This window comes from Diadema setosum, chromosome 3, assembly GCF_964275005.1.
Source record: "Diadema setosum chromosome 3, eeDiaSeto1, whole genome shotgun sequence".
NCBI classification, from domain to species: Eukaryota; Metazoa; Echinodermata; class Echinoidea; order Diadematoida; family Diadematidae; genus Diadema; species Diadema setosum.
In genome coordinates, this window is record NC_092687.1 from 15,291,676 (window position 1) to 15,352,623 (window position 60,948).

A 60,948-nucleotide genomic window follows, 5' to 3' on the forward strand; every position below is an offset into this window, starting at 1 on the left:
TTCTCTTTATTTTTCTTGACCTTTAATCGCAAATATCTCCATTTGGCAAATATGGACTTGCGAACAAACTCTTCATATATATACTCATAATATCATGTATACAAATGTGTGTGTGTGTTTACATCTATATAAAATACGAGAATTATCGCAACCTTTCATTCATTTATTTCCTTTTCAAAACATAACATATTATACAACAATCAAGGTACAATTGACTTAGTACAATTTATACATTTTGAAAGGAGAAATCATAAAAACTACACAAGAGGCTCGATGGAAATGATCCCCTACAAACAACCACTGCATGATAATAATCAGACAAATTCAAATAATAAAACAAAGGTGGAAGATACAATGAAAAGAGAAAAAAGAGGCAGAGGTGTAATCAATGCATAATTTATACATAGGTTTAGGTACATTTCATAAAAAATGCATTTTATAAAGCTTTTTAAATTGACTTAAACTCTTTCTTCTCGTATTTGATGGAAGAAGGGTATTCCAAAGAATAGGGTCATTGTAAAATATGAAAGATTGGGTTTTTGAAATCTGGGTTAACGGTGTGTGGATATTTTGAGCATTTCTAGTGTTGTAATTATGAATGGAACAATTCAGAGTGAATTGATTCTGAAATACTTTAGGAAGAATATTGTTATAAACTTTACACATACAGATCACACTTTCGAGAGATTTAAATTCTTGATAAATTTTCATCTTAATAATGGCTTTGGGAGCTAAATATGAAGAGTTGCTTATCAAATGAATACTACGTTTCTGTACGGCATGAATACGATGAAATATTTACATCTGTAAGTGAATTTTTAAAGCTACGTCATATGGATTCAATCATAAATGTTACACTGAGTGTTGGTGAAGCAGTGATTTAATACTTTATATTGGTAATCAAAATAAAAATAAAGTAAAAAAGCAATGCTAACACCTTTATCAAGGGAAAATATTTGTTCTGAATTTTCTTCTTTGAAAGCCATTTGATTTGATAACAATGTACAAGTGAAATAAATATCCCCTAGAATCTCATTCATCATCTTATGATTCCGAATTGGTTTATTTCTTGTTCTTTATTTCTTACTATAATAATGTTTATTTCAATCCATCTATTCAACTCTATTTAGTTTAATATGCATTTCCAGCATTTTTGCAACCTTATTTTTTGTTGATCTCTATAACACAAAACAATCTTTCATGTCCATGTCTGGGTGGACATTAATAGCGGATTCCCCCCCCCCCCCCCCCACACACACACACACAAAATCCATTCACATTCCGACCCCGATTATGCAGTATTTACTCTTTATCCGGACTTTTTAATGTCCGGACTACTCTAAGCAGTGATGACAAGGAAAGGCTTGATTTCAAACATAACGAGAACTCCTACAAAATTCAAGCAGTAAATACCTATGATATTTGAAACATAACAGAAACATGTTATGAAATTTAGTGTAAGTACAGTGAAAGCGAGGTTTCTTTTATAGATAGGTGCCGCCTCCCCGTACGAGTCGCGAGGAGAGTACGCAGTGAGCACCATCTAAAGATACCGAGCGTCCACTGCACTTAAAATAACGAGTTTTCGCAAGCACGACGCGGCGGGGAGTTGAGCGTGCCGTGTGCAAAATTTGTTTCTGCGCATGATCAAATCCGAGAAACGTCCCGTCCTAGGGAAAACGAATACGGTACTTGGCCAAATGGCGTTCGGTCCCGATGCTGGGCGGGAGTGAGCCAGCAAGTCAGCCAGCCAATCAGCGATCTTGTTGAATGCCAAGAGACGCGTTTTTACTAATTACCATGCTTGAAATCATATAGCTATTTTATAAACATAAATATTCATGTTTTGTTCCTCCCATATCTGGCCAAATTGCTTATTCGGAAGGACGCCGGTCGGACTGTCTGACTGTACTTGCTGTGACGTCATGACTCTCTGGACAGCCAATGGTAGAAATGTGTGTAAATGAATAGTATAAATGCGACCTTTTTAACTTCAAACAGAGAGATTGACTTTGAGATTGACTACTAAACGGCAAAGGTATATATTGAAATATGATATGTGATAATTTGATAGTATCTTCAAAAAATTCTAATGTAACGAGTGCAGTAGGCCTATCACTGAGACAATTATTTTTACTATATGCCGATGAACTTACTGAAAAAAACCCCAAAAAGAAACTAAAAACGGTTAATTTGCATATCACCTCTTAATCTGCACATGATAATAATAATTATCATCATTGACATATCCCGCATCTTACTTGAGAATAATCATGTCCTTTCCGTTTTTAAAATCCTTATAGTACATCAGTAATATTTTTCCAGCTAGTCAATTGGACCATGAAACAGCATGTTGGCACGTACTTGCCTGAAGCGGTCTTCTTGTGTAGTTACTTCGTTAATATCTAATATTCCTTTCAAATAGGCATGCATGTCATGGACTATTATTGTGTGCCAGTTTACAGACGAAAGCTACCAATACACGGTACATTCACACACACACACACACACAAACACACACACACACACACACACACACACACACACCATGGCCGCCGGAACCGTGGGGGCCCCCACACTTTTTTGTGCACCATACAAAGGAATACATAAGGTGTCATCACTTTGGGACCCCACACTTTTTATTTAACCCGGAAGTACGTAAGTGGCACTAAATATTTCCACTGAAGACTCCCCCCCCCCCCCCCCCCGGAAATGGAAGGGGAGAGGTGAGCTGAGGACTCTTTTTTTTTTTTTTTTTCTTGTTAGCTCATGAAGACTAACGCTCCGCCGGCCCTGCACACACACATCATTTTACGTAGAGGCACATGTAAGCTTGGTCTGTTGTCGCGACGTATTTGTTTGGGTATCTGATTTAACAAATCCAACACACTGGTAGAAATGGGATTAAAACGATTATTTGGCCTAAAGATTCTAAACAAGACATGCATTGTGTATATATGTGACAGCACGATCTTTATTAGTAATATTTGCAATTCTGTAAGTATTTCTGAAGTATACTTCTCTTATGATTAATACGTACCACTGACTTACATAATATTTATTTATAATATATTGATAATACTGCTACGTAAACTGTAGGTACCATTTACAGTGTTGCATATTCCATTAACAACGATCCTTAAATCCATGAATACGAAATGTCTCTACTAAAAGAGTTTTTTTTTTATTTTTTTTTATCTTTTTTCTTTATCATTTATATCTTTATCATTCAATATATCGGTTGAAACATTGTTAAAGATACGTTTAGGATACATCTAACACAATATAACTCGTTGGTGTATTGATAACAACGTCTGATTCCCTTTTTTATACTTCTTTGTTCTTACACGACAAAATATTTAAGAACTATTTTCTTGTCTTTCCTTATCTTTCAGCCACATTTCCATTCTGTCAATGACACAAAAAAATACTGTTAATATATAAGTACACAAATGTTTTATTGCAAATAGAACAATATTGCACAATGACGTAGTCACATCAGCAGCCGCATTGGGCAGGCAATGTGATTGCGAATCCAGCAGTAATATAGCGTTTCAATATCATATATGGCCATCGCTTTTTAATCACCAAAGTCGTCATTTAGCTAGCACAGGACGCGATGCTGGGTTAACGTCTTCTCGAAGGGCATGCCTTCATTACTAGGGAGCTTTAGATTTTTGCGACGGGGACTTTCAGTGGGGAAAAAAAAAAAAAACTGTTGTGAGCATGCTCAGAATCGCGTATCAAAGTCGATCTATTTATAGCTCACGTCGTCTGAGTTTTCACTACGCGTTCTGTGCGTATCCGGCTAAATACTGGTTAGTGGTAAGGTTAAAGTTAAGATTAGGGTTAGGGTTGGGTTTAGTGTTAGGAGTTTGGGTTATGGTTAGGATTAGTTTCAGGATTAGGATTAGGATTAGGGACAGGGGAAGGGTCCGGGGTAATTGCCCAGGGGGTAATTGCCCTAGACCCGTTCTGTGTTATTTTTACGTCCGCTCAATTCACGACGTACAGAGCTACTTCATGCACCGATCATATGGGGGCGCCATTTTATTTTTTACAGGCTGCGTCTCGGCGTACTAGTAATCTAAAGCTGCTTTTCAGCACGGCGCAGGGAAGAGGAGAACGTCCAGCTCAAGTGCCGTCTCTTGAAACGTCCGCGCCGCAAAATTATCTAAAGCTCTCTATTATAGGTTTTCCCATTCATTTTCAAACTTTTTTCATTCAATTTCACAAAAATTTAATTCTTACTTCAATTTCCTCGCAGGATGTCGGGAATAGGCCAATCTTACTTTCAAATTCGTCTTTCGTCGTTCATTTTCAAATAAAGTCCATTGAATTTAGTTATATGGCATACATTTTCGTCATTTACAGTTCAAATTCATCAGTCTCACTTGCAGCACTCAAAGCAGCAGGATCGATTTCGTCTTTTGTCAATCATTTTCGTTAAATGTTCATTCATATTCGTCTCATATCTCTATCCGGTGTGATTTTCCAGTCATTCATGTATTTTTTTCTGTAACCGTTCACATTTTACATTCAGGAGTTAACATACATACAAGTGCCCCCCCCCCCACACACACACACACAGAACCACAGATACAGACACACACACAAGCAATCCGAGTACACACTGATACAAACAGACGTACTGTCTCGCAAATAAAAACACTGACAAACGATTTCTAGGCAAACATGATTTAAAGACAAAATTTAAGTGTAGAATTGTCGTCTGTTTAATGTCAAAGAATGGATAACGTAATTATGTTTTCTGCTTTCCAGGGTACAAAATTTAAAGTTTGCTTCATGCATTATGATGCGAAAACCTGAACATTACGAGTTAAAGTTTAAAATGTGACACTGACATACTGTCCTGGGATATGACTTTCGACTGTCGTTTATCCATCAATCAATTTTGGTTGGCAGTCATGTTTTTCGTGTGTATTGTCTAGGAAAATGGTTAGGGAATAATGTGTAACGATACAATTTACGAGAGAAAGTAAAAATATGTCGGCTTAAAGTTTGTTCACCATCAAAGTATAGAATCGACAACATCTGGCTAATTTGAATGGAACATTAATGAAATTGTGTGAAGAAAGACGAATTTGATCTTCACATTCTGCGATCCGTCAGCGGGAGGGACGAATTTGAATGACAATCGACGATTCTGAATGCTATGTCTTCGAAAATGTTTGACGAAAAACGAATTACAATGACAATTGACGAAATTGAAGTTAGGATTTGCGTTCCACGTGCTTCTCGGGACGAAATTGAATAATAAATCTTTGAAATTAAATGACAAAAGTGCGAAAATGGATGGGAAAACCTATACTTCAGTCAAGACCCGAACTGTTTCCTCTCCTATGTCTTATCACATACAGTGTATGAATAGTATTCTCTATTAAGTTGGGGAAGGGGAACGCTTGTTTACCTCGCATATTCAACAAACTCTAGAAATAGAACACATCCGCAGACGTAAATTAGATCCTAAGCAAACTCTAAAAACTTTACATACTTTGGCAAATACTTCAGTATCACCACAGAGATATCCTTCGTACAACATTAGTAAAGATGGAAAACCTTCAAGAAAACAAAACTGTAACCCTTCTAAAACTATTTTCACTTCCAAGACGTGCATGCAGAAGATAGAAATTGGGGAAGCGCATCCCACAGAACACACATGCATGGGTTTAAACGGTATTACTTATAAGCATGTCCAAAACACACACACACACACACACACACAAAGAAAAGCTGCACTCAGTGAGACATCACGAGACGTGAACGTCATTATACCGCAGTCCTTGCATAGTGTACAATTCAAATATACCTTTCATCTGGTTTCTGCTCAAAGGACACTACAAACTTGGTGTTGTAGTTACCGCAATGTAATTTCGTATCTCATATTCAGACTCCTTAAGTGATCACTAGTGGTGAAGGATTGGTATTCAGTATCGGTCTGTATGAAGTTTTAGGAATGGTGCAACTTATTTGATTAACTTGAAAACCAATTAAACTCTTCTTAGCGCTAGATCTGCCCCCCCCCCCCCCCATGGTAACTTATTTCTCTACCGTCATTGGTACAATTTTTTTTTTTTTCAGTTTAAATCTCTCGCTATGTGACTCATGGGTGAAAGATTTTACATCAGGCTTTTTGCTTGTGGCGTCATGATATCACGTGACTTTAACACGACACACAACAATGTGCGGGTGGGCATATGATAATAATTATTAAAATGATGCAAATGTAAACCTGTTGGGATTAGGCACCGTTTTTTTTTTCTTTTTTCTTTTTTCTTCTTCTTTGTTTTTCTGTTATCTACTTCAAAAATGGGGCTTCAGTATGTTTAACAATAGTTAGTATATTATGCAATGCCCCACTCCCTATTAATGGCATAATAACCTGAAAGACTCTTTTCTACTAATTTTGCAAGCCACCCCGCCCGCCCCCGTCACAGTTAATGCATTATTATGAAGGCCTGGTCACACAGCCCAAAAGTCGCGTAAACGCATCAATCACGCACGAAATTCGAGTCTCACGCGATACATGCGCAAATTTGCGCATTTCGTCAGTTTGTCTGACGTGGAACCTTCGTAGTTGTCCGCCGATATCCGCCGGATCGGCGCTTTATGCGATTCCAGGTTTTAAGCAGCTCAAAACTAGGCTTCGCGTAAGAGTTTACGAAATATTGCGCTGTTTTCGGAAGCAATCAGCTGTGACAGTCCCAGCACCCGGACGGACTCCCGTCCCCATAATCTAAGCAGTTTCGCTTTTCTGTGTGGACGTAGACGTAGCGTTTTTGGATGCTGTGTGAAACATAAACCATCGCGTGTTGTATGACTGACACGCACAACAAGATCGCTGTTTGACTGGCTGCTCAATCGTAACTAACTCCGGTACCGAACGCTATTGTGGCCAAGAACACATCTCGATTTCCCCAGGACAGGAGGTATTTTAGATTTGACCATGGGCAGAAACAAATTTTGTACAGCGCCCGTTGGCCGCGTCGTGCTTGCGAAAGTTCCCTATTAGCTTCAGATTACGCGAGGATGCAACCTATAACAAAAAAAATAAATGAAATGGCGCCCTCATGATTATGATCTGTGCATCACGTAGCTCTCCAGTCTGCGTCTTGAAATGAGCGGACGCAAAAATTGGCCCAGAACGCATAGTGCAAAGTCAGCTGACACGAGATCGATTTTGATAAGCGATATTTGTGAATGCGCAGAACAGCTTGATTTTTTTTTTCCTCTGAAAGTCTGCGTCGTAAAAATATAAAGCTCCTAATTGACAGAACAAGACGATTATAACGAAGTGAATGTAATTACTACACTAACAAACTGCACTGCAGCAGTGTTTAGCACGGAAGTAGTTACAAGAACATGTGCAAAAATTAATATGCATTCATGTCAGGTAATCATTTATGTAATCATTATTTAAACATATGAAGAGTTTGTTTGCAAAAACCGATAAGTCCATATTTGCCAAATGGAGATATTTGCGATTAAAGGTCAAGAAAAATAAAGAGAATGATAAGAAAATTTTTGCTTCTTTTGACCATAACTTCAAAAATGTGCCTTTATATGTAGTGACAAATATATCATTTAAAAGGTATTATTTTGTACTTTATGATAGAAACCGTACTTAAAGATCTCAAAAAATGGACTTATCGGTTTTTGCAAACAAACTCTTCATATATATCACAGAGAAATTATATTCTTTGTAATCGTTTAAGACATATATTACATTAGTATTACCTTTTTATACAAAACATTGAAAGAGACCTGAAACAAACTTTAAGAGACGAGAAACAGAAACATGGATCTCTAAGAAACATTCAGTTTGGTTTAGAAGGCGTATGCTTTCCGAAAAACAAGAATATTCCTGGCATCGCAAGCAATCAGTTTACCGCTGTGTGTCAGAATGACGTCAGATATTGCAATGTGATCCCGTCTTTTCGTTTTGCTCAGCTCTTCCGACAAATGAAAGGAGGCGACCCCTCTCACTACTCCACCATCTACAGACATTTGGTCGATCACGCACAGCTCCCTGCCCTTGTCATAGCAAGAAACGTAGAGGGCGCTTGTCACGGGGTCTACTGCAACATTTCGGATGGTCTTGCTGTGTGTGATTTCACGATGTTCACCCCGTCCGTCCACCACTAACAGGGTGTTGTCCCACATATCCCGATGTGCAACTATATCCCCCGTGGGAAGCACTCCTCTTATTCGGATCTTGTCCTGACTTGTAATCGTGTCGAGGATTTCTCCATCCCTGTGATTCAGGACGTGTATGGTGGACTGACCAGACTCGGCAACGAGAATCACCTCACGAGGATCGCCTCGATGAATTGCGACATCCACTCCGGAAAAGCCCTGTGTCGTCTCACTCGGCAGGTCGTGTTCCTTCATCAACTGCCACTGCTTGTCGTAGATGCTTACGCGTCTGTTACTGCCGGCTGACGAGCCTTTTAGACACGACTTTCCGCAAGCAAACTTCTCGTCATCCAAAAGTACGCACGATACGATACAATCACCATTTTCACCCTCCACCACCTTCTCCGTCTTTTTGGTGCTCATGTCAGTGACGTATGTACCTGCATTAGCGAGATCGGAAACAACCACCTCGTCCTCACTGATATATCCCACAATTCCAGGAAACTTCACCTCTTGTGGTATCGCTATGGTATCGGTCAATTCCCAAAGGCCCCAATCGATTCTGCTATCATGAATATTGTCTCCATTACTTTTTAGAAAACGAACCGTTTCCACAGTGCGCGCTATACTGTCGACCGTGTCCTTCGATGCGCGTTTCTCATGAAAGTCAATCAGTGACGTCATGAGTTTCTGCCCATCGTCTAAAAGTTTCTCATTATCAAGCATCAAATCTTCTGATTGATGTAGCGCCTCCTCTGTAAAGAGCAGTGTATCTTGTGCCTCTTGTAGAAGGGCGTCTAACTTGACGACTGATTTGTCTTGCAGTTCTTTAAGAGAGTCCAATAATTCACTCGATTTTTGTTGGACTAATTCGTGCTTTCTCTTTGCAAGGTCATTCAGGTTTTTAAGTCGCAGCTCCAGCTTTTCTTTAATCTTTTGAATCTCATTATCCGCCTCCCGAATCAAATCCTCTTCCTCTTTCTGTACAGTTTCGCGATCTTTTTGTAAGAAGTCTTTGACGAAAAGTTTCACTTCGTCGCCTACGGACTCGAAATGTTTCTCAGCGTCGAAAATGCTCTCGTTGATAAGATCAGCATGCTTCCGCCATGAAACAATTCCGTCTGTCGTCTGATCAGATAGGCTGGTCAACTTTTCCTTTCTCTCCATTATGACGTCATCAAGGTCCATTACAGAGCACGGTGGCTGGTGGCTCACTGTTACACACGAGTTGCAAACGCCTACGCCATGTGAATGACAAAAGAATTCCACGTCTGTCTCGTGCTTCTCGCACCACAACTTTGCACGTGATTTCTTTGTCGGCAGTGTAGCGCCCTCTACGTCTTTGTTACACCTTTCTTGGCAAGAGTTCTGCTGTTTATTCACATCGAGAACATCATCCATTTTCCCGTCGCAACCAGCATTTTGGAGAGCTTCCTCTACCTCCCCGAAACCAGATGCCATCTTGAATCGGGAGTGTGAGGTTGTAGGATGTAATTCTTCTTGATGTCTCTAGGTATGACTGGAAATGGACATAAGACGATTTGAATATGAATTACGAATGCAAAACAATCAATTAAAAAAAAATCAAAATGGCTCAATGAGTTACGGATCTGAGTGTGTGTGTGGGGGGGGGGGGGGGGCGACGAAGGAGTAGGGAGGGGGATGGAGGCTGCGGACAGTTGGTCTAGGGTCAAGGGTACTTCTCCACGCCCAGTAAACGCCCTCCTCCTCCCCCCCCCCCCCTGTATAGTTTTCCCTGTCTGTAATACACGTGTCAACACAAGGTTAATCGTTATTAAAATGCTTAATAAACCCTAAGCAAGTTTCAAAGATATTGCTGTTTGTTGCTGTTGTGTTTATAAAAAATGGACTCTATGAAAAGCTAATTTGCGCTGGACAATCCGTACCATGGCAATTAACCCCGACTAAATACTGGTCAGTGATAAGGTTGGAGTAGAGATTAGGGTTAAGGGTTACCTGGGTTAGGATTAGGTTCAGGATTAGGAATAGGGTTTGGTCAGGGGAATGGTCTGGGATAATTATCAAGGGATTAATATTGCCCTAGAACCAATACTGAATTCAAAGCAGACGATAATTATGATAAACAGCTCAAACATACACAGTATTATGTTGATAGTCTACACGAGGTAGCTCGCAATGGATGTCTCCACGTGGGAGCTCATAATAATGTTATTTCGATGATAATCGATAATTTCGATAATAAGCGTGTCTCAACGAGGGAGCTCCAGAAAATAAAAATGTGTCCATGGGGGAGCTCATTGCAGTTTCGGGGGATTAGTTGGAAAACCCGAGGATATATTAACGAGTGCTTGGCTAATTACAAGATCATCCCCATCTTTGGACTCGTTGTATCATCATCGTATTATAGATTCCCTGTCTAAATTGTAATACATTGGAGCAACGGTTGCCCATTGTTATTTTGTTTGACATGATTCCAAATGATATCCAATTGTTATTTATAAAAACAACAACGGTCGTGCTGATTTCCCATATTCGTATTGTTCCATAATATTATGTTGTGAAATATCATGCTTAGCTACTCGATCCTATCGGTGTCGTTTGTATATTGTGTTACATGGAAGTAAAGGAAAATGCGGTTGGAAATCATTCAGTGCTTCAGAAAACGACATTCTGCGAATGACCCTATTCAGCATTATCAAATTCCAAAGGCTTTTCATGTGCAGCAGTGATGAACTAACACTTCGGAAATAGTTTACTAGCACACTGGTGTCAGGTCAGATATCTCAACAGCGACAGCATAATTTTCTCAACGTTATTGTACAGATAAGTCCGCAAAGTTCAAGTACACATACGTATATACATAAATTAAGTCACTACAGGCAAACCGCAAATAAGAATCGATTGTAGTAGGCTGTGGGGTGAAAACAGAGCAGAAAAATACTTTCTGAGGAAAACATCACATTTTATCGACAGTTGTTGATACTCACGTCGTGGCTATGAACTAATCATTAATTTGCTGTATAGGGTCTACATAGTAAACCATTGTGTGTTATCGGTCGCACACTGTAGCTATAAGCATTTTTTTAAAGACTCTCACCAATCGAACAGTCTGACAATTCCTCACCATTTTACGAGTAAAGATATTAAAAGAATTTACCTAATATTCAGGCATGCTCACAGTGATGTTCCTGAATTTATTCTAGCTTTTATCTAAGTTTTCAATATGGCAAAGAATTGGGAGAAAAAGGTGATCGACAAAGGAAGACTTACTGTAGTATGCTATGTGTGCTGCCGCAGTTGCCAACCATGTTGTGTTCAAACGACTGCCTGAAATAGATTCGCTTGTCAACTAGCTATTGTTCAGCTCTTGTGTCATGGGTTTTTGATAGGTGTACAGGCTTTTAATATAGGCAACGGGCCAATATCCTCTTGAGCGATTCAGGGCGCACTTCCGTAAACCGGAAGTGATTGGTTTAGGTAACCGGAAGGATTATTTGGGTGAGAAAAAAAAAATGCCGATAAAACTGAAACTGTCTTCAGCGTTTATAAACAGAATATATATTATATATATATATATGAAGAGTTTGTTCGCAAAAACCGATAAGTCCATATTTGCCAAATGGAGATATTTGCGATTAAAGGTCCAGAAAAACAAAGAGAATATAAGAAAACTTTTGCTTCTTTTGACCATAACTTCAAAAATGAACCTTTATATGTAGTGACCAATACATCATTTAAAAGGTATTATTTTGTACTTTATGACAGAGACCGTACTTCAAAATCTTCAAAAATGGACTTATCGGTTTTTGCGAACAAACTCTTCATATATATATATATATATATATATATATATATATATATATATATATATGTGTGTGTGTGTGTGTGTGTGTGTGTGTGTGTGTGTGTGTGTTTGTGTGTGTTTAATGATGAAGGCAATGACAGGCCAAAAGCTTAATTAAAGGGAAGGCGTGTGTGTGATCAGATGCTTGTAAAGCCCGCCGCACACTATGCGATCCGACCGGTCATACGTCCTGAAGACCGGAAGTGTAACGTCACCAGTCTTGCCAGTTTCCAGTCGTACGACGGGGTCATAACGCCAGTCGTAGAGATTTGACAATTCGAATTACCACGACCGGTCGTGGGCTTTCAGCCAATCAAGATACAGTAAAATGCACGCACACGCAGTACGCACTGCGTGCGCTTTAATGCTCATTGGTAAAATGCACTGAAGACAGAACAGTCGTAAGCCTGCTCGAAAGGTCAGGTCAAACAGTGTGCGTTGGCAGGTCGTACGACTGGGTCTTATGGTCTTGAGGTCGTATAGTCGTGAGTTGTATAGTGTGCGGCGGGCTTTAGTAAAGAGTTTAATCCCAGAACGGATGAAGTGCGAAGTAATGAAATCCATCATCAGATACCTTGGCCAGTGGTGCCTCGCTTGTTTAAAGGCATAATTTACAATTTGCAGATGAAACAAAAACCCAGCATTAGTGCTTTAAAATAGTTCTAAAATGTGAGTTAGGGATAGAAAGTATTGTTAAATACACAAAATGTGAACAATAGTTATAATAAGAATGCTTCTAGACTAAACCGTCTACAGTTATGGTTTATTGAGAAAAATACTGATATCTCCTTATATTTTAGGATTTATTGCGAAAATGATTACGGTAGGATGTTTTGTGATACAACAGACCTACACATATGCATCAAATGTTATATCTTGAACATTTTTTAAATCACTGTTCCCAAAGGTAAACTGGACCTTTAATTAGCAAGGAATGTCCTTCACGTTATGACGAAAAATATCCTATATCACCTAATATTCTTTCTTTACTTTTTAGGAGCTTTAATCACAAATATCTCAAATCAACATGCAAGGAGTTCACTCGCTATACTATCAAACTGTTCATATTTATCATGTATATAAGTTTATTCATATTAATTCGCATAGTGTATAGGTCTACATAATAAGGATTGAGCGAATGTAGCAATATTAGTGGAACATATCATTGAAAGTTTGAGGAAAATCGGACAATCCGTTCAAAAGTTATGAATTTTTGAAGTTTTTGTTCAGTCACGGCTGGATGAGAAGACTAATGCAGTGTATGATGTCACGTGCGTACAACAATATAAAGAAACTATAAAGAGAATTTCACAAAAATTCATCTTTTGAAAAAAGTACACATTCCCTTGACTCGTTACTGACATATGTTATGGGTAATACTATTCCCACTACCTTTAGAAAGAGGCAAGTCAAGTGCTCTTTTATAATGCGAAAAAAAGTAAAGATATGTTGAATTTTCTTTACATTTTCTTTATACTATATGTACTCATATGACATCACGACCCTTAGTAGTCTCCTCATCCAGCGGTTCCAACACAAAAATGTTAAAAATTCATAACGTTTGCATCGATCGTCCAATTTTCCTCTAACGTTTACTGATGTGTTCTACTAATACTGCTGCATTCTCTCAATCCTTATGTTTATGAAGGTGAACTTGTCCTTTAACATTCGCATGATAGCGATACATTTACGATGTATGTTTGATTACTGTATTATTATTATTATACATAAACATTCTCTATGAAGAGTTAATTTCCAGAATGTTCTATGGTCACTTTTACGGGAAGAAGAAAAGCATGGATGTTTATTTCACAAGCTTCTTTAAGTTTTTGTGTGTGTGTGTGTGTGTGTGTGTGTGTGTGTGTTTGTGTGTGTATGTGTGTGCAATGGCATATTATGTCCCATAGGAGTACCTCATCATAGGATAAAGTGTCAAACATCTTTTGGGACGAAGCTTTCAACACGGTGATGTACAACATGCACATGTTGTTTTAACGTCTACTTTCTGCGAATCTATATACTCTTCTGGGATGATTTAATACATCTTCACACTTTTCTTCATCTCATCAAAGAATCTATGTGCATAGACAGGAATATTTCACAGTTAAAAATTACATAATAATTATGTGGGTAATCTGGGGAGTTACACAGGTAAAAAAAAAAAAAAAAAAAAAAAAAAAAAAAAAAAACTATCCCGCTTGGCATTACTCAGGGGTCAAAGTGCATTCAAACATGCACACTTGTTTTTCAGTGGATCTCGCTGGATTTAGCACCCTTTGAAACAAAACAGAAATGGCATTAACACCCTTTGGAACGAAACTCATTCTCCATTACCACGCTTTCTCCATTTTCGCCACCTGATTTCTCTATTTTCTCACACGAATTTCAATACTACAAGAGTTTACTGTATTGGACTTCCAAAACTTAGTAGATTTCTGTCAAAAAGTTCAATTTGATGAAAAATGGACTTAACACCTTTTTGGAAAGCAACTCTTCATACGTACATAATAATATCATCATCCATATCTTATGTCAAATGTTCTCAATGATTACAGAGTATGCCAGACATTCAGACGTTTACAGAACCAAAATATCTGTGTTTGTCGCCACGCCCACGCTCTTCGCTTACATGAGGACGCATGCGCAAAAGTAATGCCAGAGTTTAGCAAACATTTGGTTATAATTGGTCATGGGGGAAAATATCTTAAGAGGCCGCCGCTGTATCGTCAAATAGCGTTTGTAACCTCGTCTTAGTACTCAGAAGTCAGGGGGGTTATTGACGTGTTTGTACCCGGTGTGATCGTCTACCACAAATGGCATACATTGGGGCTGGAAATCTGCGACAACCGCGTTTGGTAAACTAGTTTTTTTCGAGCGGGATCTTCAAGAAACAGTGTGTTCTCATACTGTAAGACTCTGAGGATTGGAAACTACTCATCAGATTCAGAAGGTTAGCATTCATAATTCTTTCATGTTTTGTTTTGTTGCTAATTCTCATTTGAAGTGACCGCTTATGAACAAGATAATATCTTATATTTATATAATATAATATATTATATTTGCTCCTGTGTGTGATTATGGGTGAGAGACAGAGATGGGGAAAAGAAAGAAGGAAAGAAAAAAGGTGAGTGAGAGCCGTACCGGAATAGTGCCAGAGGGATACGCTATAATCATTGTACTCTTCTACATTAGGTATCCGCGTTATCCATGTAAGGAGTGGTGTAGGAGAGCCTACATAAAATTAACATGACTAAAGGATACTGTGAAATGTAGTCAAAGTTCTCCGTATAGAGTGAAAATGTGTTTCTCGCCGGCCTATTGTTATTACGCCAAAAAAAAAAATAATAATGATAAAAAAAAAATCAGATTTTAATTTTTGGTTTTATTCTGTGTGTGTGTGTTTGAATTATCCCTTCCTTACTTTTTTAGTTTATAATAGTTAAACGCGTTTAGCATAAGAAACGCACATTTTAATAGGTAAGCAGATGGAGCAATTTCTTTCAAAAAATGAAATACAAACAAAAAACTCAATCCTTAGCTTGCAGATTTTCTTCTTTCGCCCCATAACCTGCTTGCTACCCCGTCCCATGTATTCTCAAGTAGCAGCTACTGATCATAAGACTACAAAATATAAAACGTGTAGAAAAAAAAAATGAGCCCATGTTGAATTCTGATGTTACACCGTTTTATATGGAACGAACTTTAGACCCTTTTTTTTAATAGACCTTTTTCTTAAATGAGCGGATGGTGCAGACAGCTGTACGTTGATGACTCGTCTCGTTAACTCTGTAAAGTCTGATTGCTATTGAAATGTGGATAAACTTTCATGGCATTAAAATCAAGGACAGTGAATAACGTATACTTTATGATTTAAAACTGAAACCTTATGCACCTGCCTATAGTCAAATTTCTCTAGCTGAAGGAAAAAAATCGCTTATCAATCACCGATTCACTACTTCTCTCTCATCCTTTTGAACTTTTAATGGTTGAATATATTCATATATCTGAATGAGAAGCTCCACATGACTTTGAACTAGCTGCGCTATTACCACCAATCGTTAAATGTTCCAATGGTGAGAAAATGTAAGCACTGCTATTCTATTTTCTTAAAGTCTGACTCATCCGAAAGCGTGTATACACACACGTAAACCACGCTCCTCTCTAATATGTAACTGCACACTCACATAATATACACATGTCTCACCCATCGAAAATTTCAGCTTGTGGAGCGGTATTTTGGTACATGGAGTGGTGTCAGAACTGACCTCCCAGCGTTCAATCATACTTATCGTTGTGTTGACTCAATGATCGAAAAAAAAAATACCCAGTTTATTTGAACTAGCTGTCTACTCTTACAGGGAAAAAAAAACAATGTATGTTACCTTAATTGTAAATAACCAGAGATTGGTTATTTCATTTTTTTTTTTTCATCATAGCTGTTTCTCGCGTAATCTAGTCATGTATGTTTCACTGTAAAGGCAGATTAAGGTATTTTAGAAAGATTCCAGTCCATCTGTTGAAATACTGTCGAAGTGGAGACCTATAGATATCCTCAAACTCAGACTCAGAGTGAGTCTGAGTGAAAATGATAAAAGTTTGTTTGATGAAGACAAAACGTCAACAATACCAGAAGTGTAATCATTAGCTATAAAATAGTACTGATGCTTATTACCAACTTTAGACTAAGAAGATTAACACTAACACTGAAGTAACACTTCAATAATTCCACCTCAAGTCGAATGAATTCTATCTATGTTTATTGATAAAGAAATATGTGTGTTTAGTTATATCATATTATGTAATGAGCCTTAATGACATTATCATAATACATCAAAGCATTCTATATCCACTTGTGTTATAACATAAACCACTGGCAGTTTAAATTTTGACGGTCATGTTATTAAAGAGGAGCTCATGATGAATTCATATCCATTTTGCATTGTATGTCATTTTCATAAACTCCCGTTATTACGAAGTCCTTGGGACCGGCAGTTTTCTTTCGTTATATCGAAATTTCGTTATAACCGAACAATTGAACAATAAAAAAAAAAAATGAGCAGATAATGTTGCGGCCTTTATATTTACTTCGTTGAAACCGGAGTTTTCTTACAACGGTTTTCGTCGTAACGAGGCTGCACTGTATATCTAGATTATAGAAATTGTCCAATATAAAGTTTCCTTTTTGAAAATGGTTTTACATACCAAACTAAAGATAATTATCATGTTACGATGAAGGGTACATGCATAAATACAAGCATTGACGTTCCCTGTTTATTTTTTCTTTATTGTTTGTATCTTCCATTTTCTTGGTTGGTCATGAAATGAGAGCTAAGAGTTTAATGGGAGAGACTGACCCGGAGTGATCACTCGTGTCACATGAGAGAGGTGTGTTCAATAGTGTTGAAAACGAGAGTATGGCGCGGTGGGATGTACGGATGTTCAAATGACGTGAGACCATAATCTCATAAACTCAGATGTTGCCATCGATGTAATGATTAACGACCCGAAGACCGACACGTCGGGCATTATTGCCCGCACAAAATGCTCGTGCTCGCCTTACGATGCAAGGTGCTCCAGAAAAAAGTTGCAATCAATCCAGTATTTCAAAAATAAAAAGATTAGAGAAAAGAATGTCAACTACTGGGCTTTCAGATACACGCCAATGCCTAAGAAGTGCGCATGAAATGAAAGTACAAATGTAGATTAAGACATTAATGCTCACCCATTGTTTGTATTTCTGTTATTCTTGTTTTCTGCGGAAAGTTGAAGTGATTGGTGATTCGTGTTATGGAATATTTTGTATTTCCTTGAAAGCAGTCGTTAAAGTACAGAAATACACGTGTATACAGAACACCATACATTAGCAGACAATTAATATACCGGAGTAATTAACTCGTGAATGCATAAAATAGAATTATAATCATATTTAAGAAATGTACGCCATGGATATTGAGCTACTTGACTCTCAATTCCGACGAAGCATCACATTCATGTCCAGTTTATTATTATCATCATTATTTTTATAATCATCATTGCTATTGTTATTATTATTATTATTATTATTACTATTATTATTATTATCATCATTATCATCATCATCATCATCATCACAATCATCATCATCATTATTTTAAGAACTGGTTTCAGGTTTCAAACGTTTGATATCTGACAGCTACAAAGTTATTTTTTCTGTTTGTTTGTTTGTTTGTTTTTTTTATACGAAAGAGTTCTCAAACCGAGTAAGCACTGTCCTGGCGTGGTGAAAATAGATACAATGCAGATGATTACCACAGCAACCGAAAGATAATGAACAGGTAGAATTAATACCTCCTATTCCAACTTCGGAGTAACAAATCGCTAAACGTCAAAGAATAATAGTGTGGTTGTGATATAATCTCAGGAGTCTGGGAAGGATCAGGAGGAAGGTTTCCTACTTTCTAGACACCCTGTAGACGCTCTCTAAAGTGTCATGATGGATCACGCACACGAGACCCTTAAGACGCGATGGACGTTTAGAGCTGAATAAAATCAATTAACATTTCCGCTATATCAACCATTTACCATTTTTGTCTGCTGTCTCCTTTCACCATTGTTGAATTACATCTTTCAAGCGGCTATTGTAATGCAAAAAGGGGACAAAATAACCCCCTCCCGTCGCCGCCAAAGGAGGGGGGGGGGGCATGGTGCAAAATATGACATGGATTATCATTGCTGTGGAATTTCAGTTTTTAGGAACCAAATGCCCCAGGGCTATCTAAAATTATTGCATTTTTTTTGTCTAAGAGACTTTCAGCACATGAGCATCGCCATGACCTCCAGACATGTATGTGAGTGTGTGTGTGTGTGTGTGTGTGTGTGTGTGTGTGTGTGTGTGTGTGTGTTTGTGTGTCGGGGGGTAGCCTTTATTCCCCTATATCGTATAGCGCTCTTTAAACATTGTCACAATCGCAAGTTATCATTCATGAGTTGATGACAATTGAATGTACATTTCTTCTAATTAAAACAAACAGATCTTGACACTTTTTAACGTTCATAGTTCATGTTCTCAGCAGTTTGTGATGACGTCATCATGACTCACCATTAGGACTGTGCAGGTGACAAATTCTACTTTGGGATATGTTCTTTAGCATGCCCTTAAAGTTAAGCAGGGTACTGTGTGAAGCTTAGGCATTTAGTTTTTCGGATATGCATACCTTTCCAGCTTTGCTGGAGAGGAAAAAACAATGAAGGAAGCCCATTTATCTCTTTTTAAGGTGTCTCTTCTCTTTGGAAATATTGGCATAGGGATATTCAGTCCCAGATATTCATTTTCACGTCGGCACTGTTTAGAAAGGAAAATGTTTCATGTGTTTCCAGGTGCTCTTTAATTCCTTACAGAATTATACTCAAACACATACTCTTCTTACCTAAACAACATTGCACACAATTCCCAAATTCCTTGTGTTAATTATTTAGTATTTCTTCTGATCTTACAAAATACATCCTAACCTTTAAAGGACAAGTTCACCTTCATATACATGTGGATTAAGTGAATGCAGCAATATCATTAGAACACATTAGTGAAAGTTTGGGGAAAATAGGACAATCCGTTCAAAAGTTATGAATGTTTAAATAATCTGTGCAGTCACCGCTGGATGAGAAGACTACTACTGTGTGTGATGTCACATGCGTACAACGATTATAATGAAAATATAAAGAGAATTTCAAAAATTTATTTTTTTTCAATAAAGTGTACATTTCCTCAACCTGTCGCTGATGTATGTTAAGGATAATATCATTCCCATTGCCTTCTGAAAGAGGCAAGTGAAGCGTTCTTTTATCAAGCGAGAAAAGTGAGAATATATGTTGAATTTTCTTTATGTGTTTCTTTATATCGTTGTACACATGTGACATCACAAGATATAATAGTCTTCTCATCCAGCAGTGACTGAGCATAAACTTCAAAAATTCATAACTTTGGAACGGGTTGTCCAATTTTCCTCAAACATTCACTGATGTGTTCTACTAATATTGCTGCATTCACTCAATCCACATGTCTATGAAGGTGGACTTGTCCTTTAAAGGACAAGTTCACCTTCATACACATAAGGATTGACAGAATTCAGCAATATTAGTAGAACACATCAGTGAAAGTTTGAGGAAAATTGGACAATCGATGCAAAAGTTATGAATTTTTAAAATTTTTGTGTTGGAACCGCTGGATGAGGAGACTACTAAGGCTCGTGATGTCATATGAGTACAACAGTATAAAGAAAATGTAAAGGAAATTCAAAATATTTTCACTTTTTTCGCATAATAAAAGAGCACTTGACTTGCCTCTTTCTAAAGGCAATGGGAATAACATTACCCATAACATATGTCAGTAATGAGTCGAAGGAATGTGTACTTTTTTCAAAAGATGAAATTTTGTGAAATTCTCTTTATATTTTCCTTATATTGTTGTACGCATGTGACATCGTACACTGCAGTAGTCTTCTCATCCAGCGGTGACTGCACAAAAAACTTCAAAAATTCATAACTTTTGAACGGATTGTCCGATTTTCCTCAAACTTTCAATGATGTGTTCTACTAATATTGCTACATTCTCTCAATCCTTATGTTAATGAAGGTGAACTTGTCCTTTAACATTACAGGAGGTCTCAATGCAATTCTAATAGCAACCTCGAAACCTTATTACATTATTTTCATTCAACTTCTTGCAGGCTCACTATTGGAATCAATTTCACAGTGCATGGAGCGATGGAAGTCACATAAAATGTTAGATGATTCCACTTGTAAGCTTGGCTTTACCGATTAAATTTTGTTTTAGCGAATTTTTAAGACATATTTCTTGATGCTCCTCAAACAACGAATATACCGTACAATACAGAAAGATTTTCCTCCATAGAATCACCCCGCAAACTATTTTATTTTCCTTCATCCATCGTAACACACTTTACCTAATACGGCGATTACAGACAGAATTTGTTGATATAATTCAGAATTACATTATTATACTGCTCTTCAGAATAGATCTTGATAATTATTGACGTTTTGTGAATGAAAATAAATGCATTCTTTGTATCTCATCTTGATTTACTTATAACAACATTTCTCTTTAATTCAGTCTTGCTGGAATGTGTAAGTGTATTTTCTATTCCACCACCCCTCCCCCCTCCGTCCATCTCTCTCTCTCTCTCTCTCTCTCCTCTTCTTTTCTGGCGTTTCTCTTAAAGCCGTGAACTACCTTGTCGAGATCTTCATATTAAGAGGTAGGGTGGCAATTATGGCTAATGATTGACCATTCTATGTGTTTGTTCTCCTTCCCCCTTCTAACAGTTTGCGTCGTTAAAAGTCTCGTTCTCCATCGCATGATCGGGTTCTTTCCCGCGAGAGGTGCGGATCTTTTTGAGGCGGACGGTGCCCATTAGGTCTCGGGGACGGCGCCGGGGGACGACAATGGCAGGGAAGCGTGCGCTGAGTGTGATTAAGCTTGCCGGAGACTGTGAGCTACCAGCCAAGAAACTCCAGAAGCTGGGCTCGAGACATAACAGCGGTGAGTTCCCAACTGTCGAATATACTGTGTTTCAACACTGAGGTGAACTGAATGTCTGACACGACTGACCCTGACTTTCCAAAACCTTCTAAAACCAAATGTAGGCTGACCTCTATTGATGCCTTTTGGTCTGTAGATAACAAAATCATTAAATACTTTTTATAGGTATGCATGATATACATTTGAAAAGTATTCATTATTGTCTCTGCAGCCTGTTAAGCGCTACCTCCTAAACAAGTCCTCTTCAACATCTTTATTCATACATCAGCTGGGACATTATCCTCCTGTACTGATCAATGCAGTTTTGCGACTTACCATTAATTGCTATACGTCAAAAATTTGTCAGAAACATTTGCATGATAAAAAGGAAAATGTGAAGCTCTTGTGAGACAGGCAGTAATATAGCAATGAATGGTGTAATAGCTTTGCGTCGTTTTTGTAGCCATTGGCATTTCCATTCTCTTTTGTGAAATTGTCATGTTTTCTGGACTGTCAAATGTCATCTAGGTAAACCATTGTAAAAAAAAATAAATAAAATAAAATAGCTGTTTATACCATATTTAGCTAAATCAGGTATTACTCTTTTTTTTTTCTTAATCATATGTATTAGGAAAAAGGTTCTTCTTTTGCGAGTAGAGATATCTCAAAGCTACTTACAAGTGCCCTATTGGAAAGAACTGCATATGTGACCGTGCATCACAAAACAAACAAAAAGTCGCACGCATTGATTTTACGCGAGGACTGAAAATAGGTGAAATGAGTCAACATGGCTAAATTTGACTTTTTTCAAATTTTCTAAAAGAGAACAAGTCTTCTACATTTTGCAGAAATTTTGGATCATAACACAAACATGAGAGTGTTTTCTTAGTATTTTTCTCTCTAACATTTTTTTTCAAAGAATAGTGTGATTAGGTGTATCTTACAGTCCCCTTTTCATTGCTTTAAAAACCTGCACACACTTTTCACTTTCAACTATAATAACTTTAGAAAGGTTGAAGCTACTGCTTTGAAAGTTGGCATTCATTATGGACAGAATGTGTTAATGAAGCATTTTTAATTTCAGCTTAATTTGATAATTCCTTCATTGTTGTTGCTCCGGTGATTTACGTCCTGTTTTTGATCCCATTCATGTACAGCTAGCATGGCTTGGTAAAGATTAAGCACTTGAATAGACAATGTACTTCAGAGACACACTTTTTCGGAGTGCCTGCATTCTTTCCAATATCTAGATAGGTTACGAGGATCCATTTGAATTGAGTTATACTTTATCTAAAAGCTTAAAGTCTGCTCTTTCAAAGCATGATTTTAAATAAAAATCCATGCCTGGCGACTTTTTTTTTTTTTTTTGGTTTTGAGATACAGGGTCACATACAGTTGCGCGAATTCGTCTATTCACTTTTAGGACTTATTCGTTAATAAAGGGTTTAAATTTAAGATTATATTCTCCTCCATTTCAAAGTGTTTTTTGCGAATAGTAGATGTGTAGGATACGACACATTGCGTCGGCATGTTTAATTTCATTCAAACGTTGAGTACAGAGAGAATATAACAACAGTGCTAAGGATAATTCGTGCTTATTTTCGTCGATGTAGGACAATTGTTAATCACTTGCAATAAAAACATCACAACGGAACTGTATACTCTTTTTGAGCTTGCGATTTTTATGTGACATTCATCAATGTCAATGTCCCATTCCAACTACCGGTTAAAGTTTCTAAGATCATGATCATTAAAGGGGAAGGCTGGTAACTGATCAGTGGGAATCAGTGGAAATGCTGGGAGATGATTATTCCAATCCTTATGGGATTCATTCAAGAGTTCATTGTATATCTATTGTTGTGTGAAAATGATTTGCTTCAGAATGGTCTCATATTCAAGTAATGTGCAGTTTAATGCTTCCAGATAGCGTCCCTGGTCAGTGACGGAGCATTAATCTGCACATTACTTGAATATGAGACCGTTCTGAAGCAAATCATTTTCACACAACAATAGATATACAGTGAACTCTTGAATGAATCCCATAAGGATTGGAACAATCATCTCCCAGCATTTCCACTGATTCCCACTGATCAGTTACTAGCCTTCCCCTTTAAGATAAGGACATAACTTTGTTTTCTTTCATTGAAACAATGAAACATTTTTTTTTCTACAATCAATCATATATATATAGCTTATGACAATATAGTGGCTTACAGAGCATTGCCTGATTGTTCGACGTAATTTGTCCGGAATTTGATCAAATATGATCAAATGGAATGGGGGGGGGGGGGGCAGTGATCTCAGGAAGCAAACAACAGTGATTTGGATGATAACCTAAAGATGGATTTCCCCCTCAATTGCCATAATTACTCCGTTATAGTTACACGAACGAGAATTATATGATTAGGATTATACACAACTTTCAATGATCTAAAGAGACTATAAGAGGGGTAATTATACTTCAGAGTTCGAATTTAGCCTCAAAAGTGTTTTGTTTACCAGCTTTATCTATTATGATTCATTCTTTTTTCTACCACTGTTACTCACATCCAATAGTTAAAGTGAGATGTTTTGAAATTCGATTAGTTTATACACTTTCTGTTATTACTTAGCAAAATGCGTTGCATGGGTAAATAATTGCATATGATTTTGATATACATTCTTGTATGTTCTTAAAATATAAGGTGAATCATATTATATCGCCGCATGTGTTAAAAGAAAAATAGCGCAAGACGTTTAAAGTGTGAGTCCTACAAAAATTCAATTGATAAAATTTAGAATGAAAGTATATTACAATTCAAATGTAAGAAAAAAACAGTACAAGATTAATGATGTATTTCTATAAGTGATTCCAGTTATGTTTGTCATTTACCATTAATACCCTTGCACTTTAGTATTAGTACACAGATTGAAAAAAATGAAATTAAACTCCAGCCATGAAAGCCGATTACACTTGTAAACAAATAAAAAACCAAAATGGTAATATTTTGCCATTAAATCCAAGGCTGATATCATCTGCTTTTAAACGGTTCAAGTAGCGTTACTCTATACAATTGTTGATAGAGATTAGGAATTCATAATTTTTCAAAGGTGCATAATGTTAAACAAGAAATGTTGCCTGTTATGTGAGGTCGGCAAACGCAAGGCAATCCGATCAATTCAAATACGAGTGTTTATTCATAGGTAGTAATGAATATCTTTTGGGTTTTTATTATGCGCTATCGATAAAGACTTGAATAAGTTTGTTTGATGTACAAAATGGGAATTTGTAACACCAATAAGATTTTCAGTTATTCGTAATTTACCTTATTATTACATTATCTAACATAATTTTGAGTGCATGGAATATCCTGTAAATGGATCAAGAAGGAGATCATTTGAAGCTATATTCTTGAAGAACAAGCGGTAAAGAATTATTGTTTCATGTTTGCTGCGTACTTTATTTTAGCACATTTTATGAAATTCGACTTTTTTTTCACATTCACTGGATATACACATGGTACAACACGAACTCATTGAAGTTTCAAACAGATATTAAAGTGTATCTACAATGAACTATCTCTTACTAAGTTAATTGGCAGAAAAATACTGACAATCTAATAAATCTTGTATAAAATAGACTCCGCGGAAGAGAGAGAGAAAAAAAAGAAAGAAAAAGAGAGTAGACTGAGAGAAATATGAGCATAAAACACATAAAATAATATAAAAAAGTGTATGGATTAAGAATTTCAAGTAGTAACTTCAGAAGATTTTAAGAATTGAACCAAGCATAAATAGAGAGCCCTTGCCGTCAATGTTTTGATTCATTGTTCTCCAATCTTTTGAGTATTGCAAGTGATGATATTAGTACATGTATTATAGTCTCAATTAGTTTTGTACAGATAATTGGACACAGTATTATTGTATAGTAATAATTGAAATAGTCGTTGTAACTTAGTTTTGGGTGTGTGTGTGTTTTTTTTAACTCAAAGTGGAAATAAATTCAGATCAAAGCAATCAATCAATGTTTCGCGTTGAGAAGGAGTCCATCATACGAAGAAGCCAGCAAATAGAGGAGAATGCCACGATATTATGCAGCATTAGCATATAACCGACGAATAATGTCGGTGGATTTTCTCGGATTCAGAAAAGTAATTTTAAAAGTATTTTTTTTTTCTTTTTACTACGTTTATTTCCGCTTAAGTGGATAGACTTTGCAATTAATTTTTGAACTGTAAAGCCACTCATCAAGATGAAGTGATTTGGATGCCCAAGTAGTGCTCTTAACTTTACTCTGCCTTCGTTTGTTTTATTTTTCATTCATTCAAAACTTTCTCCATATGGTTCACCAGCAGCTATTTACATCACATCATGTCCAGTCCACGCGATACCGCAAGATGTTTTGAATTGCGGCGTGCAATGACTCACCACTCCGTCCACAAACCCTTCCTAATAACGATTCCTAATGATACTCTACGGTAAACTTGTTAGATAACCCTTTTAAAGATCAAACTCATTACGCTAGAACAAAGAAACAAGAGAAGGGGGTTTAATTAAGTGAGCATCTTGTAGCTGCAGGCCCATCGAGGGGGAGGCAGATGTTATTAAGAATATGCACCCACAATACCTTTCGTGGCACGTTAACCCTTAACCAAAACGGTGTACTAATATATCACCTGGAACTTTTTTGTTCCTATTTCATCCAGTCAAATTTTCATCAAACTGCACTTTATATTGGCTGATTTTTTTTTTTCTCTGTGTGCTTATGGCAGATGAAGAATGTATGCTCGAGTTTTGGGTGGAAGACTGGTTTACTCTTTGTTTTTTGTAATGCTTAAAACGGAAAACACCTTCATTGAAATCTTTAACCCAAGCTGCACATACGATGATATCATACAGCTTGTATGCAGCATCATACAAAATATCAGAGTTACTCCTTGATAGTGATGCGCACATATTTTATTAAAATAATACTTATAAGATTAGAGAGAGATATCGTTTCCATTCAGGAAAAGGTATAGTGCTTATGTATAAACTTACCAACCATCCATCCACCTTTTGTTTGAATCTTTGTTTACTTTAACGTGCAGCCATACCCTTCATACCCTTTACACAGTAATCCAGTGATATTCACTTGCCTCTGTCTAGAACCATTTTTAAAGATTATCTTTTCGTGGCCCTAAATTTTGAAATTGTTTAAATAACAGCGTAAAAGAAGCTGTAAGTTTTGAAACTTGTTGCAAAATGGCAACTCTTTGTATTGAAGGTGCTGAGTAGCTTTCCATTCGTATGGCTAATTTTCTTTCTTTTTTTTTTAACTGTATGGGAAAAGACTGCACTGATCTACGGAGGAGGATGCGCAAAACGCGTTAGTCCTGTAAGATACAAAGAACAGGTCTGAAGAAAATTTTTCTTGGGAGAAAAATTGAAATTGGTCCATGACTTTTGTGTTCAAACCATACGCTCGACACGTGCAGCTGCTCAACACGTTCGTCACACACAGAAATGTGTTGTCTTGTTCAGTGAATTTTTACAGTTATGTCTTATCTAATTTTTGCAAAAACTTTTCACTGATCTACATGCCTGAGTCAACTGTTAGTACTATTTAAAATCTTTTACAAAACAGCATAATATCAAGACTAACCTTCATTTTTGTGCCTTTAAAACAACGTCACGTTCAAAGTATGGGTCTCCGGTCTTCCATTCCTTGCGTTGAGCTAAGTTGTGTCTCGAATAAGTATTTTTCTGCGTTATGTCATTGAGGTTGCAGTTAGTTTTCTTTTGAAATACCACGTTAACATATAACACCAATCACACTTTCCCAAACTTGAAACCTTCTAGTTGAGTAACAATTATGTGTTATTGCTGTTTTTGTTTAGTAAGACATTACACTCGGCTCTTCATAGGTCACAAATGCTTTCAAGTCATTTTATTATTGCTAAGAACAAACTCTCAACAATGAAATTGTAGTGATAAGGCAATAATTTCCTACTTATATCATTATGAATACATAAATGCCAGATTGTTACGGTTGCATAGCATGTATATTTCAATGAACACTGACCAATGATAAGAATATTAAGAAGAGCTTTGCAAAGCGTTTCCTAAGCTGAAATGAAGGAATACTGTTAAGGCAGCACAAGCTAAACCCTCTGTATTCCTTGTTCTCTTGTAGAGGCAGAGTCTGAGGATTCGTTCTCCGACGACGACATCGCAGATGACTTGGCCAACGACCGCGTGAATGATCTTGACGACGAAACAAAGACTCGGCATGCCAAGAAAGACGACGATGTCGATGAAGTGGATAACGTCAAGGATGGCCCGATATCGAAGACCACTGTGAAAAAGACGGCGGCACAAATGGTGAAAGATAAAAAGAAACAGACGGCTCTTACTCTGCAATGGTGAGGAAAACTAATATCATCGTTCTGCAATTTAAGAGATGAAAAACCTTGAGAAATAAATTATGCGTGGAGAACAATCACATAGCATGAGGGAAAAGTTTTTTGTTTTTTTCTTGCGGTAATAAAAGACGACCGAGTAGTACTGATCTAGGAGGTTAGCGATACAAATAGACAGTAACTGTGGGGTGCCGATTTCGTGCTTCTGTTCCGGTTTCTTGCATACACAAACTCTACATTTTCCAGGAGTAATCACTTATGTTCAGTTAAAGGGCTGTGAATTGGAAAGAAAGAAAGCAAAGAAACCCATCTTCCTTGTTAGGTTAATGATTTTTTTTTTTTTATTTGGATTGATCTGATACATTAAACTGGAATATTTTAGATTACCAATTAATGATTATCGAGTGTTAAACATATATGTGTTACATCTGTGTTCCTTTCAATTCAATACGCAATTCGCATTTATTTCCATCAAATGGAAGTTGTAACAAAGAAAAGAGATTATATTTCACAAATTATTGTTTTATCATTTTCTAAGAAATCTGTATCGTATTGGGATCATATAGTGTAAAATGAAATAAAAAATAAATGAATAAATAAATAAATACATATAGATTATAAATATATATATATATTATATATGCGAATTGGTGTGAGCTTTGTATTTAAAAGTATGGAAGTTGGATGTTACCTGAGGTGAAAAAAAAGGGGAAAATATTCAGAAAGCATCACCATCTCCCAGGATTCACATGTTTTGTTAATACAATAGATTTCCCCTGTCAATTTGGGGGGGGGGGGGGGGAAGCAAAATACAAGGATACGGAATTCTAAATGAGGTACAGAGATGCTCCATTGTCTCAAAGCTTTATTGAAACGATGTCTTGTTTTTTTCCAATGGTTGCTTAAGAAGTTTGCTTTTATGAGTAGGTTCCATCATATTTCTGTAGCATTTATACTTAGATTTCTACTTTCATAGATTGCCCAATATATGGTATTATGTTTTACATTGTTCTCCTGTGCATCCTGTGCTTGATATAATGTATCATTTTACTTTGTTATATTTGATGTATTAGCAGTGAAAATCGTGATAATAAATTGAAATGATTATGAACTTTTCAACTGCGATTAGCAGATTGCAAATACCTATGTAAAATGAAATTTCAGTGATGTCAAACTAGATTATGCTAATGACATTACTTTTTACCTACCGTCCATTATTACTTCATTTAACATGAGTAATGATGAAATGCACTTTTTTTCCTGCACCACAGGTTGGATGAAAATTACTGCATTTGCGAAGGAGTATGCTTACCTCGCTGCATCCTGTATTCGCACTATCTGGACTTCTGTCGCAAGGAGTCCCTGGAACCGGCTTGCGCCGCTACGTTCGGAAAGGTAAGAAAAAGAAAAATCACAGAACACTTCTTTGTGTGTGTGTGTGTGTGTGTGTGTGTGTGTTTGTGTGTGTGATTCAGCAACACAAAAGTTTGTGTAAAGAAGCAGAAGATATTGATCAGTTTAATTAAGTTGAGCAAGACAGCTGTTTGTTTGTTTTTTTTCTGAGATTTACTCAGAATAGTTATATTTTTGTACATGGTATGATTTTCAAAAAGAAAAAAAAAGTGTTGTACTGTATGTGAAGAAAGAGAATGTGATTGATCAGCACAAGTAAGAAGAATACATATGCTTATCCTTGTTCATATTAACTGAGTCTGACATAGAATGAAATTCAAATAAAGTATATCATAAAAAGTGTCTGTGTGAGTGAAAGGGGTGTATGTTTGAAGAAATATATACAGGTATTTTATCATATCTATACGTTTATACTTATGATGCCATAACACACAGTATGTATTATGTAGACCTACATGTATAATGTCATTCCTGTATACATAGTATTATGTGTATAGCTGTTACATGTTACTCGATTATATGTGAGTGAGGATGTGTGTGTGGGTATGTGTCTCCACTCAGCAGGCTTTGTTGTCTAAACAGTGCTTATTATCTATATCTATATAGATATATAATGTGTTATATGTTACATTACATACTATATCATAATCATATATTACACATTATATATCATTATATCCATTTTTACTTTTATGGTTTATGTTAACATTTAAGACATGTGAGTATCAGTACCAATAGCTGCTCATACGTAAATTCAAAATGGGGCTGCGAATCCACCCTGCAAATGACATATTTTACGCATTCATAAAGCATTGACATAGGAGGGAAAAGGAGAGTAAAATCTCATCGTGGCTGTCTCCTTTTTCAAATCCTTCATTATCATGACAGCATGATTTCATACCAAAAAACAAAATAAAACAAAACAAAACAAAACAAACAAGATAGAGTGGGGTGTGACCCTCGTCTGTTGATATGTTTCAGTTATAAACTTTAGTTACATGATTGTGTGCTTTGGCATCTACGGGCACTTCAATTATATTGCATGATTTTGAAATACTCTTGAGAGTAAACGAGTATTTTTGTCTAGGATACAAGAAAATAATAACATTAAATCATATCTGACACCCCCCAACAATTTCAGGAAAGAGGACACATCAGACAAACTTCTTCTTCCTCTTCTTCTTCTTCTTCTTCTTCCTTCCTTCCTCTCTCTCTCTCTCTCTCTCTCTCTCTCACGCACAGGCAGAAAGACACATACGCTTAATGACATTAATCATTTTATTTTATCATATTATAGTTATGATCTTTATATTTTGTTCTTATTGATTTTTACGCGTGTTTACAGTCAGTATTTTTAAAGGTACTGTTTACCTTTAGGAGCAGTGATTTAAAAATGCTCGAGTAATCACATCTAAGGCATATGTGTATGCGTCAGTTGTATCACAAAATATCCCATCACATAAAAATGTATATTGTTCATATTGTGTATATTTAACAATACTTAACATTGATTATACTGATTCAATTTCTTACATTGGTTGTTTCTACACCTGAATCACATGTTAGAAGTATTTTGAAGCACTAACACTGACTAAAGTTGGGTTTTTGTTTCATCTGTAAATGGTAAATATTGCATTTAAGGTTTACGGTTTACGAATTTACGATGAATCAGGGACAGAATATGTATCGCCGATTGCTTCCCTTTTAAACAAAACTAAAATTCACTTGCGTTCCAAAAAGAGCCGGAAAAAAGAAAAACAAATCTTGCGGTGCATAAATCCGTCCCACAAGCTCTTATTCACGTTTCACAACTCACCGCATTGAATTGTAAGTGATCTATTTAGACTTTGATAAATCTCTTTGACTTTATCAATACCGACCTGAGATTATCGACACTATCGCGCCTGAAAATCTTGTAAGTCAACTGTTGTGCTTCTGTTCCTATTGAAAGAACACTGGTAAACACGTTGTAGACTTGCTTTCAGCGACCCTTGATATCGAGGCTCCATATCCGTTCTTACGTAATTGCACGACGTGCGCGTCTTTTGTGCGTCACTGCTGACCCGGTTAATAGTCTGAATTCAGACTCCGATGGAAACGGAAGATGGACATTGACAGTTATAACGCCTATAGCGTATTATCAATTCTTGGAATGAGAATGAAGTAATAATTTCCTATGAGCTATTATAGATTTGAATGATACACTTATGCATTGCGATTGGTTACAAGTGAGTGAATTAGAGAGAGAAAAAAAAAAGTGTTCAAAGCAATGCCAGAGAATATGCAATTTCAAGAAATGTGCAGTGTATATTTGAAAATAGTACAGGGGATTCATAGCATGTATGTATGTATGTATGTATGTCATACCAGGTTATGAAATGGATTACAATTAGAAATCTGGTGAAATGATGACAAGCAAAATTGCATCTCTAAATTGTGTGCCATTTTTTATTAATTTCATTTTTTTTTCTCAAAAAGCACAATTTCCAGTAATTAAATATCTCACTACTTTGTTTACACAATTTTTTTTTATCATCATTATGTAAGCAAGAGTGAAATGTCTGTAAGATCAAGGTACATGAAGAATAATGAGCAGAAACTGACAAAAGAAATGAGGTTGTGTGATCAACAATGAAATAACATAAGAGAACGTAGAACTCTTGCAGAAACATTATGGTATAAGAATATACCGCATAGGCAATTAAGAGTTCCTAGAAAAATCTGTTTAATTATATAAAGGTAGACATTATTCATCAACTCAAGTGAACAATCGTTTTAGGCACGTAATCATGTTCGCAATGAGCGGACGTAGTCAAGGTGAAGGTAAAACACACATAATATAATGGTAGTAGAATACTGAGTAAAAATAAAAAACAAATAAAACAAATAAAATACCGAACTATAGCGATGAAAGTAAGTAATCATAAAACTATGAAATAAACATGAATAGGGCATTCATACTTTTAAACAAGCGCAGTCTCATACAATATTACTACTCAGTACTGATTTTGATACTCTACAATATTATTGTATAGTAATATTAAAGTGAAATAATCATTAAAACCTAGTTATGTCCGTTTCGTGCTTTTGTCAACTCAAAGTGGAAATAGATACAAATCAAATCAAATCAAATCAAATCGCATGGTTAGGGTATACAATATATATGACTGAAAATGTTCATAGTCAAAGACTAACTGTCTCGCACAATCGTTCCTCTGGTATTCAGTTTACCTGGTTGGCCAGGGAACGGTTCCAAACGTTGGGGTCCTTATCACCTTGTTTGCGACAAATCACACAACAGTATTAACAGTCGGCATGGGGACATATATGTAACTGGCCTTAAATGCACTGTTGTTCTAAATCAAAGTCGCGTGGGAGAGCGAGGCCACGAAATGGTTCATGTCCTGTGACGAATGACCTACACATGGGACCTTTTGCCCTATTCCTACCTACTTCTCATGGTCAAAATGGTGCTTTATAAGTGTCATAAATGTGATCTAGAATTTTCTTATGTATCACATGTTGTTCTACTTGATAGTGCTCTTAAACTATTAACTACCCGCCCCCCCCCCCACACACACACACACTTCATTCTCAAAACCCGGAGAATACCGCATGTGTTTCAAAATGTATATCATATCTCTAGGTCATTGTTTTTCAACCACTTTTTAATCAACGACAGCATTTTTTTTTTCTTTCCATTCTCCTACAATTCCTTTTACCATCCAAATCAAAATACATGGTATTCTAAAGCGTTTTTTTTTTATTACTCTAAGACTGAAATGAATAACCGTTGTCTGCTCATAACGATGGATTGAATTATCATAGGCTTGTCGAGTGATAATTCGATCTTCCATTCTTTAAGTCTGTTTTTGCATTAGTACTTATAGATGCTTATAAAAGTTTAATGTGAGTCTTGGCCACTCGTCTACAAAGAGAAAGGCAAAGCAATGAAGTCAGTGTCATTTCTTTCTAAGATTAACTTAATTTCTAATCAGAAATAATTACTATCTGATAATGAATAATTGAAACACTTTTGCAATCCATGCAGATATATCGTCTTTTTTAATTACGACATTCTGCCTCTAAGATTCCAAGAAAGAGAATGAGCAGGGATTGAATAGCCCATAGAAATTTGGTCGTTTTTCTCTTGTGCCGTAATACGCAAAATCTATAATAAAGCAATGAAGAAGTATTCTATGTAATCAAGCAATTATATATTTTTTTCTACATTTCAACAGTAGCAAAGTTAATGCGCCAAACAATTTCAGTATTGTGATACAGCAGGTATATGTCATGGTTTATTTAATGTGGCTGACATGATTATATGAACAGATTATCCACAAGTTTCAAATCGCCAATGATGTCAGAGAAGAGCCTAGTTTTAACTTTAGAAGTGAGAGCCATGATAGTATCACTTACTGTGTATGTCTGTTTGTTGTTTGTCTTTTGTTAACCTCTGTTTTATCTTTCTTTTTTCTCTCTCTCTTTCCAGACAATTCGACAAAAATTTCCTAACTTGACAACTCGGCGGCTTGGCACAAGAGGCCATTCAAAGTAAGTGTGTTGATGTAATCTTCACGTGCCGGTTAGAAGTCTCACATATTTAAGATTTCAATAGCAAATATTACATTGAAATCAGGACTTCCGCACATGAATGCAATTTGCGTTTCAGCTAAATATTTAGCAGTATTCGTGATTAATGTGTAAGTGTTACGGATGATTCCTTTGTTTCTCTGTGGGCATGGTGGGTTTGTATGTGTGTGTGTGTGCGTGTGTGTGTGTGTGTGAGTGATGTGTGTTGCAGAAGGACATGCTTCTATTGATTAATCTAGATTTTTTTTTTCCAATCTTTGGAAGGTGTAATGATGTACCTAAAAATGTGAAATCGTAACATTGTTGTTTTTGGTTTCTTTAAGCGTAAATTCCATTATTTCATTTTCGCAATTTCAAATTACACTTTTGCTTTTACTTACTGTTCACTGTCAATCAAGATATAAATATACTTAGATACACATTTTTGATGGACCGTATTGATCTGTCAAAATGTATAATCATCTTAGAGAGGTATAATTGTTATATTTTGTTGGCATAAGCTTAGCTCTCGGCCGTAATTTGTGACCATTTAAAATCAAGAATAATATCTATTTTTGTTTAGTCAAACACAAGACAAGGAACTTTCAACCTCTGGGTTGCTATTATTAAGTTGTGTGAGTCCGTAAATATCAGAATTTCCTTTGGATGCCTGATAAAATACAATGTTTGACGTCATTCGAGCGATAAGAAAACTCAAATGGTAACGCTATACGAATCGCCGTTCCAAAGTCTTATATTAATGAAGCCGAAAAGTAATGTCTTCGGTTGTTGTTGATAGCTTTATATTAAGGATGTTATCCATTGACATGGCGACTTCAAAATATAACGCAGGAATCAATTGGTCTGCGTCAAACAAGGTATTTTCCCACAGAAAAACAAATAGCGTCAATGCTATCCCGTGTTGTTTCACGAATTCCGCGATTATCAAACGAACGATGTCGGTACACCTTGGCGTAAGATAAGCGAGCCAGCACATAGCGTCCTGCTCAAGAAGATTCGGTCCTATATGCTTCAGATCTTACCAGTGTTGTTCATCTTTATAGTGATTATTCTTGTATAAATTATATGTGTACTTTGTGCTGCGCCGATGTGTCTTTGACATTTTTCTTTAACCCCCACGATCTGTTTGTTTGTTTGTTTGTTTGTCTGTTTGTTTGTTCACTCCTGGGATTGATTTTGTGTAATTGTCTTCAGAAGAAATATCTGTAAAATCAGTGTTAAAATTCATACATGTTCCACTGAAGAATGTCTACAATGATACTGGTTGTCGGAAAAAAAAAATGGCCAAAAGAAAACAAAATGGGATTGGAATGTTATAAGACAAATTATATAATATGTCGATTTTTTGCGTATATTTTTCTTCGAATAAGTAAGTAGAGAAGAAGAAAAAAAATAACCTGGAAGAAAAAATTCCACTCTTTTCAGGCAATAATCCAAAATGTAGGGCAAAACCAGTTGTGTAAATGAAAGAAAAAGAGTATAAATATACGTACATCTTAATGTGCATCATAAAGACACCTTGGTGTAATAGCACGTGGGCATAATAAAGACATATTGGTTTTAGTAATAGCACGTGGGACACCTTTTTTCAGAGTAGACGAAATTTTAGGAGTTTGAGAGCGGTGAGATGAAAGAGGTCTTGATTAATGAGTGGAGAGCACTACGTCTGCCTATAAAACATCGTGGTCTGAGCACAGAAGCTCGTTAAACGCCAGCTTAGCTTACCAATTGTTCGATCATTGTTGTGAACATGGATGGTATAACCCGCATCTAACGGTCCTGAGGATTCGGCAATCCCAAATATAAGACATTTTGACTGCAGAACAAAGATAAGACCAGACCAGGAATCTTTGGAGTAAGAAAAAGGGTTGTGGTTTGTTTGATGTCATCATTTCTAAGAAAAAAAAAATGTCTTGCATTTTACAACTGCTGTCTACATTGTTTGTGCTGATTCTATTTCGCACGAATACCATAATGACGTTATTAATCACGAATGGGATCTTTGTGCTCATTCGGACTTCATTCACAAAGTTTACGTTTGTATATTTTCAAATTCTTGTACTTGACGGATATTGCCAAGAAATTTGTTTTCTGCTGATCATGAGTTAATGTCAGTCCGAAGTATGTCCATAAAGAGACTAAAATGATCTTCCTAATTTTTGTTTCCTTGTTTATTTGTTTGTTTGTTTGTTTGTTTGTTTTTTGTCCCATTGTATATTCACTTATATAATTACGTATTACGTGGGCGTCTCGCTACGTATGAGCGTCTCTATTTTAATATACTTGTCGCTGCCTGTGTTTGTCCTAAAATCATTGGCAAAGCGCACACACAAACACGCACGCACACATAATGATAGTGAAATAGATACAGGATATGAGCATAAATACAGGATATTTCGGCTTACGATAGATCTGAGCCCCCACACGACAAACCCACTCCCCCGCACTCGCGTCTGCCAGATAAGGCGGGACGCCCGACCTCGTAAACACTGATACACCTGAACCGAACGAGCAAACAATATACTTCTTTCTGTCTGTGCGATACCTTTGGCGGTCAACCACTGTGTAATGAAGATCACCTCTTTGATGAATTCTTTTCATCTATATGCAAACACAAACAACCCAGTAGATATATAGCTATGTCCATACGTGCGTGTGCTTGCGTGCATGTACGCATATATATGCATTACTAAATAAATTCATAAATATGCATTAAATGAGAAATATATATACGCCTTCTTATACACACGGTACAACTCGGCTACAAATGTGATTTTACAGTAGCGGGACGGTATACATTCGGTATATTGATATCGTCTTTCATCATCAGTTACCTTCACACAACAACGCACCCACAAACTAGCTGGCGATGCAGCTTCCTCCTCTCTACTGCTCCCAGGCTGTGGAATAGGCTCCCTCCTCTTCTGAAATCATCACCAACACTGGATTACTTCAAACACAGTGTTTTGAAGGCCTAACTATTTTGACGCCCCTATATATGCACTGGATTGTACTGTCGCTGCCTGGTAATTTTGTATTTATCTCCTATAGCGACCAGGGATGACATCTCATTGCGATTTGTATCCAGTGGACAAGGCGCTCTAAAAATATCAACTATCATTATCATATTATCATTTCTGTGAAAACAAAATGTATATTTCCTCGACTTCTCATTGGCATATGTTAATAGGTGATTTACTTTCCCCACCCCCCCCCCCCTTTCTGAGGGAGAAAATATTGCATTCTTTTATTCCACCTCTGTTACATCACGAACTGATTTGTTTTTTTTTTTCTTATCCACAGAAGACGGCGCGTGGATTATTAACCAAAACTTCAAGAATTCATATCTTTTCAACGGATTGTCCAATTTCCCTAAAAAGTCACCAATGTGTTTTACTAATACCGCTGCATTTCCTGAATCCACAAATCATATCTAGGGTCAACTCCCCTTTTGGTAGGGCAGATAAGCAGAGCAAATGTGCAAATTTTGTCTTTGAAACTTTTTTCAAGTGTTAATAGATTCCAAAGGATTTATTTTAAGATTGGGAGCTAAAGTCTGATTTGACCTCTGATGACCTCGAGAGGTCAATAACCTTTAAATATCTGAATATTGATGTTTTGCGTCATTGGTTAATGATAAACACAGTAATACATACCGTATGTCCCCCCCAAAAAATTACAACGGTACCCTCCACAATGATAGCTTTAAGAATAGAGAATCGATCCAAATACAATTTCAGGGTATGAAACTGTAACTCATTGCCAACATCTTGCAGAAAACCCCATTCAATTTGCTTCAATGGTCAAAGAGATATTTCTCTGTGACCGCTTAGCCAAATCGAATGGGGTTTTCTGCAAAATAGAGCTAAGATGTTATATTCTAAGACCCTGAAGTAGCATTTAGACAGTTTAATCATATTGGGTGTTATTGAGGCGAAAATCTGATTGTAATTTTTTGGGGGGACATACTGTACAGTAAACTAAAAATGTATTTTGTCACATTGACATTGTCTTCACATCCCAAGAGCACTGGCAGGTTTCTAACTTTGACCTCCGATGACCAAGAAAGGTCATTAACCGCATAATTTCAGAATATTGATATTCTGTTTTGGTGCCATTTATGACTGATTAAAATAGTAATGATGTACACATGTACTAAATAAAAAAATTCTTTAATCTTGCAGATACCATTACTATGGCATTGGGATTAAGGAAACCAGTGCCTACTACCACACAGTGTACTCCACCAAAGGATTAACGAGGTAAGATCATTTGTAACCATGATGTTGTTAACTTCAATCCGTCTATTTAAGCCATAAAGTTCCAAAAATACATTTCAGTGGTTTGATGCTTTATTTCTTTTTCGTACTTATACGTGTTATTCATCGTTAGTGTTTCTGAAATGATGAAGAATAATTCCTCTACTGCTCAAATGTTTGAGTCAGTTGCAATTTTTTTTTTCGAACATTTTTCAATCGTAAGATTTGTAACTGTTGATTCAATTGGCAACATATTTCAAAAGATTACATTTCTCACTTGTTTCTCAATTGGCAAACCTCCGTGATTTTCTTTCTGGTTCAACACAGATTTAAATTACATTGACCAGTTCAGTCTTATATTCCAGTACATAAGTCACGCATTGAAATTCCAAGGAGCTATCGTAATCATGATAATGACAAGGTAAAAATGTTAGTAATTGTTTTCTGCTGCTCCTGCATGATGTATACTTACACTGTATGTACAGTCTAGTAACTGCCTTTTTTCTTCGATAAAGATGTTAATAGATTATATTACACTGCTGTACAAAAAAGTTGAAATAGCACGAGGCAAAAGGCCAGTGCAAATAATATACGATTAATTGTATGATTTACATATCATACACACAAATGCACATGTAGATACACATAAACAAATGATAATGTTTTAATTATCATGAAATTAATGGGAGTTGAAATAGCGCTATGTAGTAAGGAATATGAAGGGAACCTGCATGCAGAAATTGCAGAGCTCGTACAAAGAAAGGTGTGCAATGGAGGATTCAGAAAAAAGGGGGTTGTAAATAAAAAAAGTTGTTATTACGAAATCCGAAATCATTTCCTTTCTCCCCCTTTTTGTATATCTACAGATTTTCTGGGGCGCGACTGAAGAATGAGGTAAGAATGATGAAGTCTGCTTAATAACTTTGTTTATTTTGAAACTGTCTTTCTTTTTAGACAAGTATTGAGAGCGAATTACCAAGTCATCGAACTTGAGAAAGAAGATATCAATTTCTATTACGTGACTTACAAGAATAAGAGTACCATCATGATCTTCACACATTTGAGAGTCCTTCTAACCGTTATTCAATCAGTATGTATCCTTTAGGTCAATGATCATACGGTTATTGTGTGACGCAGAGAGAGAAAAAAAAAGTAGAAAAAGAGTAATATCAAGGAATGAAGTAACACCTCGAAGATCAAACAGAACTCAGAGTCTAATAAAGTTTGCGCGATTAAAATCACCGCCGTTCACAACGCGCAAAAGAAAGAACAAAACAAAACAAAACAAACGTCCACATGATAGAGCGCTGTCGTATAGGTAGATCTGGAGGTTTCCCTGGGCGCAATATGTCTCGTTTATACGAACTACACCCCATGCAATATCAAGTGCATACGTATAGCTCTGTTGACCAAAGTCCTTACAAAGCTGGTATTATCGGAGCGCCGACAAACAAAGACGCCGAGAGCTCCGGCTATGCAGCGGAGCCAGTCAGCGGTGGTATGCCTCAAGAGCGTGGCAGCTAAAACGGATGAATGGTAGTGGAGTCTCGAGTGGTTGTAATTTAGCCGTGTCCGCTAAATTGTTTTACTCGCCGCCTGTTCAGTTAATGTGGCCGAAAGGGAGAGTACCATAGTGTCGTATACTGTAAAATCCTTGCACAAACGCATTCCTACCACCTTTTCATGTAAAAGCATGAATTAATCTCATTGCAAGGATCACCTGCCATTTTAGTGATTTATTATAGTGCGGGGCAGCAAATATGTCGGATAATGTGTCAATGCTTGCTGTCACTGCCACACTGTAATCATTCAGGGATGTATGTGTGTTTTGATGGTGATGTTCCAATACTCTTAATGTTGTACTTTATCTCCTTCGGACCTTCTTTCTGCATTGCTTTTGTACCTAAATTATGGTGTACAAAGTGGTATATGAAATGCAATATATGGAAAGGTATATAAAATGTTTGACCGCAGAACGGCTAACGCGGCATTTTAACCATTTTTTTCTGTATTATAAGTAAAGTCCACTGGAAAAAACCCAATGAAACCTTTCCCGTGTTATTTCCTTTTAACATAACAAGGAATATTATTGAAGTTTTAATTTGGAATGTAAAAATATAAGTTGTTTTCTATGTTTATAGTAAATATCTCAAATATAGCAACTCTTCATATGTATCATGTATGTCCGCGTATGTGTGTACAGATTATATATACATCTTTGTATAATATTATGTTTTAGCTATTTATCTATTTACGTAGGCCTACATGTGTATACATGATAGGCCTATGTATAATAACTGGAAAAATAGATATCATCACTTGGAGAGCCAAAAAAAAAAAAATTGAGGCTATAAAGTTCCCAATGAAATAGAAATGCCCAAGAATCCTCTAAAATTATCTTTAACCACCATCAAAAACTAGTCACCTGTTCCTTATACCACTACGCACCTACGAAATACAGTAAATAGATAACAACGAGCAAACAAACAACAAGAGAAACTGTAGAATAGTTATCAAAGTTTCTTTGCTGAAGTAAAGAAAAAAAAAAACATCCTGAACCAAAAAACACTTCCTTGAAGGGTGAAGTTACACAAGATGTGTGACAATCGAGAATTGGAAGAGAAGTTGTTATCCAGGCATTTCTCGAGAAATGCTGTTCATAATAAGAGGGGAGTACTGTATTCCTTAGAGCGTATCTATCTTCTCTCCTTCTGAAACATGTAAAAAAAAAGATATATATTATCTTCTCTCTCTCTCTCTCTCTGTCATATCTCTATCTATCTATCTATCTATCTATCTATCTATCTATCTATTTATCTATCTATCTATCTATCTATCTATCTATCTATCTATCTATTGTAGTGCACCTATCTATCTATTTATCTATCTATGCATCTATCTATCTATTGTAGTGTACCTATCTATCTATTTATCTATCTGTGCATCTATCTATTTATCTATCTATCTATCTATCTATCTATCTATCTATTGTAGTGCACCTATCTATCTATTTATCTATCTATGCATCTATCTATCTATCTATTGTAGTGTACCTATCTATCTTTTTATCTATCTATGCATCTATCTATCTGTTTATCTATCTATCTATCTATCTATCTATCTATCTATCTATCTATCTATCTAAGTGTACCTATCTATCTATGCATCTATCTATCTATCTATCTATCTATCTATCTATCTATCTATCTATCTATCTATCTATCTATCTACATGATCTATCTATCTACCTATCATTCTATCTCCCTCCTCTGCCTTTCTCCCTCCGATATCTCTTTTCTGCTTTCTCTCTCTCTCTCTCTCTCTCTCTCTCTGGGTATCTCTATATCTATCTCTCTTAATCATCGATATTCAACGACCATACAGTTCGATGATCATAGTAATGTGTTTCATAATGGCTGGTAGTGTACATCAGCTGTGCAGAGATGACTGATGGCGAGACATCGTTGTCCCCTAGAGACAAGCCAGTGATCCCTACCAGAAATGTCATGGGGAATATCGTGGTTTCTAGCAACTCCATGTTAGTCTGGTTGCTACGATAATAGCAGGTCTGTGGCTGCTAGGTCTCTTTGCAGCAGTATCCCGTACCAAGCAACGCAATACCGCCTGCCCTTTTGCTATGTGCATTTGTTTTGGAAAGCGCGTTGAGGAAAGCGGCGCGCTTTCGCTGAACGCTGCGGGAGCTACGCAACGTCCACTGTGATGCTGCCCGGTTTAAGCCCAGCAACGGAGTGGCGCCACTTGCTGTCTGTGACTGGGGAAGGGAAATGATGCTTTATAGGCCCATTGTATACAACGTGCATCACATCTCGTTGTAGCTGGGATGTGGGGTCGTTTGGTCTCAAAGCTTTGCAGCCGAATGCTGCGCTGTCACGCTGATTCACGCTGATATTCAGCCAGAGTAACTGTTACTCGGCAGACAAGGGACGTTAGTGTTTATTGTCCAATAATCTAATTAGACAAGTCATGCAGTCAAAACACGTGGATAATAAACTTCATCGTGTCAAAACTTGTGTACGTATACAAAGGAATGCAAACAGAATTAATGACAACTTCTAAATTGTAATATACATTGTGTTCGATAGAAAAAAAAATACACATTGTAATTTCTGACTAATTTCCAACAGAAACAAAATCATTAAAGCTTTCATTTACTCCATATTGCGTTCTATTAAAGACAACACTTTACTGAGGAGATGCGAAGAAATATGCAAACTTGTCATTTTCTGGTCAAATACCCAGTCTCTTGTTGAGTAAAGATGGGGCATTTAATGTTTCAAAACACAATAGATGATAGCATAGTGTATCTTTGTCTGTTTGGAGCATTGACATCTGAGTTCCTTTTTTAATTCCACGAACATTTGCCGGGGTCCTTCCATGAAAATTATCTTGAATATTACTGAAAAATAGCACACAAAAACCACGTTTTGGTTACTAAATAAAGCAGAGTTGAAATTTTACTGATGTATTGTGATGTTTTACTTTAAACATCAATAGCATAAATAAAGTAATCTTGGTGCCATATTGGAATCATTATCTCATTCCAAATACTACATTTATAAAGGGCAGCACACACATAATTTTGGTTCGTTAGTGGAAAATGGAAATGAATCAAACCATGCTGGATTCTTATGTTAGCGTAAAAGAGCCCAATTGATAGCAAGTTTTCTATTCTCAAGGCAGTAATAATTTTGAAGGACATCTACGGGTTCTTTTTTTAAAAAGATAGATAAGTATGAATTATAGTATAGAGTGATTCATGTCAACACAAGTTCGATAATTGTTTACCTAAACTTGCATTTTCAATTCCAATTTGACGCATGACTTTTAATGATAGTTAGTGATGTATTTTACGCAGGTGCGTCTGCCTCTTTTCAAGCACAGGTGTGCAGTTGCAAATTTCGTGGTCAACTGAATCAATACTGATTGCTAGCATCATCTATTGGTTGGCAGATTTAATTCTGAATTATCGCTATATTCACAACAATGAAAAAGAACGATTGGGGGGAAAACGCTTCGATCAGCCGCCTGTCAGTATCTTTTTTATCATGCACTCACAACACATTTAATCAACACTCAATTGGAAAATGACACAATATTAAAATGTAATTGGTATTCTGTTGAAATAAAAAGGGCTTTCTCCCAAGGTTTGCCTTATTCACAAAGGTGACCTGCTTTTATGTTCAGTAATAATGTGGGTGGCGAACTCATTACGGCAGTTATAAAGGTAACAAGTGGCGAATGGCGCCATTTTATCCACTTTTCCATTAACTCAAAAGAGGCGTTTTTTTTTTCCATTTTCCCCTTTTTGGATTTACTTGCTCGTGTTTTAGATACAAGTGAGTAACTATATGCGCTCTCGTCAATCCTTTCTCTTTCTTTCTCGTCCTCTTTCCTTCTCTCCCTCCCTTTCTCTCTTCCTCTGTCTCTCTTTGATATCATATATATATATATATATATATATATATATATATTATATATATATATATTTGCGATTAAAGGTCAAGAAAAATAAAGAGAATAATAAGAACATTTTTGCTTCTTTTGACCATAACTTAAGAAATATACCTGTATATGTAGTGACCAATATATCATTTAAAAGGTATTATTTTGTGCTTTATGACAGAGATCGTGCTTCAAAATCTTCAATAATGGACTTATCGGTTTTTGCAAACAAACTCTTCATATATACCATTATATCTACCATCCATATATACCATATATCATATTATCTGATATCATTATTATGAAATGAAGAGCTTGCTTCCAAAAGGCGATAAATCCATCCTTTTTCAATGGATTTAGCGCCTTTTGGAAGCAAGCTCTTCAAATAATGTGTGGGTGTGTCGAGATGTGTGTATGACGTCAGCATTTTAACTATAACTCATAATAGGTTGAGTTGCTGATACCAAGAAATTGTGTGGTTTTCTTTTTTTAATTGCGTTTTCAGGCGTGTTCCTTTAGTGCCGATGATAGCTCGTTTCCTGAGGATCATATATTCTTCAGAAACAAAACGTTATGGCTGTCAACAACATGATATTCAAGGAATAATATTACTGTCTGTTTATTGAGGTTTTCAGAATGAAAAAGAAAATAGAAAGAGAGTATTATAGAGAGAGAGAGAGAGAGAAGGAGAGAGGAAGAGAAAAGGGGAGAAGAGAAAAATTACAAGACTGAGAACGCGGACGTAAAATAATCCTTTATTGGGATATTCATCTTCGCGTGTGCAAACATGCCGGGCCTCCTAATGAATGGTTGTAAATTAGCGGCATTTTGTCTGAAGGTGCTTCGCCGCGGCTGAGTAATGGGCTCCTTCCAAGCGAGCCGTTCCAGCTAGTTTGCCGCCTTGTCGTCGGGGTTGCGTTGCTAAGTCTACCGGGGCGATACCGGTATGCATTCCCCCTATCGGAGCAAAAGCGTCTTGATATGAAAAGGAGGGGAGCGATATTAAAACACTATCCGTCAACAGGACACGTAGAGTTGCATCAAAAAACACTCGACGGCGATGAATCTAGATGGAAATCCAACTCGATGGATCAACAAGATAACAGAAAGGATGGGAAAAGACCGTCCGGTTATTGATTTACGATGTTCTTCGACTTATTCTCGAGTCCTTCTCAAACTTTTCCAAATATTTTTGAGGCCAGTATTATGAGGACTTCTTTCTTGTATGACAGAAACAGTATTAATAACCTTTTGTTTAATTCATTGAGCACGTTCAAAAAAAAAAAAAAACAGACAAAAAATGATAAATTGCGAAGGACCTTCGGAAGGGTGTTAGCGATGTGATTAAATCTCTCTATATCAGAAAATATTTATATCAAAAATGTATAATTTTGGCATCTCTTCACTGTAATAGAAATGTTGCTAGAAACACGATAAAGCGGAAATTTAAGCACACCCTGCGTCTTATTTGCGGACTAGAAAAAAAAATAGAATCACCCAAACAAGGACAAAATTCATCCAAAGTTTTCACGTCAGTCGCAAAGTCCTTAGATAAGAGTAATTGCACGATTCTATCAAACGCAAGTTGAAAGTATTAACACCTTTGTTTGCACTGATGAAAATGTGAAAAGTATGATGTTTTGTCGATATCAATATATTTTACCGCTGTCAGAATACAATGAGCTTTGTCTTAATTCCTTAAGTAAAACAAAAATGTGTAATGTGTCTTGAACTGCATTCTAATTCGTGGACTGCATGCAGATGGATTAATGTTAACGGTGTTGAAAACAACACATCCCTGCTGGAAAGAACACAGTGTGTCACAGTGTTTCATAATGCGTTCACAAAGTCGACTATGTGAAAACGGTCGAATTTAATGATGTGAAGATGATTCCACACTGTGGTGTGGTTTTGTTACAGAGAGTTCACATAGTGATGCTCTGTTTCACACTGTGCATTGATGATTCAGAATGTGTTCACTTTGTTAAAGGGTTTGTACAGTATTGGTGGAGATACCACTTATGAAACGTTACAGAGCATACAGATCTTAGAGGAATTCAAAGTTGATTTGATGAAAATCGGTTTTGAAATAAGTGAGATATCCACAAACAAAGTAAAACAAAGCAATCCTAATAAAAGGTGGGTCCCACCTTTTGTTTGCATCAAATCGTTTTGGATATCTCAGCCGTTTCAAAACCAATTTTCATCAAATAAACGATGAATTCCTCTCGGAATGACATGCTCTTCCGTATTTCATAAGATCTTTTTCATTATCTCACAAAGAAAGTTAGAAACCTGAAGCCAGGTCTCAACCTGAACTACGCTATCCCTTTAATACGCCCAAATTAAAGGTGTGAAGAGATTTCACACTGTGTTCACAATTTGTTCACAATGTGTTCACACTGTGTTTCACATTGCTTTTCACACTGTGAGACATCGTGCACTTTCCAGCAGGAATGTGTCACATTACGATCGGTGGAAAAGAGCACAACAACCTGTCAATTCAGGGAGGGGTGACTGCATCGTCTCACCTCCCTTGTCAATTTCAGGGTGTGATTCAAGTTCCCCTGCCTGGAACTAACGTCATGAACGTGCCCAAGGTCTAATCGTTTGGAAAGGACTTAAAACTAACAGGAATTCCAAGATTCCATACCAGCCTTTATAGGAAAACAAAATTAAATGATGAGACAATTACATTTAGGTTGCGTGAAAAATGCTAGTGTATATTAACGGATAATCTTCTCCACTGATATCATAATTATTCCCTTTTCTCCTCCTTCATTTTTCTTTTCTGCAAATTCACCACTAAGATGAAAAAAAAAATCCAAAACGTGTAGGTCGTTCGTTATGTTGATTACAATGGTTAATCATCACATTTTCTGTTACCTTTATGTCGTGATCATCAGTTACCTTTAATGTAAAGCCACCGGAAAACATTTGTTTGTTTGGTGGGTTTTTTTGGTTTTTTTTTTTGTTTTTTTGTTCACAATCTCCAGGATAAGTAAAGACGACATTGGAAAAAATGTAGTACAAGGAATAGTTCGTAGAAACGGGTATCTCGCAACGTAGAGGAAGAGGAAGAAAAACACAAACCAGGAATTATAAGCAGATCTTTAAACACGTTCTCGATGGTGATTAATGACCGTGTGCATCAGGGCAAGAAATTGCGAGTAAACGCTAGCTCTCTCTTTACACACGTGGCTTTTAAGTAGATGATTTCAGAGTTTTTCCTGTTTTGTTTTAATTTTTCCGTCAGTCGGGTGTGTCCTTTTCACGAGAGATGACAGGTTAAAAGATGGATCGGTAGATAACATTTTTTTTTAAAGAATCTAGTATGCATATATATTTTTTTTTATCTGCTCCTGCTGTTAAACATCTATTCCCCCGTCGTCATCACAATCTTCATCCTCCTTTTTCTGTTTCTTCTGCTTCTTCATCCCACCTCTCCTCCTCCTCCCCCTCCTCCTCCTCCTCCTCCTCCTCCTCCTCCTCCTCCTCCTCCACCTCCTCATCCTTCTCCTCCTCCCCTCCCCCTCCTCCTCCTCCTCCCCCTCCTCATCCTCATCCTCCTCCTCCCCCTCATCCTCCTCCTCTCCCTCCTCCTCCTCCTCCTCCTCCTCGTGCTCCATCTTCCTTTGGATCAATCTCTGATACCGTGAGGGAGAAGAAAAGGTCACTTAAAATGAGCATTGACCACGACTACAACCAAAGGGACTATTATCTTTCCTCTGTGCTTTAATCATATTGATATATTCTATTGGTATCTTTATATTCATGACGACACACACACAAAACCCACCCATACATAATAAAATAATAAGGCCTATATAGAGACACCATAAGAGAGAGAGAGAGAGAGAGATGTACATATACGCATATATATATAATACTTTATATTAAATGGGTTAGTAAAATACCGGTTAGTGATTGGCTAAACACAGTCACGTGATGGAGGAACATTCGTTATGATTGCCCATGGGCGAACATTTTTTGTAATGTTCTCCCATGGGAAAACACTTTCACGTAACAAATGAGAGAAGGCCTAGGACCGCGCGCGCACAGTGCATTTGGCTCTGCGCGAGCGAGCGATCGAGTGCGTAATTGTGCTGGTGGTTGACGTTGACGTATTTGACGTATTTGACTAACCCATATAATATAACAGATGATGACTTTTGTTGTCGGGAACATGTACCAAAAGTTCCATCCTCAGGGTTTGAAATGCTATTTCGGGAGGCTGTAAGTCCCACGACTTCGTCTCGCGACTTATTAACCTCCCTCAATAGCATTTCAAACCCTTCGGGTGGAACATTCGGTATGTTCCCTCCCCCGCCAGTCATCATCTATGTATTCTATCTAGATAGATGTTGATGTAATTTCTTAGATTAACGAGTATTCGTGGGATGTTTTATCACTTCGAGACATATACAATACTGTACGCATACGCCCTATGAAATAAGAACGTATAGTGTTTGCAAGCAGACAGAATGGATCAATTGTTTCAAGCAACATCTCAGAAAAGAAGAGGAGAATTAAGGAGAAAAATCGAGGGAAGCAGTGAGAAAAAAAAAAGTCCTGATATGGGTTATCGTGGTTAAAGTGATTCAGGGTTAATGCAGATGCATCTCCACGCTCCACAACGCACTCACCGGAGGAGCTGAAGTGTAGGAAACACCAGAACACGTTGTATTACCCTCCTTCCGAGTGCTATTCATCAACTGGCGGAGTAGCCTACTCACGCCCCGATAGAGGCACGGCGAGCACTCAACACGAGCATCAGGCTTCTCCCGTAAATGGCCTGCAATATGGCGCGATTTCTCGCTCGCTCGGCGAGCGCGTCGAAACAAAACGCAACGGGTCAAACTGTACGCCACATCTCGCATTTCAGCTACACACATACAAGTGGAAGTACTAGCACGACTAGCATTGTTGTTGCTAATCTACCAAGATCGGTCGTAAATTCCCCCTTGACGCATGATATATTATGTGTTTGCTCCTGATGATGTATGTAAATGCCCTTAACATCATTCATGATTAATGTTGTCCTAGTTGTCCTTTCGTGGATATAATACTTTAAAAAAAATAAATAACACAACCCTTTTTCTTTTCTTTTTCGTCTTTAAGTGGGCAGGAGTTTACAAAGAAGATGGCGATAGTGGTGGTGGAAGGAAAAATGCCCAAGATTATGAAGCGAATCCAAATTTGAAACGGTGGAAAGTGAAAAAAAAAAAATATTGAATATAGTATATGCTAATTTTCTTTAATCGAGAAACTATAAAGAGGATATTGTGTATCCTACAAGCTTGGCTTTTTAGTGGAAACTCTTTTCCATCGTTCTGATTACTTCTTGTCTTTATTACAACGGCAAAGTGTGCAGTGTTCTTTTTTTTTCGCTATAAAACCATTCGTGCATATATTTTGTATTATGCTTAATGATCTGTCCTTCACAACAGTGATGAAAGCCGAATTGGCACATAATACTGCTTTGTATCATGTATTTTTTCTTGATGGAAAAATAAATAATTGAATTGAAAAAGTATAATACATGATAGACATGTCGAAGCGTGCCCTTTGATGCAGCATTTCTGATGTTGTTAGCGACCCCTAACCATTAATGCTTAATGCGGTAATTTTCTATATATATGTATATTACGATGTTGAGAGTAACAACTTTTGCGCCTTATGATATAGTCTCTCTGATTTTATCTATTCGCAGGGCGGGTTCACTCGAAAGTACTCGTTATCGTCGAAGACGGGTACTCTCCTGCCGGACTTTCCCCACGCGCAGCAGATGGCTCTCCCGTACGCCGTGTCGCCTGAACGGGTAAAATAGGGAGATCCTCCTTCATTATTTCTTCCCTACCCCCCCCCCCCCCTCTCTCTCTCTTTTCCCTTTTTTCCCTCCCTTTCTCTTTTCTCTCTTATACAACACACAAGTACACACTTTCTCTGTTACTTCGTTTCTCTATATCCTTTTCCTCTTATATGTTTAGATAGAATGCACATTGTATGACAGAGTTCAATACAAGTACTAAACGTATCATGTGTAGTGTATTTAGTGCAGTTTAGGCAAAATAAGATGAATGTCATATTCAAAGTTGTTGTTTTTTTTTTCAACGTAAGGTCATTGTCGATGATAAAGAGAGATGAAATCTTTACAATAACTGCACTTGTTACATAACAAGGACTGATATTGAAGGTATATTCCATAATCATCATATTTCAGTTGTGTTCTGCATTTTTGAGCAGCGTCAATCTCAAGTTGATTAAAGTGGATGACTCTACTTAAATTGCATTGAAGCTCTTCATATAATAAACATATCAATTCGATAATCTACCTATTGCTTTGCCCTCTGCGATTTAAAGTGTGTGTACAGTTCTGGTCGAGGTGAGGATCTAGCTTTTAACATTTTGCGAGATATTCAGAAACCACTGTATGAGATGGCAAAGAGCATGCAGTTCTATAAGGGGTATCAAAGTTTATTCGATGAAAATCGGTTTTGAAATGGCTGAGATATCCAAAAACAAGGTGAAACAAAGAGATCCTAATAAAGTTGTGGCATGTCGCCTTTTATTATCAGCACTTTTTATTGATATCTCAGCCATTTGAAAACCAATTTTCATCAAATAAACGTTGAATCCTTCTTAAAATTACATGTTCTTTCATATTTCATGAGGCTTTTCATTATCTCACTTAGGAATGTTCAAAACATGAATCCCCACCTCAACCAGTACTGTACAGTCCCTTTAATAGACAATGATGGACATACGTGCACTCACACTTTCCCCAATCCAAGAGAGAGAATAGGAAACCCCTTCTGCCCCATTAAAAAAAAAATATATATATATATATATATAAAATGTATGTATGGAATTCTGGATCCAGCTTTAGGGAGACTTTTTGTATATAGGTAAGTGTAATGTCAGAAGTAAAGCAGGCGATTGAATGGGTTCTAACATTGATGAAAATTTTAGGGGTACACAACTTTACTGTCTCCTAAAGGTCCATGTGTCTCCTTGATAAAGTAATTATAGTATGTCTCCTTAAAGGACAAGTTCACCCTCATAAACATAAGGATTGAGAGAATGTAGCAATATTAGTAGAACACATTATTGAAAGTTTGAGGAAAATCGGACAATCCGTTCAAAAGTTATGAATTTTTGAAGGCTTTGTGCAGTAACCGCTGGATGAGAAGACTACTGCAGTGTATGAATAACTTAGATGTCACATGCGTACAACAATATAAGGAAAAAATAAAGAGAATTTCACAAAATTTCATCTTTTGAAAAAAAGTACACATTCCCTTGACTCGTTACCAACATAATTATGTTATGGGTAATATTATTCCCCTGCCTTTAGAATGAGGCAAGTTAAGTGGTCTTTTATTACGCGAAAAAAGTGAAAACATGTTGAATTTTCTTTACATTTTCTTTATACTGTTGTACGCGCTATGACTCACAAGCTGTAGTATTCTCCTCATCCAGCAGTTCCAACACAAAAATTTTAAAAATTCATAACTTTTGCATCGATTGTCCAATTTTCCTCAAAGTTTCACTGATGTGTTCTACTTATATTGCTGCATTCTCTCAATCCTTATGTTAATGAAGGTGAGCTTGTCCTTTAAAACTGAACCCATAAAGTCATATAGTATACATGGCAATATTTTTATGTAATTTATGTCCAACGTCATATGAGAGACTTTAATATATTTTCATCTTTCTTTCCCGCATTGTATCTCTTTTCCCCTCTGCCATAGGTCGAGACACTGCTAGTGATGTACAAGACGCACTCCCAGTGTATTTTGGACACTGTGATCAACTCAAGTTTTGACGAGGTATACGCTTATAGAGGGATCTTCATCAACAAGTGAATGATCGGTCAAAACAAAATTTTCGCATGATTTCGCGTGAATAACAAAAATGATAATAATAAACGGTCTTCAAACTTTTGTGTGTGTGTGTGTGTGTGTGGTTTTTTTTTTTTAGGGGGTGCATTTAATGCCATATTAGGAGTTGATACAGTTTCATCACTACCCAAGGCAAGTAATGCTCTTCGACATGACACAATGATACTCATAAATATTTTGAAGATATTCTTTGCCTTTTAGGAGTACTACCGCAAGATATCATTGCTAAATACAAGATGAAAAGGCCTGTGGTGATGATAATACGTGCTGTATAAGCACCATACTGTATAATAATCATTCCATATTAATTATATCCTTTCATTTTATGTAACGATATTTTGGAGGTATTTCTATTCATTTGGCGGTCACTGCAGGAAGCAATTACACACATTGTTAGACAAAGATGTTCTGACACACACACACACACACACACACACACACACACACACACACACACACACACACACACACACACATATTATAATGTACAAAGCAGTGTATGATATATTGTGTGTTCATGCACGTCACTCATTCCAGTATACACCTTCGCTTTGCGAAGTCTTTTTTCTGATCGTTTACATAGATTATACATATACCCGTGCTTCCTTGCTCATACACACTCCCTCCCCTCTCTCCCATTCTATCTATCTATCTATCTGTCCATCTATCTATCCATCTATCTATCTATCCGTCTATCTATCTGTCTATTTATCTTTCTATCTATCTCTCTCTCTCTATTATGCCTTTTATCTGTTTCTATCTCTTTCTCTATCTTAATGTCTCTTTTCTTTTCTATCAGATCCAGAACTTTCTGCTTCACTTCTGGCAAGGCATGCCCGATCATCTACAGCCGTTGCTCGATAACCCAGTGGTGATCGATCTGATCTGTATCTGCGATTCGATACTATACAAAACGGTGATCGATATTCTCATACCAGCGACAATGCAAGAAATGCCTGAGAGGTAGGGACAGGGCAACGTAATACATACTTGTTGAATTCTTGTTTTATTCAACAGTTGTTTAACTATTTTCATAGTCGCATATTAGCATGTGTACTGTATTATACTAGTACATCATCTACAAAATAATGCATATTTGGTACAAATAGCGAATACATGCTATGTATTACACAATGATTATGTATCTATGTATGCCTTACTCTGACGAGTTTGAATGCAAAAATGGATATACGTCATTTTTTTTTTTATTATTATAGTGAAGTCATCATCAAAACCTATAGAGAAACTTAAATCTCTTCAATGATAGTGCACTTGTTACATAACGCGATAACATAGCTATGCAATTTATTATCATAATTAGTTTCGTTATCACATAACATCTGAAATTGTGTGTGTGTGTGTGTGTGTGTGTGTGTGTGTTCATAAACATGAAATTATTGAATAGGGTGTATCGAACATTATGCTGTTTCTAACTTCATAAGATTCTACGCCAATTGATTGTTCCTTTCGTTGTTATTCGCTTCTCTCACAATAGCTTGCTTACTGACATCCGACACTTCACCAGGCAATGGGAAATATGGATGACGTCATCTTTAGAAAACCTTCCCGATAGCCTCAAGGAGAGTAAGATTACTGTGGCTAGACGCTTTGTCCAGTCGCTTAAGCGGCAGTCGTCCTTTCTTCATCTCGCTCAGGTGAGTAGCATTATAATGGTAGAATGCTATATAAATGACAATAGCTGTTAAATGCACGGTCACAACATGCATACTCCAAGGACAGGACGCAAAACTCTTGAAACTCCTTGAGCAGTAAGAAAATGTATCGTACAAGCATTGTCCAAGAGATCAGAAAAACGTTTTTCGAATGACTCGAAAAAAAAAGGGAATTGGTATTTCACAAGTTTGTTTTTTTTTTTTCAAATTATTATTATTATTATTATTTTGACTCCTTGGGTTGTTGGGAGTACAGTGGAGTTACTAGACAAAGGCGTAACGAATGTTTACACGAATACCTGAAATACAATCAGCAATAACTCATACTAAACTCTATGTCTCCACATTTTGTTTAGTGTTTTATTTTGGTGACAAGGCATTTTACAAGAGCCATTTCTTTTCTCTTTAAATTCTTAATCTTTCAACAAACTATTGATTAAATTAAATTTTAGCCGACCTTGTTTTTGTTCTAGCGGGCAAAAGAACGTCAACACGACTGCTAATTATGGTATGGTAATTTCTTACCAAGTGTATAGCCTTTCAGTATAGCCTGTCCGATAACTCTTCCCTCAGTATAACCCAGGCACATTAGACATCTACTCGAAAAAGAGGAACGTAGTAAGTAAAATTATCTTGTCTGAAGATAAATGAGGCACAGGGTTGGATTCGAACCTGCCATCTCCAGTTTACAACTCCAGACTCGTATGCACTATAATAGGGTACTTAACTAATTGCTGAAAGAAAATGAAGGCACTCCTATTTTCTCATCTCCGCAGACCTCCCGTCCGGTGCTCTTCGACCAGCAGCTCGTCGACCAAATGATCGGCGACCTGGAAAAGGTCGACCTCGGATCGATCGGTTCGCAGGCCATGTTGAGTGTCAGTCAGGACGATACGGACTCGGAGCTGAACACGGAATGTAAGTCACTCGCACTCCAGCACAAACCCATACGATTTTATCTTAACACTCGGTGAAGTCGAGATATAAGTATTAGTCTGGTGTAATGTTATGATTTAGAATAAAAATATCACAACGCAACATTGACACTAGATGATTTTCAACATGTCAGCGAAGATATTCACAAACAGAAAATGGCTGAGAAACTATAACGACAACTGCATTTAAGATGCAATAGATAGGCGATATAATATCTACATTAACATCCCGCCAACATTCATTATTACATCTGTGTGATGAATATATTATTTGTTTCGGTTTCTTTGAATTCCATCAACACCCTATTTAGTTTCTTTTGAATTACTGCGCTGAGCCACATAAGGCAAAATAACTTCATGACAGTTAGGTCTTACAGAAAAAAACAAACAAACCAAACAAACATTTCTACAGATATGAGTTTGACAGAGACAGGAAGACTGGTACAAATCCCATTAGGTATCATTCATCATCAATATTTACAATACTGTACTGCAATCACGAATGCATCTAACTTTCTGACTCATTATGGAGATAGATGAAGACTATGCATAATTAGGCATTACACTTTTCCTTTTTTTTTTTCGTTTATCATTAAGGTAGTTCAGTCATTTATATTAATTATTTGTTTCCACAGTCCTGAACGAGTTTAAAGAGTTGTTGAAGAAACAAGCAACAGTGGAAGCTTTCACTGAGTGGCTGGACCAGGTCGTGGAGTCAAAGGTCATCAAGGTAATCATAATGTCACTACATGCATCCAAGCTGTCACAATGTACCAGTTTAAAGGCACACGGACCCGGAACTCAAGAGAGCGCTGTGGATGGCGCGATGATCGCCGTATTTAAACCGACAATAATTAAATGTATTTAAGCTGCATGGTTTCCTGTCCATCAATCCGTCGATTACCTGTTGCATGTATTTACACGCAAGTTTCGCCGAATAGAGACTGAGAATGGCAATATCATTTTCGACAAAGTGACCGTAAAGGAGTCGGTTTTGACAATCGGACGTCCGGAACATGACAGATGCGTGAAACCTGGCCCCATGCAACAGCGCTCTCTTAAATCCCGAGTCCATTTCCCTTTAACTAAAAGTTGTAAATATAATCACATGAAAAACCTTCACGGCAAATTTGTAAATATCTTTAACTTCGTTTGGTAGCGAGTGCTACTCTTCGTCTTTTCAAACAAGCACAGTTGAACTGATCTTATTATTGTTATCGTTCATCGTTGTTTATCAATGTCATACACATCATTCCCGTTTCGTCTATTTTATTCATGGAAAAGTTTCGAATTCATAGTCTTACTACAAGTTTCAAGATACGGATGATGATTAAATCTTTTCCCTTTTTCATCTTGCCATGGCAGCCAAGTAAACAGAATGGCCGGTCCTTTAAGAAGAGGGCGCAAGATTTCCTGCTCAAGTGGTCTTTCTTCGGCGCCCGTGTGATGCACTCACTCACAATCAACAACGCACAGAGCTTTGGTAAGTGGGAAACATGCCGACCTGACCGATTTCATTCGTATCGTATCCGGGTAATTACCCCCAGAGGGCAGTTACTCCCCAGCTTAATACTGGTTAGTGGTAAGGTTAGAGTAAAGATTAGGGTTAGGTTTAGGGTTAGGAGTTTGAGTTAGGGCTAAGATTACGCTCAGGATTAGGATTAGGGCCAGGAGAAGGGTCCGGGGATGACTGCCCACGGGGTAATTGCCCTAGAGCCATTCGTATAGACCCTGAGGAATATTGATGAAGTCTGATGGTGCTTTTTGCAGCCTTCCATCAAGGCGCTCTCGCTTAAATTATATGTTTAAAAGTGAAGAATCCTGCCCCCAGCACTAAAGGCCCACAGAGCAGCGTGAGATAGTGGAAACAGAGTAGCAAAGAGCGTTTTGAATGAAGGATGTGCATTTTGACACAGTTCTATATACAACAAGCATGCAACATCATGCACGGATAATAATGCACAAGAAACGATGCAAAATGATTCTGAATTTTCCGTTTTCTAATTTATATACCCTTTCTCTTTTGGTAGACTTTACTAAATTACGTGGAACAGTTAACACCCTACACGAGAGCATGAAAAAAAGAAGTGTTCAATGCATCAATCTACACGTTGGTCTCGTTGCAACTATACCTAAATTATGAACAATTTTCAACATGTGTCAATAATCTTTACTTTTGTTTCACTTTATTTTATTTTATTTCATTTCATTTTAATTTACAGCTTCCTTCCATTTGATCCGTATGCTGCTTGATGAGTATATTCTGCTAGCTGTGGAGAGTCAGTTCAACTCGGAAAAGGACAATGAACTCCAGAATAGACTAGAGAAGCACATGAAGGCATCTGGTAAGACTTGCTTAATTTTTGTGTCTGTATAACAGATCGGCAGCTATCGTTAGTTCCCTTGGATTCTGTTCAACCATTAACCATCTTATCAGCATTCCTCATGTTGTATCCTTTTCTATTCTTTTACGACACCTCATTGGATGACTTGAGATGAAATCACCACTAAAATCCATCTTCTTTCGCGTACCGAGTGGAATACAGATTATGATTGTTAGTGTTGTTGGCGTTGTTGTGATAACAATTTTCAACAGTAATTTTAATAATTATATAATAATTATAACTACTGTAATGATAATATTGAAAATTATGATAATGGTAAAAACACTTTACGAAACAGAATATAGGTTCTCAATTATTCCCCTTTCCCGTCACAGGAAACTCCCAAAGGCCACTGTCTAACCCGGCAGGCTCCTGCTTCCTTGCCAGTCGAAACGGCACCGTGCGGCAATCAACGAGCTTGGCGGAACACACCCAGTGTAAGCGTGAGGAACCAGTGGACCACAACCGAAATACCCTTTACCCCAATCACTTATCGTCGATGCAGCCCGGGGATCGAGACTACATAATGGCCTACGGACCTGCCAACCATTCGGCATTGGGCCAGCGTAGCAACGCGATGCTGACTCCGCCCATTTCGCCGATTATCATGCGCAACTCGGTTATAAACCAGACACCGCTTCCAATGACCACGCCCCGCGGTGGTGGTGGTGGAGGGGGAACCGCCCCAAATCAAGGCTTTATGCCTTCAACATCACCACAAGGTGGCTTCTCCTACATCACCAACCACATTCAGGGGCAAGAACCGTATCTGTCGTCAACTCATGGGCAGAATTACATGGCCCCGTACCCAGCATCAAACTATTACGCGCACTCGATGTTTCCTCAGGGCTACAACTCGTCTTCGTACTACTCGCGCGCCGAAGGGGATGCCGGGAGTTTCGGCTACCCAGAACCCTACGCGCATCGTGATCCGCGCTATTTCGGTGGAAGCTGTACCATGAACGGAGAACGACACGACATGCCGATCAATGGCCTTCCCGGGGCCAGCGGGTCCGGATTCATGTACCACACGGCCTACAACACAGGTGAGAGCAGCAAAGGGGTGGCCCGTGAAGGCAGAATCCCTAAAATGGACGTGATTTGGATAGAGAACCGAGAAAAAATAACTAAAACTGCAACATTGGAAGGAGTTCTCAGATTGTCCTTTCTTCTTCTTCTTCTTCTTCTTCTGATTATGGCTGAAGATTCTTGCAGACTGTGCTATTTACATTATAATACAGTTAATTTACAGATATTTACAAGTACATAGAAAATTTGAAGAAAATAACTAGCCACTGTGATCAACCGTTAGTCGGTTTCGGAATGATCCCACAGTGGCGCTGAAACAATTTCTGACGACAGGGCAAGTGGCATTCCATAAAATTGTTAACAAACAGAAACAATAGAAAACAAAACTTTATTTTTTCAAAACAATTTTTTATTTCAACAAATAGCGATGAGGATCTCACTTGAACTGCTAAAGAATTCAATGGTATGTGAAAACGAGTGTTTGTTAAGGGCATTTTTTTTTATAATCTGTTGAAGAAAATCAACCTGAATAGTGAGTTGAACTATAATATAATGATATGGCATAATTGTACGAACGTTTCTACCTTCAGCACCAAAGTCAGCGTCAGCGTCAGAAATGTCTTCATAATTATATACAGCTAGAAAATAAACTTATCTCTGCAAAGTACACTGATAGGCATCCTACTTATAAAAGAAAGAGGCATATCCCTGTTCATTGATACTAGTATACGATATGTCAGGGAGGCACGTGTACTAAATGTAGGCCTGTGTTCTCCTTGGTGTCAAACAGGGTACTGCCATCAGACCGGGCAAGACTCGTCATCCGCCAACAAGCCTGTGGCGGAGCGGGTGTCGGTGATCAGCAGCACCCACGCACAGAGGACGCGCTTGGAAAGCCACCATCACCATCATCATCAGCAGCAGCACGTTGCACATCGAGAGCAGAGCGGCGGTTACGAGCACCACCACGACGCTCGCCCGTACGGCTACCCGAACGGAGCCGTAGGCGAGCGGGAGCAGCCACAGTACGACACGGCAGCGGCCGAGCATATGGGCATTCTCGACGGTGGATGCGGCGGGCACGGAAAACACTCTCTCCAGGGCGCCACCTACGGCCACGTAGACCATGAATATCAAGGTACTATAGTTCTTTAACCCTCTTTGCGTCCCACATTGATTGATATCTGCAATATCTTGTCCACATAGATATGAAATTTAAACACATTTGACTGGTTGGCACAAAAAGTGTAATAGTCACAGTCCTAAATACTGTCACCTCGCATCCGTGTCGGAGAAAATCATTCGGCATAGGTTAATTTCGAGTTAAACAATAAAATTAACTTATGTTTATATTGGTCCCAGGTAGAAACTTTCTTCGACTTAACTAATTTTTGATTGTTCGGCTTGAGTGAGGTTGATGTACTCGAGGTCTGTTATAGTGTGTATTATACACCTGGTATAAAAAAAAATGAAAAGAATACATAAATGGCTTAAACATAAGGCATATTTGTAAGGTATGGGGATATAGAAAGGGGGCTGACACTAGAAAAAAAAACAGGAAAAATAAGGAAACGGTCTTTCTTCAGAACAATCTTGCAATATCAAAAATAAATAATCGAATATAGTTGAATGCACATTGGTGAGGGAGCCGTTTCTCACAATCATAATAAACCAGGTTTTCTCATTTATTATACTCACACTAATCCACCAGTGAGATAAACAATGTACCATTGCATAGAATTATGGTTGTTGTAGTTGTGTGTTTTTTTTTTTTATTGCACCATCTTCCTTCTCCCCAGCTCTCTTTCTCTCTCCATATTTTTTCTTTCTCCTGCTTTTTCTCTTCCATTTCCCCTCTCTTATTTCTAGATATCTTTTATATTTCATTTTCTTTTTCTCTCTTACGAAGAGTTTTATTACAAAATGAGCTAAGCGCCATTTTCAAACATTTCAAAGTAAGTCCATCATCAAAAACAACAAAATTAAACCTTTCCATTAGGAATGCCTCACTTGTGAAACAACAAAGAATATTCTAGAAGTTATGATGAAAGATATCCTCTATTTTCTTTGTTGTTGTTGTTGTTTTTTAGCAGCTTTAATCACAAATATCTCAACTTAACAAGAATGGAGTTAGCGTGTTTGTGACAAACTCTTCCTCTCTTTCTCTTTCCTTTTCTATGATTTGTTTCCTCCTCACCTCTCCAAAGTGTTGATTTTTAATGTGATTAGATGACGTGATTTTTCAAATTTAATTACTTGTCTTCTTCATGTTTTGCAACATTGCAATCATGTTATGAGTGCACTCTTTGCATGTTATTATTGAGAATGCCATTTATTTTTTAAGTGAGTTCACGTTGTCTTCGGAATTTTTGATTTTTTGATGAGTAAGAATGTTATAGGCCTAATAAAAACGAATTGCAGGAATAACACGTTGCAATCAAGGACGTTACAGAATAATTATGGTTCCATGACACTTGCTCCTGCACGTTAAGCCAAACATTAACTCTACCCACAAGCATAACCCTAACCCTAATCCTAATCTTCACATCAAACTAAAGCTAAAGCCCTATCACAACCCTGTTAACTCTAACCGTAAATCCTTTCAGAAAATAAGACCAGAGCAATTGTCGCAGGCGGGGCAAATGTCGTGTCACCAGACATGCAAAAGTTTGCACAGACACCCAGGCAGGTATAACTATGACGATAAATGCTTCTATCTATGCATCTTCGGCACAAACGAACTTCCGCAAAATCTCTTCTTCTCTTTTTCATGGGAAATTATTAATAATACGCCAACATTATTTTGACTGGGCTTTGCAGATCCTTCCCACGAACATTACCCATCCTGTAATGGTATAACCCAGCGACAGAACGGTCCTATCGTAGACCACGGGCAGACCTTCAGCCACCACGGACTCTACCATCAGCAGAACGCAAGTACTATGGGGGTGGCGCAGGGAATGCCTCCTGCAGACAACCTGGACGAGAGGACCGCAATCCCTCCCGTAACAATAGCGACTTCCCTATCTACTAATGGTCATGACCCACCCCTTCCACCAATCAACACAGTTTTCAGTATGTAACGGCTCAAAATGCTGAACATATATGGCTCTTCTACCAATGTTGTGTGCTAAGCATAATGCCTTGAATTCATACACTACCGTCTTATCTAACGAAGACATGAACTTAACCGAACGGTATACGTGACGGAACAAAACGCAATTAACAATAAAAATGTTTGTCTATGTGTAAATAATGAAATCTTATATGCCACTCTTATCACCAGCAATATGTCTCAATGCCTAATACCTTTAAGAAGGTTAAAATATTGATTACTATTGAGTTTGCGAATTTAAAATCATGTGCTATAGGTGCACTTTGGAGATATTCAAAATCATAGACATTAGCATCTTTT

General features: G+C 37.3%; 1 protein-coding gene across 1 annotated transcript; it reads left to right on the plus strand.

Annotated features, from left to right (window-relative positions):
* Window positions 1–21,421: 21,421 nt before the first annotated feature.
* LOC140246642 (DNA-binding protein RFX6-like) lies at window positions 21,422–60,616 on the plus strand. The gene is made up of 17 exons (XM_072325984.1): window positions 21,422–21,518; window positions 27,652–27,880; window positions 29,149–29,272; window positions 33,786–33,847; window positions 38,071–38,148; window positions 39,012–39,039; window positions 49,322–49,429; window positions 51,363–51,440; window positions 52,312–52,475; window positions 53,008–53,167; window positions 53,962–54,103; window positions 54,756–54,850; window positions 55,486–55,603; window positions 56,343–56,465; window positions 56,840–57,550; window positions 58,324–58,671; window positions 60,354–60,616. The coding sequence occupies exons 1-17, from the start codon at window positions 21,422–21,424 to the stop codon at window positions 60,614–60,616; spliced, it is 2,928 nt and encodes a 975-aa protein (XP_072182085.1).
* The last annotated feature ends 332 nt before the right edge of the window (window positions 60,617–60,948 follow it).

Coding starts and splice junctions, on each gene's coding strand:
- LOC140246642 (XM_072325984.1), top strand. CDS start 21,422: ATGGCAGGGAAGCGTGCGCTGAGTGTGATTAAGCTTGCCGGAGACTGT. Junction 29,273..33,785: donor GCGCCGCTACGTTCGGAAAG/GTAAGAAAAAGA, acceptor CTCTCTTTCCAG/ACAATTCGACAAAAATTTCC. Junction 57,551..58,323: donor CCACACGGCCTACAACACAG/GTGAGAGCAGCA, acceptor GGTGTCAAACAG/GGTACTGCCATCAGACCGGG.